The 69,578-nt window shown below is 48.4% G+C and overlaps 4 protein-coding genes and 1 long non-coding RNA gene across 13 annotated transcripts; 4 read left to right on the top strand and 1 right to left on the bottom strand.

Annotated features, from left to right (window-relative positions):
* Positions 1–443: 443 nt before the first annotated feature.
* On the top strand, positions 444–11,215 carry LOC130203161 (TBC1 domain family member 12-like). Of its 8 annotated transcripts, XM_056429079.1 has the most exons (16): positions 444–644; positions 1,870–1,983; positions 2,876–2,927; positions 3,015–3,124; positions 4,274–4,408; positions 4,517–4,634; positions 6,176–6,278; positions 6,349–6,408; positions 8,223–8,284; positions 8,350–8,421; positions 9,506–9,587; positions 10,203–10,331; positions 10,403–10,512; positions 10,579–10,736; positions 10,809–10,912; positions 11,028–11,215. In XM_056429079.1, the coding sequence occupies exons 4-16, from the start codon at positions 3,049–3,051 to the stop codon at positions 11,064–11,066; spliced, it is 1,248 nt and encodes a 415-aa protein (XP_056285054.1). In that variant the 5' UTR covers positions 444–644; positions 1,870–1,983; positions 2,876–2,927; positions 3,015–3,048; the 3' UTR covers positions 11,067–11,215. The 8 variants fall into 8 exon arrangements, with proteins under 8 accessions (XP_056285054.1, XP_056285059.1, XP_056285057.1 ...); XM_056429084.1 differs by lacking the exon at positions 1,870–1,983 and having other exon boundaries at positions 3,021–3,124; positions 4,274–4,356; XM_056429082.1 differs by lacking the exon at positions 1,870–1,983 and having other exon boundaries at positions 4,274–4,356.
* A 201-nt stretch (positions 11,216–11,416) lies between these two features.
* On the top strand, positions 11,417–14,301 carry noc3l (NOC3-like DNA replication regulator). Its single transcript, XM_056430490.1, has 9 exons — positions 11,417–11,628; positions 12,248–12,452; positions 12,552–12,678; positions 12,969–13,126; positions 13,188–13,253; positions 13,339–13,463; positions 13,546–13,707; positions 13,959–14,052; positions 14,123–14,301. The coding sequence occupies exons 1-9, from the start codon at positions 11,620–11,622 to the stop codon at positions 14,299–14,301; spliced, it is 1,125 nt and encodes a 374-aa protein (XP_056286465.1). The 5' UTR covers positions 11,417–11,619.
* Positions 14,302–26,436: 12,135 nt separating this feature from the next.
* Positions 26,437–44,607, bottom strand: nudt13 (nudix (nucleoside diphosphate linked moiety X)-type motif 13). 2 transcript variants are annotated; one of them, XM_056429085.1, is made up of 9 exons: positions 44,533–44,607; positions 38,022–38,127; positions 37,092–37,234; positions 35,067–35,174; positions 34,858–34,964; positions 30,350–30,475; positions 28,428–28,539; positions 27,235–27,389; positions 26,437–27,147 (listed from the first exon to the last, which is right to left on the bottom strand). In XM_056429085.1, the coding sequence occupies exons 2-9, from the start codon at positions 38,087–38,089 to the stop codon at positions 26,947–26,949; spliced, it is 1,020 nt and encodes a 339-aa protein (XP_056285060.1). In that variant the 5' UTR covers positions 38,090–38,127; positions 44,533–44,607; the 3' UTR covers positions 26,437–26,946. The 2 variants fall into 2 exon arrangements, with proteins under 2 accessions (XP_056285060.1, XP_056285061.1); XM_056429086.1 differs by lacking the exons at positions 26,437–27,147; positions 44,533–44,607 and having other exon boundaries at positions 27,274–27,541; positions 38,022–38,921.
* Positions 44,608–44,644: 37 nt separating this feature from the next.
* Positions 44,645–52,336, top strand: rpp30 (ribonuclease P/MRP 30 subunit). Its single transcript, XM_056429088.1, has 11 exons — positions 44,645–44,874; positions 45,070–45,128; positions 45,306–45,362; positions 45,421–45,486; positions 45,564–45,635; positions 48,432–48,521; positions 48,626–48,742; positions 48,842–48,871; positions 50,043–50,082; positions 51,360–51,521; positions 51,594–52,336. Exons 1-11 carry the CDS (start codon positions 44,700–44,702, stop codon positions 51,638–51,640), a joined length of 915 nt encoding a protein of 304 aa, XP_056285063.1. The 5' UTR covers positions 44,645–44,699; the 3' UTR covers positions 51,641–52,336.
* A 511-nt stretch (positions 52,337–52,847) lies between these two features.
* LOC130203166 (uncharacterized) lies at positions 52,848–53,836 on the top strand. Its single transcript, XR_008833449.1, has 2 exons — positions 52,848–52,940; positions 52,974–53,836. It is a non-coding gene; the product is annotated as an uncharacterized LOC130203166 (long non-coding RNA).
* The last annotated feature ends 15,742 nt before the right edge of the window (positions 53,837–69,578 follow it).

Here is a 69,578-nt window from a genome sequence, read left to right as displayed (position 1 = left end):
TTAAATATAGAGACAACTAAAAGAAGTTAAATTCAGTGCTTTTCTTTCTTGAACGAAAATAATATAGTTACTAGATCTAATGTATGTATATATATAATATATAATATTCAACGTCATCGGTTTTGTCACTTTGTGCAAACAGAAGATCTGAAAGCTTCTCTCTTGTCCAACAAAAAGTTTATTGTAGTAATAATAATATAACTCGTAATAAAGTGCAAAACTGCTCACAACCACAACAACAACAGCAGCAGCATCAAAGCAAATGTATACAACATGTAAGTCGTATCTTTCAGCCTGTATTAGCCATGTTCATAGATGTATAGATATTATATAATACATGAAGAATCATTTAAAATATATATATATCGGAAAGTTTACACTGAATTCAATGTTGATCCTCGTCATTACGTCTGACGTCACGCTGACGTAATGACGTACCTACGTCAATATAGCGCCTCCGCCCCGAGACCTGTCACCGCCAGGGATGAGAGCCGCCCACACCGGCCCGCCGACCGCCCCTCTGCCGGCCCGAGGGCTTCGTGTCCCGGCGTGACGCTGCGGAGGACTCCGCTGTCTCTTCGCCGAGGACGAGGCGTCGCAGCCGCGTTTGTTTCTGCCGAGCAGCGCTGACAAGCTCCAGAGAGGTGAGTGGGACCGGAAACTAGCCTGGCCTTCAAAATAAAATATGACTGGAAACCAGCGGGGCTGGCCTTCAAAATAAGGGAGGGGGGGGGGGGTGCAAGCGACTTTTTTTCGTCCCGATGTGCGCGCACACGCCGGCATCCGAGCTCTGCGGCGCGAGACGGAGATCGGAGTCGTGTTAACGCGACACTAGAGACAGAATGACATGCTGCTGGAGAGACGACCAACAACAGACGGATTGGAAGCTCATTCTGCGCATGCGTTAAATGCGTTAAAAAACAACAACTAGTTAAACCTGTAATTGAATTAACGCGTTATTTTTCACAGCACTAGTAATATGACATGACTGGAAACCTTCGGTATATCAGCTGAACGACACGTTATTAATAAAATGATGGAAAACCAGCCTGACTGTTCAAAATGAAAAGTAGCCAACATGATGAATGAATCCTCAAAGATCTCCTGGAACATTGTGCAGTCACACACAAAGAGGAGTTCAGGGCTTGCCTTTCAAAATGAAATATCAACTGATGATGCACGGTGGTGTAGTGGCTAGCACTGTCGCCTCAGAGCAAGAGGGCGTGGGTTCTATTCCCGGTGTGGGCGGTCCTTCTGTGTGGAGCATGTTCTCCCCGTGGCAGCGTGGGTTCCCTCCGGGTTCTCCGGCTTCCTCCCACAGTCCAAAGACATGCAGCAGGTTAACTGATCTCTAAATGTCCCGTAGGTGTGAATGTGAGAGTGACTGGTTGTCAGTCTCTATGTGGGCCCTGGATGGACTGGTGGCCTGTCCAGGGTGTCCCCTGCCTTCGCCCTGTCAGCTGGGATCGGCTCCAGCGACCCGAATGAGGACGAAGCGGTGTTGATAATGGATGGATGGATGCTTAATGAGCTTTTCCCTTCAAAGACAATAAGTGTTGCTGTTGGAGTGAAATGGAAAGAAGCGAAGAGGCGTCCTCTTCGTCGATAACCACTGCAGACGAGTCCTCGCCGTGTGAACCCGCCTCCTCCGCCCATGTCGTTGCTCGACCAATCAGAAGCTGCCTCCCAAACAAGAGTGGAAGTCAAGTGTTGGTCGGCGGGCTCAAACGGGGGGTCAAAGGTTAACCGCTGTGGGGCTACAGACAAGTCCTCCTGCTCTGCACCCCCGTCTCCAGACCCCCAGGAGGGGGAGGAGACCTCTGACGAGGACCCCTTCAGTGCTGAGCCCCGCCCCCCCCCTCGCCACAGGAACACTTACGAGAGCGGCCACAGGTAGAGCGCCCCAGGTCAGCTGGTCCAGGACCACGCAGAGTCACGGTCTAAGCTGCATTCCAGGAGGCCGGGCCTCGCCCAGTATAACAGGTGAACCAATACCAGACCAATACCAGACCAATATCAATACCAGACCAATACCAGATCAATACCAGACCAATACCAGACTGTGATGTCTTTAGAGGACGGGATCGTGAGGCGTGGGTGCACAAATCAAGACGCCAGGCGAAGGTTTCGTTAAATCCAAGTCTTTGTAATTTGGTTCTTCGAAATCAAACAAAAGGCAAAACTTAACTCCAACACCCGTCGGTGGAAACAACACACATAATGTCCCGGACTCTCTCTAGTTCCCCGCCGGCTCATCAGCTTCATCCTTTTCAGCTGGGCGGCTGCCTTCTTCCGCCTGCACTGCTGAGTGGGAATTGTAGTCTTTCACCCCGGCTGGTTGTAGTCCCTGCTGCAACCACCGGGAGGGAATGTACCTCCCATTAAGCACTCTTCCTCTGATGACATCACAAGACCAATACCAGATCAATACCAGATCAATACCAGATCAATACCAGACCAATACCAAATCAATACCAGACCAATACCAGACCAATACCAGACCAATACCAGACCAATTATAGATGACTTTATACCAGATCAATACTAGTGTGTGTGTGTTTCTCTGTGTGTGTGTGTGTGTTTCTCTGTGTGTGTGTGTGTCTTTGTGTGTGTGTTTCTCTGTGTGTGTGTGTGTGTGTGTGTGTGTGTTTCTCTCTCTGTGTGTGTGTGTGTGTGTTTCTCTGTGTGTGTGTGTTTCTCTGTGTGTGTGTGTGTGTGTGTGTGTTTCTCTGTGTGTGTGTGTGTGTCTTTGTGTGTGTGTTTCTCTGTGTGTGTGTGTGTGTGTTTCTCTCTCTGTGTGTGTGTGTGTGTGTTTCTCTGTGTGTGTGTGTGTGTTTCTCTGTGTGTGTGTGTGTGTGTGTGTGTGTGTACACAGGCAGCCCCCCCCCTCCTGGAGTCCCACCAAACAGCCTCAGGTCATCCAGCAGGTATTGCTTGTCAAAATAAAAGTGTATTTAAGGAGCACCTTTTCAAAGTAAAGGTCTATCTGAGGAGGTCTGGTGACGTCGTTGCAGGAGCAGATGGCGGCCTGCAGCTCTCCTACCCATCATGCCGCGGGGCGGCCGAGCAGGGCGGCGTTCGGGCCGCCGTCGACCACGGCGCTCATCTTGGAGGACCGTCCGCCGTACGACCGCTTCCTGTGGCATGTCTTCCTGTCGCATCACTTCCTGTGGCATGTCTTCCTGTGGCATGTCTTCCTGTGGCATCACTTCCTGTGGCATGTCTTCCTGTCGCATCTCTTCCTGTCACATCACTTCCTGTCGCATCTCTTCCTGTCTCAACACTTCCTGTCGCATGTCTTCCTGTCGCATGTCTTCCTGTCGCATCACTTCCTGTCGCATCACTTCCTGTCGCATCACTTCCTGTCGCATCACTTCCTGTCGCATCACTTCCTGTGGCATGTCTTCCTGTGGCATGTCTTCCTGTCGCATCACTTCCTGTCGCATCTCTTCCTGTCGCATCTCTTCCTGTCGCATCTCATCCTGTCACATCTCTTCCTGTCGCATCACTTCCTGTCGCATCTCTTCCTGTGGCATGTCTTCCTGTCGCATCACTTCCTGTGGCATGTCTTCCTGTGGCATGTCTTCCTGTCGCATCACTTCCTGTGGCATGTCTTCCTGTCGCATCACTTCCTGTGGCATGTCTTCCTGTGGCATCACTTCCTGTGGCATGTCTTCCTGTCACATCTCTTCCTGTCGCATCACTTCCTGTCGCATCTCTTCCTGTTGCATCACTTCCTGTATCAACACTTCCTGTCACATGTCTTCCTGTCGCATCTCTTCCTGCCGCATCACTTCCTGTCGCATCACTTCCTGTCGCATCACTTCCTGTCCATCACTTCCTGTCCATCACTTCCTGTCCATCACTTCCTGTCCACCACTTCCTGTCCATCACTTCCTGTCCTTCACTTCCTGTCGCATCTCTTCCTGTCGCATCTCTTCCTGTCGCATCACTTCCTGTCGCATCACTTCCTGCCGCATCACTTCCTGTCGCATCACTTCCTGTCGCATCACTTCCTGCCGCATCTCTTCCTGTCGCATCACTTCCTGTCGCATCACTTCCTGTCGCATCACTTCCTGTCGCATCACTTCCTGTCGCATCACTTCCTGTCGCATCTCTTCCTGTCGCATCACTTCCTGTCGCATCTCTTCCTGTCGCATCACTTCCTGTCGCATCACTTCCTGCCGCATCAGTCGCATCTCTTCCTGTCGCATCACTTCCTGTCGCATCTCTTCCTGTCGCATCACTTCCTGTCGCATCTCTTCCTGTGCAGGAGCCTCCCAGCCAAGTCCTCGCAGGAGGCGCAGAGACACCGGCAGCAGCACGAGCAGATGGTGTCCGCGGCCAAGAGGAGAGGTGCGTTTGATTGGAGCCGCTGCGCCTCCCAACAGGGCGGAGCTTAACGGAGGTCATGTGACTTCAATGAAACACAATAAATCATTTAAAACAGTTAATGTTGAACATATTGAACTAAAATACCCATAATGCTCAGCTCCTGTCTGTTTGTCTCTGTCAGAGCTGAAGGAGGCGCAGAGGAGGCGGCAGCAGAAGGAGCAGCGGCTCCGACAGGAGGAGGTGCTGTCCAACACCTCGCTGGTCTGGAGCCTGCACATCCTGCCCCACTGGGCCCTCATGTAGGTGGTGATGTCACTGTGATGATGTCACGGTGTCTGTGATGATGTCACGGTGTCTGTGATGATGTCACGGTGATGATGTCACTGTGTCTGTGATGATGTCACGGTGATGATGTCACGGTGTCTGTGATGATGTCACTGTGATGATGTCACTGTCTGTGATGATGTCACGGTGTCTGTGATGATGTCACTGTGATGATGTCACTGTCTGTGATGATGTCACGGTGTCTGTGATGATGTCACTGTGATGATGTCACTGTCTGTGATGATGTCACTGTGATGATGTCACTGTCTGTGATGATGTCACTGTCTGTGATGATGTCACTGTGATGATGTCACTGTGATGATGTCACTGTGATGATGTCACTGTGTCTGTGATGATGTCACTGTGATGATGTCACGGTGTCTGTGATGATGTCACGGTGTCTGTGATGATGTCACTGTGATGATGTCACGGTGTCTGTGATGATGTCACTGTGATGATGTCACTGTGATGATGTCACGGTGTCTGTGATGATGTCACTGTGTCTGTGATGATGTCACTGTCTGTGATGATGTCACGGTGTCTGTGATGATGTCACTGTCTGTGATGATGTCACGGTGTCTGTGATGATGTCACTGTGATGATGTCACTGTGATGATGTCACTGTGTCTGTGATGATGTCACGGTGTCTTTGATGATGTCACTGTGATGATGTCACGGTGTCTGTGATGATGTCACTGTGTCTGTGATGATGTCACTGTGATGATGTCACTGTGATGATGTCACGGTGTCTGTGATGATGTCACTGTGTCTGTGATGATGTCACTGTCTGTGATGATGTCACGGTGTCTGTGATGATGTCACTGTGATGATGTCACGGTGTCTGTGATGATGTCACTGTGATGATGTCACTGTGTCTGTGTCTGTGATGATGTCACGGTGTCTGTGATGATGTCACTGTGATGATGTCACGGTGTCTGTGATGATGTCACTGTGATGATGTCACGGTGTCTGTGATGATGTCACTGTGTCTGTGATGATGTCACTGTGATGATGTCACTGTGTCTGTGATGATGTCACTGTGTCTGTGATGATGTCACTGTGATGATGTCACGGTGTCTGTGATGATGTCACTGTGATGATGTCACGGTGTCTGTGATGATGTCACTGTGATGATGTCACTGTGTCTGTGATGATGTCACGGTGTCTGTGATGATGTCACTGTGATGATGTCACTGTGTCTGTGATGATGTCACTGTGATGATGTCACTGTGTCTGTGATGATGTCATGGTGTCTGTGATGATGTCACTGTGATGATGTCACTGTGATGATGTCACTGGGTCTGTGATGATGTCACTGTGTCTGTGATGATGTCACGGTGTCTGTGATGATGTCACGGTGTCTGTGATGATGTCACTGTGATGATGTCACGGTGTCTGTGATGATGTCACTGTCTGTGATGATGTCACTGTGTCTGTGATGATGTCACGGTCTCTGTGATGATGTCACGGTCTCTGTGATGATGTCACGGTGTCTGTGATGATGTCATGGTGTTAGGAGGTCTAGTCCCCGGGCTCAGGACTTGTGGTGGGGCGGTTTACCTCCGAGAGTCCGAGGACGGGTCTGGAGCCTCGCTTTGGGAAACGAGCTCAACATCACTGCAGGTGACTCTGCTCCTCCTCTTCCTGCTGACGCTCTTCCTCTTTATTGAGTCTCCTTCTCCTCCTCAGAGCTGTATGAGATCTTCCTGTCCAGAGCGAAGGAGAAGTGGAGCCTCAGTGAAACCGACGGTAAATAAAACCAGAGCCGATGGAGGTTCTACCTGGTGGTGTTACCTGGTGGTGTTACCTGGTGGTGTTACCTGGTGGTGTCACCTGGTGGTGTTACCTGGTGGTGTCTACCTGGTGGTGTCACCTGGTGGTGTTACCTGGTGGTGTCACCTGGTGGTGTTACCTGGTGGTGTCTACCTGGTGGTGTCACCTGGTGGTGTTACCTGGTGGTGTCACCTGGTGGTGTTACCTGGTGGTGTCTACCTGGTGGTGTTACCTGGTGGTGTTACCTGGTGGTGTCTACCTGGTGGTGTTACCTGGTGGTGTCTACCTGGTGGTGTTACCTGGTGGTGTCACCTGGTGGTGTCTACCTGGTGGTGTCTACCTGGTGGTGTCACCTGGTGGTGTTACCTGGTGGTGTCTACCTGGTGGTGTCTACCTGGTGGTGTCACCTGGTGGTGTCTACCTGGTGGTGTCTACCTGGTGGTGTTACCTGGTGGTGTTACCTGGTGGTGTTACCTGGTGGTGTCTACCTGGTGGTGTCACCTGGTGGTGTCACCTGGTGGTGTCTACCTGGTGGTGTCACCTGGTGGTGTCACCTGGTGGTGTCTACCTGGTGGTGTTACCTGGTGGTGTCTACCTGGTGGTGTCTACCTGGTGGTGTCTACCTGGTGGTGTCTACCTGGTGGTGTTACCTGGTGGTGTCACCTGGTGGTGTTACATGGTGGTGTCTACCTGGTGGTGTCTACCTGGTGGTGTCTACCTGGTGGTGTCTACCTGGTGGTGTTACCTGGTGGTGTCTACCTGGTGGTGTTACCTGGTGGTGTCACCTGGTGGTGTTACATGGTGGTGTTACCTGGTGGTGTTACCTGGTGGTGTCACCTGGTGGTGTTACCTGGTGGTGTCACCTGGTGGTGTCTACCTGGTGGTGTCTACCTGGTGGTGTCTACCTGGTGGTGTCACCTGGTGGTGTCACCTGGTGGTGTCTACCTGGTGGTGTCTACCTGGTGGTGTCTACCTGGTGGTGTTACCTGGTGGTGTCTACCTGGTGGTGTTACCTGGTGGTGTCACCTGGTGGTGTTACATGGTGGTGTCACCTGGTGGTGTCACCTGGTGGTGTTACATGGTGGTGTCACCTGGTGGTGTCACCTGGTGGTGTCACCTGGTGGTGTCTACCTGGTGGTGTCTACCTGGTGGTGTCACCTGGTGGTGTTACCTGGTGGTGTTACATGGTGGTGTCTACCTGGTGGTGTCTACCTGGTGGTGTCACCTGGTGGTGTCACCTGGTGGTGTTACATGGTGGTGTCTACCTGGTGGTGTCACCTGGTGGTGTCACCTGGTGGTGTCTACCTGGTGGTGTCTACCTGGTGGTGTCACCTGGTGGTGTTACCTGGTGGTGTTACATGGTGGTGTCTACCTGGTGGTGTCACCTGGTGGTGTCACCTGGTGGTGTCTACCTGGTGGTGTCTACCTGGTGGTGTCACCTGGTGGTGTCACCTGGTGGTGTTACATGGTGGTGTCACCTGGTGGTGTCTACCTGGTGGTGTCTACCTGGTGGTGTCACCTGGTGGTGTTACCTGGTGGTGTTACATGGTGGTGTCTACCTGGTGGTGTCACCTGGTGGTGTCTACCTGGTGGTGTTACATGGTGGTGTCACCTGGTGGTGTTACATGGTGGTGTCTACCTGGTGGTGTCTACCTGGTGGTGTCACCTGGTGGTGTCACCTGGTGGTGTCACCTGGTGGTGTTACCTGGTGGTGTTACCTGGTGGTGTCACCTGGTGGTGTCTACCTGGTGGTGTCACCTGGTGGTGTCACCTGGTGGTGTCCCCTGCAGGCCGGCAGCTCGTCTCCAGGGACGTGTCCAGGACGCTGCCCTCGCTGCTCGTCTTCCACCAGGTGAGACAGACACGTCTCCACCAGGTGAGACAGACAGGAAGTCAACTCAGACTTTTATTTTGTAGGGCGGCCCTTATCACGACCTGCTGCAAAGCATTCTGGGAGCTTACACCTGCTACAGACCTGATGTGGGATATGTGAGTCACACACACACACATCCCTACATACACATAAGCACACACACAATCTCTTTGTCTCCTTGTCTCCTTGTCTCTTTGTCTCTTCGTGTCTTTGTCTCTTTGTCTCCTTGTATCTTCATCTCCTTGTATCTTCATCTCCTTGTCTCTTATGGTGCGTTCACACCGGACGCGTAGAAAAAATTCTCTACGCGTCTGACGCAGCAGTCTTGACAGTCTGGCCGAAAAAGTGTGTTCACACCAGGCTGGCGTCCGGGTCATAAATGGGTCGAGGAACCACAGGACCGCAGCGTACTTCCACTTTAGTGGACCGAGCTGCTCTCCCACTGCGCTGCTCTCTCTCTCTCTCTTTGATACGTGTCTCTGAGGCTTTTCCACCTCCGGCGGCAGATCTCCTGCCATGAAACACATATGCCGGCGGTTGGTTGATAGTAAAGTACAACAAATAGCGAGAATAAAAGCAAATACATACATTCAAAACGTACCAGGTAGTCCCACGGCTTCTCCGACCTTGTTCCACGCTTTATCTTTATAGCTCCGGTTTCGGTAAGCATACAGAGTTGTATCGTAAAGTTCGGGGTGCCCACAGACGGCGACAATAATCTGTTCCTCCATTTTTTCAACCGGCAGAACGATGACGAGCGGAGCTGCTCAACGCTGATTGGCTGACGCAACTATGACTCACGTCTTTGCTGCCGGAGTTGGGAAATTTCAACTCGCGCGTCGAGGAGCTGCGTCTGTTCGCTCTGTTCGCCCCGCGGCAAACTCTCTGTTCTGCTGCTTCAGACGCGTCTGACGCGCTCGCTGGGAAACACGCAGCGACGCAGCTGTGCGTTGACTTTACATGTCATCTCGACGCGCGGCGACATTTTGACGCGTCCGGTGTGAACACACCATAAGTCTCTTCATCTCCTTGTCTCCTTGTCTCTTAGTCTCTTCATCTCCTTTTCTCTTCGTCTCTTTGTCTCCTTGTATCTTCATCTCTTTGTATCTTCATCTCCTTGTCTCTTCGTATCTTCATCTCCTTGTAACTTCATCTCCTTGTCTCCTTGTCTCTTCATCTCCTTGTCTCTTCGTCTCACAGGCTGTGTCTACCGGACCCTTTCTGGAGGCCGCTGCTCTCCACTGACATCTTAGTGCCTCCGTCTGATGAGTCTGTCTCACATGTAATTCTCACGTTCACCACTTGGCGGAGTGACGGACGCAAATCTGTTCACGATACCCGTGAAACTTAAAGTGACCAAATGAAGCACTTCCTGCCCTCTTGTTGTCCCTTGTTTACCTTTCTCCACCCCATGTGGAAACTGACGGTCTGTAGCTCCGTGGTCGACCGCTTGTGCTACCGGAGCATCTCGTCCGCCATTGTTTGATAAATGAAATGAGAAGCTGTAGAAAGGGCTCCTCCTCCTCCGCTACGTAAGATGGCGCCCGTTGAGGGCGAGTCGTGTCCATCGTTTCCTCTGCATGTTGTGCCCGTTGGCAGGGCGCCATGCGGGGCCTCGGGGCTCTGGTGCTGCTGGGGTCAGGGTGGAGCCCGGAGCCTGAAGGACATCCAGGGCTCCGGCTCCGGGAGGAGACTCAGCCCTAGTCTCTTCATCTCCTTGTCTCTTCATCTCCTTGTCTCCTTGTGTCTTTGTGTCTTTGTCTCCTTGTATCTTCGTCTCCTTGTCTCCTTCTCTCTTCAACTCTGTGTCTCCTCATCTCCTTGTCTCTTTGTCTCTTCGTCTCCTCATCTCTTCGTCTCCTCATCTCCTCGTCTCTTCGCCTCCTTGTCTCTCCAGGTCCAGGGGATGTCCTCCATGGCGGCCATGTTGATCCTGAACCAGGAGGAGGTGGAGGTCTTCATCAGCTTCTCCAACCTGGTCAACAGACCCTGTCAGCTGGCCTTCTACAGGGGGGACCGCCAGCTGGTACGCCTGAACCGGTCCTGAACCCGGTCCAACAGTCTCTGTAGTAGTGTTGACTCAGACCCCCCCTCTAGGTGCTCAGGTACTTCGGGGCCTTCCAGGTCTTCTTCCAGGAGACTCTTCCCCGTCTCTTCCTTCACTTCCAGTATTCAGGTGTGACCCCAGACCTCTACCTCCTGGACTGGTGAGTCAGACCTCAGGTAGTCCTCTTCCAGCGTGGACCAGCAGAGTCTAACTGCCCCCCCCCCAGGATCCGGTCCCTCTACCTGAAGCCCCTCCCCCTGGACGTGGCCTGCAGGATTTGGGACCTGTTCTTTCGGGACGGGGAGGAGTTCCTGTTAAGAGCGGCTCTGGGGATCCTGAGGCTCTACCAGGACCTCCTGCTGCAGCTGGACCTGGTCTGCATCGGTGAGCCCACCTCACCTGAGCTCCTCCTCCTCCTCTCGACATTAAACCTGAACCCGTCCTCCTCCTCCTCAGCTCACTTCCTGTCCCGCCTTCCCGACGAGGAGCTGCTCTCTGATAGGCTGTTCGCCTGCATCTCGGCCACGCCCATGCTGAGCGGGACCAGGAAGTGGACTCAGGTAAATGATGAAGTACACACGTATATATATATTATATATATATAAGTACACACTTAATAAATGTAAATGTACATTATAAATATGTTTATATATATATTTTGGCTTTGTGTCTCAGGTGTTGTCGTCGTGCAGAGACTCGGAGCGGAGCAGCTGATTATTATTATAATAATATTTATTTAAAACTCTAAATCAGATTGTGATAAATAAATAAAGTAGAAGTGAAAGTCTGAACTATCAAACCAATAGATGCATGCATTTATTAAATGTGCCTGCACATTAAAGTCTGTAGTTATTGCATCATCATGTTTAGACAGTACCTTATTTAATCATAGAAATGTGCTTTTTAATCAAAAACATGTTTTTATTATTATTATCTACATGCTTTATTATATTTATGACATTATGTACTAATACATAATACTGTCTGTATCTACATGCTTTATTATATTTATGACTTCTGGCTATACAAAACAAAAGAAATGCATATTGTGTCCTGTGGTGTGGCCTCCGGCCGCTGGGGGCGCTGCGCGTCATTAATCCCATCGAGTCCTTCCGGGTCGTCGTGCTGAACCCGGACTTCCGGTCGACACGCGTGTGGTAACAAACTTTGCCACCAAAACACACCGACACGTTTCGTCTCGCTCACCCGGGAAAGGAGATCGAAGTTCGGCCGAAGCTTCGGACGGTAACTGAGAGTAGCTGCCGCCATGGCTCCGGTAAGTCCACCGGAAAACCGGGACTTTCTCCCGGTAACGGAGCACGCGACTCCAGAGAGCCGCGAGGTTCAGGCGCGCTCCCGGAGGACGAAACCTCTCGACGAGTATTATGAATGTATTAGTTTAAGTGTTGTTGTTGTTGTTGTTAACCTCTGGTATTGACGGAAAGTCCCGAGTCTGGTTTCTCGGCCCGAGGAGAACCGTCAATGTAATATTATTATAATTAAAGAGCTCCGTTATGATTTTAACTGAATTCTGTTTCTACTGTTCAACAAACTTTATTTAAAGTTTCCGAGTTCACAGAAATACAAATCTGGGTTTAAGGGATCCTGTCCCTGCCCCCCAATACATAAATATGTTTCTGAGTAAATATGAATATTGTGTCCTTTTGTTTACATCTCCATGGCAACCCTGTGTCACAATGAATTGTGGGTAATTCTGTATGAGCAAAGTCTGCAACTAATGCTGACTAACTACGTTCATAAAGGACTCAGACTAAACCCTCAAGGACTGAGTCTGGGACTAGGACTAGGATGTTTCTCATTAACTTCAGAAGAAGCTGTTGCATTGTGGGTCTTCGTGCCTGAGGGGTGGGGCTTAACGCTGTGTTCGTCCCCAGCCGCGCTCTAAGAAGCGGCGCCCGTCGTTCCGCCGTCTGCTGAAGACGAGCGGCGTGAAGCTGGAGAACAAGTCGAGGAACCGGCAGCTGAAGCAGACGCACGGCGCCCGGCAGCAGAGGAAGGAGACGAGGAAGCTGCGGCAGGCGGTGAAGGAGACGGTCATTAGGACCGCACGGCCGCTGGAGACCTACCGCAAGAGCCCCGGTGAGTCCCTCCCACAATGCACTGCTCAGTGTCCTCCCACAATGCACTGCTCAGTGTCCTCCCACAATGCACTGCTCAGTGTCCTGTCCCCGCCCACAGAGGAGGAGCAGCAGGAGGAGGAGTTCCTGGACTCTCTGCCCACTGACATGCTGGAGGAGGACGACCTGCAGAGGATGAGGGAGCTGGCAGGCCACGCCTCCTTCATCACCAGGGACCTGTCGTCAGGGTAACCACACACACACAGACACAGACACACACACACACAGACACACACACACACACAGAGACACACACATGTAAAACACGCTGAAGGAGAAGGTGTGGAAAACGAGCGCTCGTGCCGGTGATGTCATCACGGCGCTCCTCGTGCCGGTGATGTCATCACGGCGCTCCTCGTGCCGGTGATGTCATCACGGCGCTCCTCGTGCCGGTGATGTCATCACGGCGCTCCTCGTGCCGGTGATGTCATCACGGCGCTCCTCCTGACGGTGATGTCATCACTTGTCTCCCGCCCAGCGCTCCGGTGCTCGGGGGGAAGAAGAGGAGCAACGCGGAGGTGATGAGGGGCCACGAGAAGGTTCCCCGCAAGCTGGCGAGGATGGAGGAGAAGGAGGTGATCCACCTCCTGCCCATCAAGGACCGGCGGGGGGTGGTGCCCCGCAGCGTGGAGAGAGGTAACCCCCCCCCCCCCCCCCCCCAGTATAAGGGCGTAATAATGACTGTGTGAGCTTGTAGTCGTCCCAGAGCAGGAGGACCAGGAGGAGGAGGAGGAGGAGCCTGAAGAGGAGGCGCTAGACAACGGTACGCGTGACCTTTGACCCGTGGTCCTGCTGAAGGGTCATCAGAGTCCTTGTGGTCTCTGATGACCTCCTGGTCTCATCCCCAGACCAAGAGGACTGTGAGGAGCTGACGGCAGAGCAGCAGGAGGAGCTCCGGGGCCACAAGATCAGCGAGAGGAAGACCTGCATCGCCCGCCTGGGGGCCGCCGTGGTGTCAGACCCCCACAGCAACGTGAGCCTGGGGGGGGGGGTCAGACCCCCACAGCAACGTGAGCCTGGGGGGGGGGCAGAGGGTCTGATGTGTGTGTGTGCAGGTCAAGAGGATCAAGGAGCTGCGGGGCATGCTCATGGAGGCCGACCCCTCGGTGGCCGTGACGGTCAGGAAGCTGGTGCTGGTCTCACTGATGGAGATCTTTAAAGATGTGGCCCCCACCTTCAGGATCCGGCCCCTGACCCCAGAGGAGAAGGCCACCAAGGTGTGTGTGTGTGTGTGTGTGTGTGTGTGTGTGTGTGTGTGTGTGTGTGTGTGTGTGTGTGTGTGTGTGTGTGTGTGTGTGTGTGTGTGTGTGTGTGTGTGTGTGTGTGTGTGTGTGTGTGTGTGTGTGTGTGTGTGTGTGTGTGTGTGTGTGTGTGTGTGTGTGTGTGTGTGTGTGTGTGTGTGTGTGTGTGTGTGTGTGTGTGTGTCTCTCTCTCTCTCTCTCTCTCTGATGGTCTTGTGGTCCTGCAGGTGAAGAAGGAGACTCAGCAGCTCAGAGACTTTGAGGAGGGTTTGGTGAGTCAGTACAAGTTCTACCTGGAGGACCTGGAGCAGACCATCAGAGGTACTCACACTCACACTCTCACTCACTCACTCACTCACTCTCTCACTCACACCTCTCTCTCTCTCTGCAGACTGGAAGCAGACGAAGAAGAAGCGCAGCCAGGCCGTGGGCTTTGGGTCCTACCTGGGCCTCGCGCAGGTGGCCGTGCGCTGCCTGTGTGAGCTGCTGCTCGCTCTTCCTCACTTCAACTTCCACAACAACATCATCGTCATCCTCGTCCCCCTCATGAACGACTCCGTTGCTGGGTGAGTTCTCTGGGGGGGTCCTTTCGGTTCACTGTTCCTTCGGGGGGTTTTTTCACTGTTCCTTTCTGTCTTTCATGTCCTGTTCCTTTTTCTTCCCTTTTTCCATGCCCCTTTGTCCTTCTTTCCCTCGGTTCCCCTGTTCCTTCTGTCTTTCATGTCCTTGGGGTCCTTCTGTCTTTCGGTTCCGGGGGTTCCTTCTGTCTTTCGGTTCCTGTTCCTTTCAGGTTCTGTTCTTGGGGGGCTTATGCCTTCTGCCCCGGGCTTATCCTTCATGTCTTTCTGTCCTTCTGTTCCTTCCTCTTCCCCCCTCTCTCCTATCTCTCGGGGTCTCCTACTTAAACGCCCCTGGGTCCAAATCACCCCCCTTCCATGCCCCCCCCCCCCCCCCCTGCCCCCCCTGGCTCCTCCCTGTTCCTAGGTCGGGGTCCCGGGGCCTGGGCCCCCCCAAAACTTCTGCCCCGGGCCGCCCTGTCCAAAAAAAGGGGTTTTCTGTTTTGTTCCTGTTTTGTTTTGTTTTCTCTGTTTTGTCCTCTTGGGGGTTTTGTCCTTTTGTTTTTTGTTTGTGTTTGTTTTGTTTCTTTGTCTTTGTTTTGTCTTTTTTTTTTTCCTTGTTTCTTGTTTTCTGTTTTGTGTTTTTTTCCTTTGTTCCTTGTTTTTTTTCCCCTTTTTTTTTGACCTTTTGTTTTGTTTTACTGTTTTGTTTTTTTTCCTGTTTTGTTTTTGTTTTTGTCCTTTTTCCTGTTTTTTTTTCCTGTTTTTGTTTTTGTTGTTCTTTTGTTTTTGTTTCCTGTTTTGTTTTGTTTTTGTTTTGTTTCCTTTTTTGTTCCTTGTTTTGTCCTTTGTTTTTGTTTGTATTTGTTTTTTTTCCCTTGTTTTTGTTTTGTTTTTGTTTTGTTCCTGTTTGTTTTTGTTTTTTTTCCTTGTTTTTGTTTCCCTGTTTGTTGTTCCTTGTTTTTGTTTTTTCCTTTGTTTTGTTTAACCTTTTGTTTAACTTTGTTTTTTCCCTTGTTTTGTTTTTTTCCTTTGTTTTTGTTTAATTTCTCTTTGTTTTTAAAACCTTGTTTTTTTTTCCCTGTTCTCTGTTTTGTTTTGTTTTTGTTTTTGTTTTGTTTTGTTTTGTTCCTTGTTTTGTTTGTTTTGTTTTTGTTCCTTGTTTTGTTTTTTTTTTTTCCTTTGTTTTTGTTCCTTTTTTTTTCCTTTGTTTTGTTTTGTTTTTGTCCTTGTTCCTTTGTTTTTGTTCCTTTGTTTTGTTTTTGTTTTGTTTTTTGTTCCTTGTTTTGTTTTGTTCCTTTTTTGTTTTCCTGTTTTGTTTTCCTTTTGTTTTTGTTCCTTGTCTCTTTGTTTTGTTCCTTTGTTTTTGTTCCTTTCTTGTTTTTGTTCCTTTTGTTTTTTGTTTTTGTTCCTTTGTTTTGTTCCTTGTTTTTGTTTTGTTTTTTGTTTTTGTTTTGTTTTTGGGGTTTTTTGGGGGGGGGGTTTCCTGGGGGGGGTTTTTCCCCAAAAAAAAACCCGGGGGGCTGCCTCTGGTCCTTTTGGGGCCTTTCCCGCTTCTCCCCCCCTTTTCCCCGGCTCTGCTTTTTTTTTCCGTCGGGGCCGTCTCCTCCTCCTCTCCCGCCCCCGCCCCCCCCTCCCCGCCCGGCCCCCCCCCCCCTGGGGCGCCCCCTCCACCCCCCCCCCCCCCCCCGGGCCCCCCGCCCCCCCGGCCCCCCCCCGCCCCCCCCCCCCCCCCCCCGCCCCCCCTCCCGCCCCCCCTTTGCCCCGCCCCTTTTGCCCCTTTTTCCCCTGCCCCCCCCCCTGCCCCGCCCCCCCCAACCCCCCTTTTCCCCCCCTCCGGCCCCTTCGCCTCCCCCCCTCTTTCCCCTTGCCCCCTTTTCCACTCTACCCCTTTTTCCCCCGCCCCCTGTCCCCCCCTTTTCCCTCCCCCCCCCCGCCCCCCTTTTTCCCTCCCTCCCCCGCCCCCTGCCCCCCCCCCCCCCTGCCCCCCCCCCCCCCCCCCCCCCTCCTGCCCCCCTTTCCCCCCTTGCCCCCCCCCGCCCCCGCCCCCCCCCGCCCCCCCGCCCCCTCCCTCCTTTTCTTTTCCTCCTGTCCCTTTGTCCCTTTTCTTTTTCCCTCTCCCTCTCACCCCTGCCCCCTCTGTTTCCCCCTTCGCTTCCCCCTCGCCCTCCCTCGCCCCTTCCTCTCCTCGTCTCCTCTCCCCTCTTCCCTCCTGTCCCTCTGTCCCCTCTCCTCCTTCCCTCTCTTCCCCTCTTCCCCCTCTGTCTCCTCTTCTCCTCTTCTCCTCTCTTCTCCTCTGTCTCCCTCTCTTCTCCTCTTTCCCCCTCTCTTCCCCCTCTTCTCCCCTTTTCCCCTTTTCTCCTCTGTCTCCCTCTTCTCCCTCTCTGTCCCCCTCTTTCCCCTCTTCTCCTCTCTTCCCCTCTCTGTCTCCTCTGTCTCCCTCTCTTCCCCTCTTCCCCCTCTGTTCCCTCTCTGTCCCCCCTTTTCTCCTCTGTCTCCCTCTTCTCCTCTCCCTTTTCTCCTCTTCTCCTCTTCTCCTCTTTCTCCCTCTGTCTCCTTTTTTCTCCTCTGTCTCCTCTTTCTCCTCTCTGTCTCCTCTTTCTCCCCTGTCCCCCTCTGTCTCCTGTCTCCTTTTTCTCCTCTCTGTCTCCTCTTCCCCTCTCTTCTCCTCTTCCCCTCCCCCCTTTTCTCCTCTCTTCTCCTCTTCCCCCCTCTCTTCCCTCTGTCTCCTCTCTTCTCCTCTCTGTCTCCTCTTTCTCCTCTCTGTCCCCCTTTTCCCCTTCTCCCTCTTCTCCCTCTGTTTTCCCCCCGTCTCCTCTCTTCTCCTCGTCTCCCCCTTTCCCCCTCTTCCCCCTTTTCCCCTCTGTCCCCCTTTTCTCCTCTTCCCTCTCCTCCTCTGTCTCCCTCCCCTCTGTCTTTTTGTCTCCTCTCTGTCTCCTTTTGTCTCCCTCTTTCTCTCCCTGTCCCCTTCTCTGTCCCCTTTTTCTCCCCTTTTTCCCCTCTCTGTCTCCTCTTTTCCCTCTCTGTCTCCCTCTGTCTCCTCTGTCTCCCCCTGTCTCCTCTCTGTCTCCTCTGTCTCCCTCTTCTCCTCTCTTCCCCCTCTGTCTCCTTCCCCTCTCTGTCTCCCCTCTCTTCTCCTCTTCCCCTCCCCTCGTCTCCTTTTGTCTCCTCTTTCTCCCTTTCTCCTCTCTTCTCCTCTTTCTCCCTCTGTCCCCTTTCTGTCTTCTCTCCCCCCCCTTTCCCCTTTGTCTCTCCCCCCTTCTCCCCCTCTTCTCCCCTTCTCCTCTTCCCCTTTTCTCCCTTCTCCTCTCTTCTCCTTTTTCCCCTCTCTGTCTCCTTTTGTCTCCTCCTGTCTCCCTCTGTCTCCTTTTCTCCTCTCTCTCCTCTGCCCCTCCCCCTTGTCTCCTCTGTCTCCCCTTTTCTCCTCTCTGTCTCTCTGTCTCCTCTGTCTCCTCTTTTCTTCTCCCCTTTTGTCTCCCTGTCCCTCTCTGTCTCCTTTTGTCTTTTTGTCTCCTCTTTTCCCCCCCTCTGTCTCCTCTGTCTCCTCTTCTCCCCTTTCCCCTTCTCCCGTCTCCCTTTTCCCTCTGTCTCCTCTGTCTCCCCCTCCCCTTTGTCTCCTCTCTGTCTCCTCTTCTCCTCTCTGTCTCCTCTGTCTCCCCCTGTCTCCTCTCTGTCCCCCTTCTGTCCCCCTTTTTCCCTTTGTCTCCCCCCCTCTCTTCTCCTCTTCTCCTCTCTTCTCCCCTTTTTTCCCTCTTTTCTCTCTGTCTCCTCTCTGTCTCCTCCTTCTCCTCTGTCTCCTCTCTGTCCCCTCCCCCCCTTTTTTGTCCCCTCTCTGTCTCCCCTTTTTGTCTCCTCTGTCTCCTTTTTGTCCCCTTGTCTCCTTTTGTCCCCTCTTTCTCTCTGTCCCTCTTTCCCCCCTGTCTCCCTCTGTCTCCTCTGTCTCCTCTCTGTCCCCCCTTTTTTTCCCTCTCTGTCTCCTCTATGTCTCCTCTGTTTTCCCCTTTTGTCTCCTCTGTCTCCTCTTCCCCTCTCTGTCTCCTTTTTCTCTCTTCCCCTTTTCTCCCTCTCTGTCCTTTTGTCTCCTCTCTGTCCCCTCTGTCCCCCTCTTTCTCTCTGTCCCTCTTTTGTCTCCTCTGTCTCCCTTTCCTCCCCTCCTCTGTCCCCTTTTGTCTCCTCTGTCTCCTTTTGTCTCCTCTCTGTCCCCCTCTGTCCCCCTCTCTGTCTCCTCCCCCCTTTATCTCCTTTTGTCTCCTCTGTCTCCCTCTCTGTCCCCCCTTCTCCCTCTGTCTCCTCTCTTCTCCTCTCTGTCTCCCCCTTCTCCCCTCTTCTCCTCTGTCTCCTCTCTGTCTCCCCTGTCTCCCTGTCTCCTTTTTCTCCCCTTTTCCCCCTTTGTCCCCTCTCTGTCTCCTCTTCTCCTCTCTGTCTCCTCTTCTCCCTCTTCTCCTTTTCTCCCTCCCCCCTTTGTCTCCTCTGTCTCCCTCTCTTCCTCCTTCCCCCTCCCCCTTCTTCTCCCCCTCTCTCTCCTCTTCTCCCCCTCTCTGTCTCCCTTTTCCCCCTTTTCCCCTTCCCCCTCCCCTCTCTCCTCTTTTCCCCTTTTCTTTTTGCCCCCTCTCTTGTCTCCTTTCTCCCTCTGTCTCCTCTTTCTCCCCTGTCCCCTTTTCCCTCCCCCCCCTGTCTCCTCTCTTCTCCTCTGTCTCCCCTTTTCTTTTTTTGTCTCCTCTGTCTCCCCTCTCTGTCTCCCTCTGTCTCCTCTCTTCTCCTCTTCTCCCTCTCCTCTTCCTTCCTCTCTGTTCCTTTTTCCCCCTTTTTCCCCCTCTGTCTCCCCTCTTCCCCCTCTTCCCCTCTTCTCCCTCTCTTCTCCTTTTCTCCCCTTCTCTTTTTGTCCCCTCTTTTCCCTCTGTCTCCTTTTCCTTTGTCTCCCCTCCTCTGTCCCCCTTTTTCCCTCTTCTCCCCTCTCTTCTCCCCCTTCCCCCCTCTCTTCTCCTCTGTCTCCCCTTTTCTCCTCTTCCCCCTCTCTTCTCCTCTGTCTCCCTCTTCTCCCTTCTCCTCCTTTTCTCTCCCCTTTCCCCTTCCCCCTGTTCCCCTCTGTCTCCTCTGTCTCCCTCTCCCCCCTTTCTCCTTGTCTCCCCTTTCTCCCTCTCCCCTTCTCCCCCCTTTTCCCTTCTCCCTCTGTCCCCCTCTCTTCTCCTTTTCTCTTTTTCCCTCTGTCTCCCCCCTTTCTCCTCCCCCCTTTTCCCTCTTTCTCCTCTTGTCTCCCTCTCTCTCCTCTTCTCCCCTTTTCTCCCTCTCCTCTCTTCTCCCTTTTCCCCCCTTCTCCCTCCTTCTCCCTCTCCCCCCCCCTTCTCCCTCTCTGTCCCCTTTCCTCTCCCCCCCTCTGTCTCCCCTCTCTTCCCCCCCTTCTCCCTCTCTTCCCCCCCTTTTCTCCTCTTCCCCCTCTTCTCCCTCTCTTCTCGTCTCCCCTTTTCTCCTCTGTCTCCCCTCTCTATCTCCTCTATCTCCTCTCTATCTCCTCTCCCCCTTTTTCCTCTTCTCCCTCCCCTTTCTCCCCCCTCTCTTCCCTCTGTCTCCTCTTCTCCCCTCTTCTCCCCCCCCTTTGTCCCCTCCTTCTCCTCTCTTCTCCTCTGTCTCCCCTCCCCTTTTCCCTCTGTCTCCCCTCTTCTCCTTTTCCCCCCTCTCTTCTCCCTTCTCCCCCTCTGTCTCCCTCTTCTCTTCTCCTCTCTTCTCCTCTGTCTCCCTTTCCCTCTTCTCCCCTTTTCTCCTCTGTCTCCCTCTTCTCCTCTGTCCCCCTCTCTATCTCCTCTCTTCTCCTCTGTCTCCCCTCTCCTCTTCTCCTCTGTCTCCTCTCTCCCTTTTCCCCCTCTCTGTCTCCTCTTCTCCTCTTTTCCCCTCTTCTCCCTCTCTGTCTCCTCTTTCCCCTTTTCTCCTCTTTCTCCTCTCCCCTCTTTCTCCTCTGTCTCCTTTTCTTTCTCCTCTTTCTCCCTCTGTCTCCTTTTCTTTGTCTCCTCTTTTTTGTCTCCTCTCTCCCTCTCTTCTCCTCTTTCCCCCCTCTCTCCTCTGTCTCCCTCTTCTCCTCTTCTCCCCTCTCTATCTCCTTTTTGTCCCCCTTTTCCCCCCTCTCCTCCTCTTCTCCTCTTCTCCTCTTCTCCCTCTTTTTTTATCTCCCTTTCCCCCCTCTGTCTCCTTTTCCCCCTTTTTCCTCTCTTCTCCTCTTTCCCTCTGTCTCCCTCTCCCCCCTCCCCCCCCTTTTTCCCCCCCTTCTCCCTCTTCTCCTCTTTCTCCCCCCTCATCTCCCCCCTTTTCTCCCCTCTTCTCCTCTGTCTCCCCTCTCTTCTCCTCTGTCTCCTCTCATCTCCTCTTCCCCCCTCTTTTTTGTCTCCTCCTTCTCCCTCCCCTTCTCCTCTTCTCCCCCTCTCTTCTCCTCTCTTCTCCTCTGTCTCCCCTTTTCTTCTCCCTCTTCTCCTCCCTCCTCTCTTCTCCTCTATCTCCCTCTCATCTTCTCTTCTCCCCTCTTCTCCTCTGTCCCCCTGTCCCCCCCCATCTCCCCCTCTCCCCGTCTGGTCCCCCTGCCCGTGGACCCGCTACCTTTTTTCCAGCTCTACAGGATGTTTCCTTCCGCTGAGATTCTCCCTTCTCCTGTTCCTCCTCCGCCCCGCCCTCTGTCTCCCCCCGATGACATCATCATCTGCCCCGCCTGGGGGCCCGACCCCGCGGAAACATTCCCCATGGCGTTCTCGTCTGGGTGCTCGTCTCGTGCTGCCCGCCAGCGTCTACTGCCCCAGGGGACCATGCCGTGGTGGGGGGCCGGGGGCCCGTACCCGGTACCGTACTGAGCACCCTTCCCGGGTTCCCCCGGTGTGACTTCCTGCTGGGCAACGAGGTTCAGGGGAGCGGCTTTTCCCGCCGGGCCCGGGCCCAAAACGCAACGAGAACAGGCATTTGGGGCCACACCCGCGGACACACCAAAACCCGAGACACACGAGAAAACAAGGGGACTAGACACACAAGACACCAGAAACCGAGCACCAACACGAGACACCGGACACACGGGGCAACAGAACACACACGAGACACACCCCGAGACACAAACACCAAAACCTAGACACACACAGACAAAGAACAACCCCAGACACACCCCAACCAAAACACGGGCAACGCGAGACACCGAGACACACGGACACCGAACACACACGAGACACACCAAACCAGGAACACACACAAGGAAAAACACAACGAGACAACACCGAGACACCGAGACACACGCACCCCGAGACACACGGACACACCGGACACAACAACCCAAACACCGGACACACCGCAGACACACCGGAACCAGCCAGACACCAGAACCGAGACACCCGAGAACACCGAGAAAACACAGAACCCGAGACACACGGACACACCCGAGACACAAAACCAGACACACCAAAACAAGGAAAACACAGACACACCCCGAGACACACCTTTTGACACCCGAGACACACCAGACCGAGAACCCGGACACACAGCCAAAACACCCGGAAAAAGGGAGACACCCGAACCAGCGGCCTGGAAACACCGGCCCCGGCCGGGGGAAACCGCACGGACACCCCGACAACACGGGCCCCCGCCCAAGGAGACCCCCCGGGGGGCCACACCTACCCCTGCAGGTACTGTACACACTGACCTGCTGCGGTTGGGCCCCCCTTGGGGCACACTGACCTCTGCTGCGGTCTGTAAAACTGACCCCCTTCTCGCCCGCCCCTGCTGTAGTACACTGACCCCCGCTGCGGTCTGTACACACTGACCCTCCCCGGGGGTGCGGGTACTGTAAAACTGACCCTCGCTGCGGGGCTGTAAAACTGACCCCCGCTGCGGGCTAGACCACTGACCCCCCCTGGGTACTGGGAAAACTACCTCGCTGCGGGTACTGGGCACTGATGCTGCAGGTCTGTCACACTGACCCTCGCTGCGGTCTAGTAAAACACCCCTCGCTGCGGTACTGTACACACGCCCCCTCGCTGCGGTACTGTAAAACTGACCCTCGCTGCGGTACTGTCACACTGACCCCCCCGCTGCGGGGACTGTACCCTGTGCGGTACTGTACACTGACCCCCGCTGCAGGTACTGTAAAATGACCCCCCCGCTGCGGTACTGTAACACTGACCTCGCTGCGGTACTGTACATCGCTGCGGGGTACACACTGACCCCCCCCTGCGGTACTGAAAACTGACCCTCTGTGCGGGACGCAACCCTCGCTGCGGTACTGTACACACTGACCCTGTGCAGGTAGTACACACTGACCCCCCGCGGGTACTGGTACACACTCCCCGCTGCCCGGGGGACTAGTACACACTGACCCCGCTGCGGGGCTGGGACACACTGACCCCCCGCTGCGGTCTAGTACACACTGACCCTCGCTGCGGTACTGTAAAATGACCCTCTGCTGCGGTACTGTACACACTGACCCTCGCTGCGGTACTGTACACTGACCCTCGCTGCGGTACTGACACTGACCCCTGCTGCGGTCTGGGAAAACTCCCCCTTTCGGTTGCACACCCCCGGTCGGTACAGGCACACTGACCCTCGCTGCGGTACTGTAAAACTGACCCTGCTGCGGGTCTTCCCCTGACCCCCTGCGGTAATTTTTACACTGACCCCCCCGCTGCGGTACTGTAAAACTGACCTCCCCGCTGCAGGGGACTGGGAAAACTGACCCCCTCTCGCCCCCGTGCAGGTACTTTCACCTGACCCCTCGCTGCGGTCTAGTCACACTGACCCCTGCTGCGGGGCTGTAAAACTGACCCCCGCTGCGGTTAAAACTGACCCCCGCTGCGGTACTGGCCAAATGACCCCCCTCGCTGCGGTCTAGTACCTGACCCCCCCGGGTACTAGAAATGCCCCCCGGCTGCGGTACCCGGACGACCCTCGCTGCGGTACTGACCCTGGCGGGGAAAAACCCCTCGCTGCAGGTCTGTAAAATGACCCGCTGCGGTACTGGGACACCCACTGACCCCCCTTTGGGGACTGGTACACCTGCCCTCGCGCAGGTCGTACACACTGCCCCCGCTGCGGTACTGGCACACTGACCCTCTCGCTGCGGTACTGTAAAACTGACCCCCCGCTGCGGTCGCACACTGACCCTCGCTGCGGTACTGGAAAATGACCCCCCGCTGCGGTACTAGTAAAACTGACCCCCTTTGCTGCGGTACTAGTAACTACCTGCCGGTCTGGGAAAACCCCCTGCTGCGGGGGCTGGGACACTGACCCTGCTGCGGTCTGTACACACCCGACCCCTCGCTGCGGGGCTGTACCACTGCCCTCGCTGCGGCTGCACTGACCCTCGCTGGGGCTGGGACACTGACCCCCTGTGCGGTACTAGACACTCCCTCTGGGGCTGTAAAACTGACCCCTGCGGGGTACTGGTCACACTGACCCCCGCTGCGGTCTAGTACACACTGACCCTCCTGGGGACTGGGAAAATGCCCCCGCTGCGGTCTACACACTGACCCTCTGCGGGTACTGTACACATGCCCCTGCGGGTCTGGGACCCCTGACCCCCCGGGTGCGGTACTGTAAAATGCCCCCCGCTGCGGTCTTTATAGTCAAATGACCCCTCCGCGGTACTTTAAATACCCCCTGCTGCAGGTACTGTAAATGACCCCTGCTGCGGGGACTGTACCCTGCCCCCGCTGCGGTCTATAACACTGACCCCTGCGGGTCTTTCCCATTTGCTGCGGTACTGCACATACCCCTCGTGGGTACTGTCCCTACCCCCCTTGGTCTAGTACCACGACCCCCTCGCTGCGGTCTGGGACATGACCCCCTTCGCTGCGGTACTGGTCACACACCCCTCGCTGCGGTCTGTACCAAATGACCCTCCTGCGGGGCTGGGCACTGACCCCTCGCTGCGGGGACTAGTACAACCCCGATTCGCTGCGGGGACTGGGACACACTACCCCTCGGGTGCGGGGACTGTCCCCTGCCCCTCGCTGCGGGGCTGGGACCCTTTCCCTTTTTTTCGCTGCGGGCTGGGACACCCGACCCCCCGCTGCGGTCTGGTAAAACCCGACCCCCTCGCTGCGGTACTGGGAAAATGCCCCTCGCTGCGGGTACTGTCCCCTGCCCCTGCTGCGGGGACTGTACCACTGACCTCCGCTGCGGGTACTGTAAAATGACCCTCTCGCTGCAGGTACTGGGAAAATGACCCCCCGCTGCGGGGACTGTAAAACTGACCCCTCGCTGCGGGGCTAGTACCGCCCCCCTGCGGGGCTGTACACTGACCCCCCGCTGCAGGTACTTACCACTGACCCTGCTGCATCTGTACACTGCCCCCTGCTGCGGGTACTGTCCTGACCCTTGCTGCTGCTGTCACACTACCCCCTGGGGGGGAGGGGGACTGACCCGGCCCTCGCTGCGGTATTTTGGCCACTGACCCCCTGCGGGGGTCCCTTTAAACTGCCCCTTTCGCTGAGGGACTGGGCAGGGCCCCCCCGCGGTCTGGGCAACTGACCCCCGTCAGGTCTCATAACCCCTTTTCCCCCGAACATACCCCCCTGGGGAGGGGCCACCCCAGCGGGGGGTCCATCGGGCCCGGGGCCCCCCGGGTTGCGGCCGGATTTTTTAAAAGGCTCACTGACCTGCTCAAACTTGGCCTTTTACCCCCGGTCGGCCTGAGGCGGGGCCCCCGGGGAAGGGGAAGAGGCTGGCCCCTTTTTCCCCCCAACTTGCCCTGCCCCCCGGGGCTGTACACTACCCCCCTGGGTTTTAACCCCCCTGGCCCCCGGGCACAAAAGGGGACAAAACAACCCCCGGGTCCCCAATTTTTTTCCTTTTGGGGGGGGAATATAATTTTATATCTCAAGATTTTTTCTCGGGGGACCCTTTTTTTTAAGGGTGAAAGGGGCCTTAGAAAAAGGGGGTTGGGTTTAAAAAACCCCCATTTAAAAAGGCCCCGCCCCGTACCCCCCTGGGTGGGCCACGGCCCCCCGTGCCACCCCCCTTTTTCCCTGTACCCACCCAATTTGACATTGGGTTTAATAATTTTTTTCAGGTACTAGTACACACTGACCCCCTCGCTGCAGGTACTAGTACACACTGACCCTCTCGCTGCAGGTACTAGTACACACTGACCCCCTCGCTGCAGGTACTAGTACACACTGACCCCCTCGCTGCAGGTACTAGTACACACTGACCCCCTCGCTGCAGGTACTAGTACACACTAACCTGCTGTCCCCCCAGAGGCACTACCACCCCGTGGTGCGGCGCATGGCGGCTCACCTGAGCCGGGGCTCCAGTATGGGACCCGGCGCTCGGGCCGGATTTGAGCCGCAGGTATGTTCTTAAAGGGGCGGTGCACTGATCTCATGTCTCAAATGCGTACTGGTCCTTTAAATCGGTGCTGGTCCTTTGAACGAGAACTGGTCCTTTAAACGAGTACTGGTCCTTGAAATGAGAACTGGTCCTTTAAATCGGTGCTGGTCCTTTAAATGCGTGTTGACTTCCTGTCCAGGTCTCCAGTGGAACTGTATAACATCTACAGCGTCAGAGACATGACCTTTAACCCCCCTGTAGCGCCACCCGGCAGCAAGAAGAAGGTACACAAATCAAACGCCATACATGATCACTCAACGTATTGATCCTGCAGAACAGGATCAATATGGATATGAGTGATCATCAACGTATTGATCCTGTTCTGCAGGATCGATTCGGAGCGACGCTGCTGGACCCCGAGCTGCAGAGACGAGCTGAGAGCGTCCTGAGAGAGGAAGAGGAGGAGCTGGACTTCACCACACACACACACTGTGACACACACTGTGACACACACTGTGACACACACTGTGACACACACTGTGACACACACTGTGACACACACACACACACTGTGACACACACTGTGACACACACACACACATTGTGACACACACTCTGGGTCATAATCAGATCTCTAATGTTTTATTGGAACAATAAATATCTCAGACGTTTCTACATGTGACTCCAGAGTATTATTACCTCTAATTATTATCATATATATATTATAACTAATATATATATATTAGTTATAATATATATTATTATATATATATATAACATCTATATAGTAACATATATATATTATAATAACTCGTATATATACAAGTTATTATATATATATATTAGTGGTGTGAAAAATACTGCGTTAACGCGTTATGATTAAATTACAGGATTAGTTAATTTTTTAAAACTTATTTAACCCCCCCCTGTCCCCCGTCCCCTGTCAACAACCCTTCTCGGCTCGGCAGAGCTCCGACGCCGGCGCGCGCGTAGCTCAGCCGCGATGCGCGCGCACTGATTAATTTTAACATTTGTAATCCTTTCACAGCCCTAATATATATATGTTACTATATAGATGTTATATATATATATATAATAACTCGTATCTCCAGGTCTGTTTGATGTATTTTAACCTTCAGTGGATTGGTCTGCGTCTCGGTCACGTGACCAGGTCATGAGTTCTACATGAAGTCCTTCAGCCTGGACCCTAGACCTGGATCTGGTCTTATGGGTCCCATGAAGTAGTCCTTCAGCCTGGACCCTAGACCTGGATCTGGTCTTATGGGTCCCATGAAGTAGTCCTTCAGCCTGGACCCTAGACCTGGATCTGGTCTTATGGGTCCCATGAAGTAGTCCTTCAGCCTGGACCCTAGACCTGGATCTGGTCTCGTGGACGTTGCTGGCGATCCGTCCACTCGGTGATGAGGCGGTTGGCGATGGTGTGTTTAGGAGGAAGCCAGAGGACGGGGGGGTCCCCGGTCCTAGGGGGGGTCTTCACCTGCAGGGCGCAGGTGATTTCCTCCAGACTGAACCAGCGAGCGTCCTCCAGCTCCGTGTGGTCAACGGACAGCTGTGAACAGACAGCCGGTCACATGACATAACCGTGGATATACACACGAGATGGACTGAGGGTGGGCGGGGCTAACGGTCAGCTCACCTGAGGGTGGGCGGGGCTAACCGAGGCGTGGAAGCCCATCATGAAGGAGCTGTGAGGAAACGGCCAGTGCTGCGAGGAGCTGTAGGAGACCCCGCAGACCTCCAGACCCACCTCCTCCGCCACCTCCCGGCTCAGAGTCTCCTCCACGGTCTCACCTGCAGTGCCCCCAGAGAGACAGACAGGTACACAGACAGGTCTGTCATGGCGGACTTTAGCTGTGAGGCCCCTTTTAGAAGTTCACAATGGTGACGTATGCAGATGACACCACACTCGCTCCTCGCTGCCTCCTGCCCCTCGCTGCCTCCGGCTATGACAACAGACAAACACAAGGGGAGTCTGAATCTGTGAATATCTTTCCACCTTTACTGAACTTTGTTTAGTCGTGTCCCTGAAGTCTACACCAACTGCGGACCCCTAGTGGTCACCCTTTATACTGCAACTGCTGACCCCTGGTGCACCGTAGACGGGTAGGACCGTAGACAGTGGTGCAAGACTGCCATAGAACAGGTAGGACCGTAGACGGGTAGGACCGTAGACGGGTAAGACCGTAGACGGGTAGGACAGTAGACGGGTAAGACAGTAGACGGGTAAGACCGTAGACGGGTAGGACCGTAGACGGGTAAGACAGTAGACGGGTAGGACCGTAGAAGACGGTGGGACCGTAGACGGTAAGACGTAGACGGGTAGGACAGTAGACGGGTAAGACAGTAGACGGGTAGGACCGTAGACGGGTAAGACCGTAGACTTGTAGGACCGTAGACGGGTAGGACCGTAGACGGGTAAGACCGTAGACTGGTAGGACCGTAGACGGTAAGACCGCAGTAGACGGTAAGACCAGACTGGTAGGACCCGTGAGAGACGGGTAAGACCGTAGACTTGTAGGACCGTAGACGGGTAGGACCGTAGACGGGTAAGACCGTAGACGGGTAGGACCGTAGACGGGTAAGACCGTAGACTTGTAGGACCGTAGACGGGTAGGACCGTAGACGGGTAAGACCGTAGACTGGTAGGACCGTAGACTGGTAGGACCGTAGACGGGTAAGACCGTAGACTTGTAGGACCGTAGACGGGTAAGACCGTAGACGGGTAAGACCGTAGACGGGTAGGACCGTAGACGGGTAAGACCGTAGACTTGTAGGACCGTAGACGGGTAGGACCGTAGACTGGTAGGACCGTAGACTTGTAGGACTCACCCAGGTCACAGAAGCCGGCCAGGGCGCTGTACATGCCCTGAGGAAAGGACGACTGGCGGCCTAACAGACACCGTTTCCCATCAGACACCAGGATGATGACTACCGGAGACATCTGAGGAAGACCAGGAGGAACCGGTCAAAGACCACTTCGCTCCAGACTGGTAACAAGCTGGTTTGAACCTGTTTTACAGCTATTTGGATCTAGTTTAAATCTGGTTCAGGTCTTTCATTACAAATTAGAGGAGGGGTCAAATACTCAGGGGTAAGATTTGGATTTTGAGGGGATTGCAAATACAGATGCAGGGTGGTGTATACACACTTACAAGTAAAAGATAATTAAGGCGGTGCCGGGGTTGTTTTGTTGTTGTTTTTTTATTTATTGTTGTTTGTGTTTTGTTCTGGAGGAGGGGAGGGTATGTGTGTGTGTATGTATGCGTATGTATGTCTGTGTGGGTGTGTATGGGTATGTATATGGGTGTATATATATGTTTGTCTGACATTTTTGCAATTGTTTTATGTTTATATCACAAACAAATAAAAAATGTTGATGAAAAAGAATCTGGTTCAGGTCTAGTTTAAACTTGGTTCTGGTCTCGCTATTTCAGGTCTCCAGGTGGTTCAGGTCTAGCTAGTCCAGGTCTCCAGGTGGTTCAGGTCTAGCTAGTCCAGGTCTCCAGGTGGTTCAGGTCTAGCTAGTCCAGGTCTCCAGGTGGTTCAGGTCTAGCTAGTTCAGGTCTCCAGGTGGTTCAGGTCTAGCTAGTCCAGGTCTCCAGGTGGTTCAGGTCTAGCTAGTTCAGGTCTCCAGGTGGTTCAGGTCTAGCTAGTCCAGGTCTCCAGGTGGTTCAGGTCTAGCTAGTCCAGGTCTCCAAGTGGTCCAGGTCTCCAGGTGGTTCGGGTCTAGCTAGTTCAGGTCTCCAGGTTGTTCAGGTCTAGCTAGTTCAGGTCTCCAGGTGGTTCAGGTCCAGCTAGTTCAGGTCTCCAGGTGGTTCAGGTCTAGCTAGTTCAGGTCTCCAGGTGGTTCAGGTCTAGCTAGTTCAGGTCTCCAGGTGGTTCAGGTCTAGCTAGTTCAGGTCTCCAGGTGGTTCAGGTCTAGCTAGTCCAGGTCTCCAAGTGGTTCAGGTCTCCAGGTGGTTCAGGTCTAGCTAGTTCAGGTCTCCAGGTGGTTCAGGCCTAGCTAGTCCAGGTCTCCAGGTGGTTCAGGTCTAGCTAGTCCAGGTGGTTCAGGTCTAGCTAGTCCAGGTCTCCAGGTGGTTCAGGTCTAGCTAGTTCAGGTCTCCAGGTGGTTCAGGTCTAGCTAGTTCAGGTCTCCAGGTGGTTCAGGTCTAGCTAGTTCAGGTCTCCAGGTGGTTCAGGTCTAGCTAGTTCAGGTCTCCAGGTGGTTCAGGTCTAGCTAGTCCAGGTGGTTCAGGTCTAGCTAGTTCAGGTCTCCAGGTGGTTCAGGTCTAGCTAGTCCAGGTGGTTCAGGTCTCCAGGTGGTTCAGGTCTCCAGGTGGTTCAGGTCTAGCTAGTCCAGGTCTCCAGGTGGTCCAGGTCTCCAGGTGGTCCAGGTCTCCAGGTGGTTCAGGTCTAGCTAGTTCAGGTCTCCAGGTGGTTCAGGTCTAGCTAGTTCAGGTCTCCAGGTGGTTCAGGTCTAGCTAGTCCAGGTGGTTCAGGTCTCCAGGTGGTTCAGGTCTCCAGGTGGTTCAGGTCTAGCTAGTCCAGGTCTCCAGGTGGTTCAGGTCTCCAGGTGGTTCAGGTCTCCAGGTGGTTCAGGTCTAGCTAGTTCAGGTCTCCAGGTGGTTCAGGTCTAGCTAGTCCAGGTCTCCAGGTGGTCCAGGTCTCCAGGTGGTCCAGGTCTCCAGGTGGTCCAGGTCTCCAGGTGGTTCAGGTCTAGCTAGTCCAGGTCTCCAGGTGGTCCAGGTCTCCAGGTGGTCCAGGTCTACCTTGGGGTAGTAGGTGATGCCGGAGCTGCTGCAGACTCTCTGACTTCCTGCCTGGTTGCGGCGGGTCGGCTCGCCGGTGGCGCTGCAGAAGCCGCTGGTTTGATGCCAGCGCAGCAGAGCCTGACCCTGAAGGACAGGACCAGATCAGGACCAGGATCAGGACCAGATCAGGTACCAGATCAGGTACCAGATCAGGACCAGATAAGGTACAAGATCAGGACCAGATCAGGACCAGATCAGGTACCAGATCAGGACCAGATCAGGTACCAGATCAGGACCAGATCAGGTACAAGATCAGGACCAGATCAGGTACAAGATCAGGACCAGATCAGGTACAAGATCAGGACCAGATCAGGTACAAGATCAGTACAAGATCAGGACCAGATCAGGTACAAGATCAGGACCAGAGCAGGACCAGATCAGGTACAAGATCAGGACCAGATCAGGTACAAGATCAGTACAAGATCAGGACCAGATCAGGTACAAGATCAGGACCAGATCAGGTACAAGATCAGGTACAAGATCAGGACCAGATCAGGTACCAGATCAGGACCAGATCAGGTACAAGATCAGGACCAGATCAGGACCAGATCAGGTACCAGATCAGGACCAGATCAGGTACAAGATCAGGACCAGGATCAGGACCAGATCAGGTACCAGATCAGGACCAGATCAGGTACAAGATCAGGACCAGATCAGGTACAAGATCAGGTACAAGATCAGGACCAGATCAGGACCAGATCAGGTACAAGATCAGGACCAGATCAGGACCAGATCAGGACCCTGTAGTTTCATTCTACATCAACAGAGCTGTGTGTACTACATGTCGTACACACATGATATTCCTTTATTTGTCCCACAGTGGAGGAATCTCATCTGTAGTACACACAGTACACACAGTACACACAGTACACACAGTGCACACAGTGCACACAGTGCACACAGTACACACAGTACACACAGTACACACAGTACACACAGTGCACACAGTGCACACAGTACACACAGTACACACAGTACACACAGTACACACAGTGCACACAGTACACACAGTGCACACAGTACACACAGTACACACAGTACACAGTACACACAGTACACACAGTACACACAGTGCACACAGTACACACAGTACACACAGTACACAGTACACACAGTACACACAGTACACAGTACACACAGTGCACACAGTGCACACAGTGCACACAGTACACACAGTACACAGTGCTAGTTGTAGTACACACAGTACACACAGTGCTAGTTGTACTACACATAGTACACACAGTGCTAGTTGTAGTACACACAGTGCTAGTTGTAGTACACACAGTGCTAGTTGTAGTACACACAGTGCTAGTTGTAGTACACACAGTACACACAGTGCTAGTTGTAGTACACACAGTACACACAGTGCTAGTTGTAGGACACACAGTACACACAGTGCTAGTTGTAGTACACACAGTACACACAGTGCTAGTTGTACTACACACAGTACACACAGTGCTAGTTGTACTACACACAGTACACACAGTGCTAGTTGTACTACACACAGTACACACAGTGCTAGTTGTAGTACACACAGTGCTAGTTGTACTACACACAGTACACACAGTGCTAGTTGTAGTACACACAGTACACACAGTGCTAGTTGTAGTACACACAGTACACACAGTGCTAGTTGTAGTACACACAGTACACAGTGCTAGTTGTAGTACACACAGTACACACAGTGCTAGTTGTAGTACACACAGTACACACAGTGCTAGTTGTAGTACACACAGTGCACACAGTGCTAGTTGTAGTACACACAGTACACACAGTGCTAGTTGTAGTACACACAGTACACACAGTACTAGTTGTACTACACACAGTACACACAGTACTAGTTGTAGTACACACAGTACACACAGTGCTAGTTGTAGTACACACAGTGCTAGTTGTAGTACACAGTGCTAGTTGTAGTACACACAGTACACACAGTGCTAGTTGTACTACACACAGTACACACAGTACTAGTTGTACTACACACAGTACACACAGTGCTAGTTGTAGTACACACAGTACACACAGTGCTAGTTGTACACACAGTACACACAGTGCTAGTTGTAGTACACACAGTACACACAGTGCTAGTTGTAGTACACACAGTACACACAGTGCTAGTTGTAGTACACACAGTACACACAGTGCTAGTTGTAGTACACACAGTACACACAGTGCTAGTTGTAGTACACACAGTACTAGTTGTAGTACACACAGTACACACAGTGCTAGTTGTAGTACACACAGTACACACAGTGCTAGTTGTAGTACACACAGTACTAGTTGTAGTACACACAGTACACACAGTGCTAGTTGTAGTACACACAGTACACACAGTGCTAGTTGTAGTACACACAGTACACACAGTGCTAGTTGTAGTACACACAGTGCTAGTTGTAGTACACACAGTACACACAGTGCTAGTTGTAGTACACACAGTACACACAGTGCTAGTTGTAGTACACACAGTACACACAGTGCTAGTTGTAGTACACACAGTACACACAGTACTAGTTGTAGTACACACAGTACACACAGTGCTAGTTGTAGTACACACAGTACACACAGTACTAGTTGTACTACACACAGTACACACAGTACTAGTTGTACTACACACAGTACACACAGTGCTAGTTGTAGTACACACAGTACACACAGTGCTAGTTGTAGTACACACAGTACACACAGTGCTAGTTGTAGTACACACAGTGCTAGTTGTAGTACACACAGTGCTAGTTGTAGTACACACAGTACACAGTGCTAGTTGTAGTACACACAGTACTAGTTGTAGTACACACAGTACACACAGTGCTAGTTGTAGTACACACAGTACACACAGTGCTAGTTGTAGTACACACAGTGCTAGTTGTAGTACACACAGTACACACAGTGCTAGTTGTAGTACACACAGTACTAGTTGTAGTACACACAGTACACACAGTGCTAGTTGTAGTACACACAGTACACACAGTGCTAGTTGTAGTACACACAGTGCTAGTTGTAGTACACACAGTGCTAGTTGTAGTACACACAGTACACACAGTGCTAGTTGTAGTACACACAGTACACACAGTGCTAGTTGTACTACACACAGTACACACAGTACTAGTTGTAGTACACACAGTGCTAGTTGTAGTACACACAGTACACACAGTGCTAGTTGTAGTACACACAGTACACACAGTGCTAGTTGTACTACACACAGTACACACAGTGCTAGTTGTACTACACACAGTACACACAGTGCTAGTTGTAGTACACACAGTACACACAGTGCTAGTTGTACACACAGTACACACAGTGCTAGTTGTAGTACACACAGTACACACAGTGCTAGTTGTAGTACACACAGTACACACAGTGCTAGTTGTAGTACACACAGTACTAGTTGTAGTACACACAGTACACACAGTGCTAGTTGTAGTACACACAGTGCTAGTTGTAGTACACACAGTACTAGTTGTAGTACACACAGTGCTAGTTGTAGTACACACAGTGCTAGTTGTACTACACACAGTACACACAGTGCTAGTTGTAGTACACACAGTGCTAGTTGTAGTACACACAGTACTAGTTGTAGTACACACAGTGCTAGTTGTAGTACACACAGTACTAGTTGTAGTACACACAGTACACACAGTGCTAGTTGTACTACACACAGTACACACAGTGCTAGTTGTAGTACACACAGTGCTAGTTGTAGTACACACAGTACTAGTTGTAGTACACACAGTGCTAGTTGTACTACACACAGTACACACAGTGCTAGTTGTAGTACACACAGTACACACAGTGCTAGTTGTAGTACACACAGTGCTAGTTGTAGTACACACAGTACTAGTTGTAGTACACACAGTGCTAGTTGTAGTACACACAGTGCTAGTTGTACTACACACAGTGCTAGTTGTAGCACACACAGTACACAGTGCTAGTTGTACTACACACAGTACACACAGTACACACAGTGCTAGTTGTAGTACACAGTACACACAGTGCTAGTTGTAGTACACACAGTACACACAGTGCTAGTTGTAGTACACACAGTGCTAGTTGTAGTACACACAGTGCTAGTTGTAGTACACACAGTACACACAGTGCTAGTTGTAGTACACACAGTACACACAGTGCTAGTTGTACTACACACAGTACACACAGTGCTAGTTGTAGTACACAGTAGTTGTAGTACACACAGTACACACAGTGCTAGTTGTAGTACACAGTAGTTGTAGTACACACAGTACACACAGTGCTAGTTGTAGTACACAGTAGTTGTAGTACACACAGTACACACAGTGCTAGTTGTAGTACACAGTAGTTGTAGTACACACAGTACACACAGTGCTAGTTGTAGTACACAGTAGTTGTAGTACACAGTACACACAGTGCTAGTTGTAGTACACACAGTGCTAGTTGTAGTACACACAGTACACACAGTGCTAGTTGTAGTACACTGTAGTTGTAGTACCCACCTTGGCCACTAGAGGAGCTGCTGGTTCAGGCAGAAGAAAGAACGCCTTCCTCAGATTCATGAAACGTCCTCCACACTCTTGTTCTACCGCAGCTTGATCCAGTTCTCCTAGAACCCAGACCAGAACACTTAGAACCCAGAACACATGGTGCATTCAGGGACCCACAGTCAGTGTAGACCGGTGCATTCAGGAACCCACAGTGTTCTTACCGAGGTCCAGACAGAACTGGAGCTGGTTCTGTTCAGAGGAGCCAATCAGAACCGACTCTTGCAGCAGGGTTCTGTTGGAACCGAGTCTCTCCAGGATCAACTGCACGTCTGGAACACACAGAAAGCTCCTCGGGTTACGGTCAGTGGCGGCGCAGTTTAAATATCACTCAACAATGAGAAGAAAAGAGGTTTTGAGTAGAATATTGTAGAAAACAAAGCTTGATTTCAAGAACACAGCGTGCTCAACACGGTCCAATAACAACTATCAACACACTGTAACTTTAGCATGAGAGGTTCAGAGCAGCTTTAAGGAACATGGGGTTGGGTTTCAGAGGTTTACAGAATAAAAGAGTTTCACCCTCACATGAAAGAGGTTCAGAGCAGAATAGAGCCAGAGAGACCACATGTTACATTGGGGACAGAGCAGAGCCACTACTGTAAAGACAAGTAGCTCCTCTCTTTAAAGTGGGCAAACGTCTCAACTCTAATAAGACAGGGTTAGCTTCAGGCTGTTAGCGAGTTAGCGTCATGCTCTTAGCTAGATAACTGCGGCAAGATTCGTGCTTTCCACTTGTCTGCAGCTCTTTAGACTCCTCCCCCCGTTGTAGTCCAGAGAGTTTCAGTCCCTTTGGAACAACAGACAGAGGAAACTAAACAGCATTACTCACTGAGCCTCCAGCTGACAGCTCCGTTAGCTACCTGCTCGCGTAGCTCTGCTGAGGGAACGCCGGTCTCTGATCTGCTGAATAGTCCAGTCACGTGAAATAATAAAACGATGTCATTGGCCAATGAGCGCACATTTTTGCGACCCGAGATTCACGTTTCATCCGCCAATGAGAAGCCGTCCTTACCGAAACGACCGTGAAATGTTTACTCGATGCCGCACACACACGTTAGATCGCCTCGAAAAAGGGGAGGGGCTTCTCTCCGTGATAATGGCGATATATTATATTTTTTCACATTAACTTAAGTGGTTGTTGACAGGCTGACGGTCTCCCACACACATTTAGCGCGTCAACACGGTATATTTACTATTCAAATGATTTGGCATATAATGTTTTTTGACAGGATGTATATATTTTTTTTTCTTCTTTTTTTTTTTTCATCTAAAAATTGTAAGAGGGGCGGCGCCCTAGCGCCCTCTATGGACGAACCGCCACTGGTTACGGTTCTCTCTGAGGTTCTCCATGTGAGGTTCTCTTTCAGAGTTCTGGCTCTGTACCTGTGATTGATTGATTGATTGATTGATATATTTATTTGTCGTTTGCCAGAGTACAGGTACAAAAGCATCGAAATTACAAGAAAGGGTGGATGAAAGATTACAGCATAACATGAGGGAAGAAGGCGAGAAAAAACACCAACCCCCCGACTATGCCCGAGAGGTACAGTGTGGGAGCAGGAAAAAAACACCTGAGCACATAAGCACATACATTTTAGACATGACTTGCAACGAGTAGGAAGGGGGGAGGGGGGGTAATCCAACAACTGGGTGATCTAAGCCCATCCATTGGGGGCAGAAGGTAACCAGCACCGACAAGCAGCCAGCCGGTCCGGCGCCAACACAGCAGCGCCAGCACAGCCCCGTCCGGTCACACTGGAGGTGTGTACTGGTTCTGAGGCTCTCTACCTGAGGCTCTGTACCTGTGGTTCTGAGGCTCTGTACCTGTGGTTCTGAGGCCCTGTACCTGAGGCTCTGTACCTGTGGTTCTGAGGCTCTGTACCTGAGGCTCTGTACCTGTGGTTCTGAGGCTCTGTACCTGTGGTTCTGAGGCTCTGTACCTGAGGTCCTGTACCTGTGGTTCTGAGGCTCTGTACCTGAGGTCTTGTACCTGTGGTTCTGAGGCTCTGTACCTATGGTTCTGAGGCTCTGTACCTGTGGTTCTGAGGCTCTGTACCTGTGGTTCTGAGGCTCTGTACCTGAGGTCCTGTACCTGTGGTTCTGAGGCTCTGTACCTGAGGTCCTGTCCCTGTGGTTCTGAGGCTCTGTACCTGTGGTTCTGAGGCTCTGTACCTGAGGTCCTGTACCTGTGGTTCTGAGGGTCACTGGGCTGAAGGTTCCCTGCTGGCAGCGCTGCAGCAGAGGATCCAGACGGTGGAACAGGAACATGTGAGCGTTCTGCAGCGCTGCAGCACACGCCGAGTCATCCTCCTTCAGCCGGCTCACATACCTGACCATCAGTCAATCAATCAATCGGTCAGTTAGTCAGTCAATCAATCAGTAAATGAGTCAGTAATTCAGTAAATGAGTCAGTAATTCAGTAAGTCAGTAATTCAGTAAATGAGTCAGTAATTCAGTAAGTCAGTAATTCAGTAAATGAGTCAGTAATTCAGTCAGTAATTCAGTAAGTCAGTAATTCAGTAAATGAGTCAGTAATTCAGTAAATGAGTCAGTAATTCAGTAAGTCAGTAATTCAGTAAATGAGTCAGTAAGTCAGTAAATGAGTCAGTAATTCAGTAAGTCAGTAATTCAGTAAATGAGTCAGTAATTCAGTAAGTCAGTAATTCAGTAAATGAGTCAGTAATTCAGTAAATGAGTCAGTAATTCAGTAAGTCAGTAATTCAGTAAATGAGTCAGTAATTCAGTAAGTCAGTAATTCAGTAAATGAGTCAGTAATTCAGTAAGTCAGTAATTCAGTAAATGAGACAGTAAGTCAGTAATTCAGTAAATGAGTCAGTAATTCAGTAAGTCAGTAATTCAGTAAATGAGTCAATAATTCAGTAAATGAGTCAGTAATTCAGTAAGTCAGTAAATGAGTCAGTAATTCAGTAAGTCAGTAATTCAGTAAATGAGTCAGTAATTCAGTAAATGAGTCAGTAAGTCAGTAATTCAGCAAATGAGTCAGTAAGTCAGTAATTCAGTAAATGAGTCAGTAAGTCAGTAATTCAGTAAATGAGTCAGTAATTCAGTAAATGAGTCAGTAATTGAGTCAGTAATTCAGTAAATGAGTACTGCACCTCATCCTGGAGACGAAGTTGGAGCAGCAGCGAGTTGATAGACGGGAGATTTTCAGACGTCTCAACATGTCTGTCAATGAACCCGTAGCCTAGCTTAGCATAAAGACTGGAAACATGGGTAATTGTTAGCCTAGCTTAGCATAAAGACTGGATACATGGGTAACTGTTAGCCTAGCTTAGCATAAAGACTGGAAATATGGGTAACTGTTAGCCTAGCTTAGCACAAAGACTGGATACATGGGTAACTGTTAGCCTAGCTTAGCATAGCATAAAGACTGGAAATATGGGTAACTGTTAGCCTAGCTTAGCACAAAGACTGGATACATGGGTAACTGTTAGCTTAGCATAAAGACTGGAAATATGGGTAACTGTTAGCCTAGCTTAGCACAAAGACTGGATACATGGGTAACTGTTAGCCTAGCTTAGCATAAAGACTGGAAACATGGGTAATTGTTAGCCTAGCTTAGCATAAAGACTGGATACATGGGTAACTGTTAGCCTAGCTTAGCATAAAGACTGGAAATATGGGTAACTGTTAGCCTAGCTTAGCACAAATACTGGATACATGGGTAACTGTTATCCTAGCTTAGCATAGCATAACGACTGGAAATATGGGTAACTGTTAGCCTAGCTTAGCACAAAGACTGGATACATGGGTAACTGTTATCCTAGCTTAGCATAGCATAACGACTGGAAATATGGGTAACTGTTAGCCTAGCTTAGCATCAAGACTGGAAATATGGGTAACTGTTAGCCTAGCTTAGCACAAAGACTGGATACATGGGTAACTGTTAGCCTAGCTTAGCACAAAGACTGGCAGCAAGGGTAAACTGTTAGCCTAGCTTAACTAGACAACTGTGTACTGTACATAATAACACTGTGCGTCGACTGTATACATAACTGTTATATATATATTGTTAACTGTACTGTATAAATATATACATAACTGATATATATATTGTTAACTGTGTACTGTATAAATATATACATAACTGTTATATATATAAATACATAACTGTTATATATATATTGTTAACTGTGTACTGTATAAATATATACATAACTGTTATATATATAAATACATAACTGTTATATATATATTGTTAACTGTGTACTGTATAAATATATACATAACTGTTATATATATAAATACATAACTGTTATATATATATTGTTAACTGTGTACTGTATAAATATATACATAACTGATATATATATTGTTAACTGTGTACTGTATAAATATATACATAACTGTTATATATATAAATACATAACTGTTATATATATATTGTTAACTGTGTACTGTATAAATATATACATAACTGTTATATATATATAAATACATAACTGTTATATATATATATTGAAACTCTACTGTATATACAAATACATAAATGTGTTGTATATATAAATACATAACTGTTGTATATATATATTGTAACTCTACTGTCGATATAAATACATAACTGTGTTGTATATATAAATACACAACTCTGTGTTGTATATATATATATTGTAACTCTACTGTATGTATAAATACATAACTGTGTTGTATATATAAATTAGTGCTGTGAAAAATAACGCGTTATGATTAAATTACAGGATTAATTAGTAATTTTTTTTTACCGCATTTAACGCATGCGCAGAATGAGCTTTCAATCCGTCTGTTGTCTCTACAGCAGCGTGTCATTCTGTCTCTAGTGTCGCGTTAACGGTCCGTGTACGTTTTGTTAGTTAGTTTTTTCGTTTCATTCCAAATACGGAATACGGAAATCACGTGGTTTTTTCATTTTCCGTCTGAAACCAAAAACGGAAAAACGGAATACCACCTCCGTATTTCGTTTCTGCTGTCTGAAACCAAAAACGACAGAACGGAAGTGCTTAAAATGAAAGTCAAAATAAAAGCCAGTGATACATATTAACGTTAGAAGAATATTAGTCAATATAAAGAATAAATCATTAAACGGGGATATTTTAACGATGCAAACACATAGCAGGGTAACGTTAGAAGAATATTAATTAGTCAATATAAAGAATAAATAATTAAACCTGGATATGTTAGCGACAGTGGTGACGACGGGAAGTTTAATATTCATGTACACAGCAAGAATCACCTTCTCACTTAATCGTTGCATTGTTTGATGCAGCACAGTTCCTAATATAGATGAATCAAAGTAATGTTTCTGTGCAGAGTTGTTGTTATTATATTTATATTTCCACCTCATTCTGCTGTTTCTTGGACGAGCACCGCAGAGTAACACATTTATACCACTAGATGGCAGTATACCTGTTATTGATACATATGTATTTAATGCCGTTTATTTCCTCTGATATTTAATGTTCATGGTTAATTTCCAACATACTTGTATACATCATGTATTTACTTGTTTTATTTGGGACATTTTGGAACTAAACATTCCCACATGGAAGAGTGAGGATATGATGACCACGAGGCAATACATATTGACAATTGAAAAATAAAGACAGTTGATTTTTTCTTATTAAGCAGCCTTCAGTTAGCACCCAGTCACAGCACCACCTGTGCTTCACCTGTAACCTTCATTACTACATCATCATCACATCAACGGTTAATGGGGACAAGTTTTTTGTTTTATGTTTATATGTATGTGTATGTCTATGTATAGTGTGTGTGTTTATGTGTATGTATGTGTGTGTATTTTTGTATGTGTGTATATATGTATGTATATGTATATGTATGTGTGTGTGTATATATATATGATTCTTTGAAATAAGTATTTTCATGAAATCATAGGTTAGGGCACTTATAAACTCATTAGCTTCAGCCTCGACCCTTTCGGTCAGCCACTTTCTTCTTTTGTTGAATTATATGAATTATTTTGCTGATTGAAATAAAATAAATCAACATGTAACCTGTTCTGTTGTGACTCTGCAGTCTTAGCCCTCTGACTACATCACATCATCATCATGTAGTCCTCTGGTCTCCAGAAGGATGGAGCTCTGTGTTGTGTGTGAACATGTTCTGAGGAGTTGACTCCATGAGTTATTGTATCAGACTGAAACATGGAGAGCACAGCTCCTCACATCTCTAACATGTCTCACATAGTTTATAGTAGTGATTGTTAGGCGGTGTTGCCTGTGTTTAGCCGTATGGCTATATCTCTACATGTACATTTAGATAAGCCATATTCAGCTCAGAGCCTTCTTTAGCTCCAGGGTCGCTACAAAATGAAGTTATGAATCTTAACCCTCAGTCAAATTGACGTAATGTTATCTTTTAATAAATAATAAACTATTTGTGCTCGTTAGATCCTCCAAAACCTAATTATATCTCATGTTTAGCCGCTACGGAGACGTCAGAGCCAGCGGAGCATTTCAAAAAGTCCTGCCGAGATCAGGCTGCTCTATATATACATATCATATACAGGACTGTCTCAGAAAATTAGAATATTGTGATAAAGTTCTTTATTTTCTGTAATGCAATTTAAAAAACAAAAATGTCATGCATTCTGGATTCATTACAAATCAACTGAAATATTGCAAGCCTTTTATTCTTTTAATATTGCTGATTATGGCTTACAGCTTAAGAAAACTCTAAAATCCTATCTCATAAAATTTTAATATTTCCTCAGACCAAGTAAAAAAAAAGATTTATAACAGCTGAGTGTTTGTCAAGGCTCAGGAAACCCTTGCAGGTGTTTCGAGTCAATTAGACAATTCAAGTGATTTGTTTAATACCCTACTAGTATACTTTTTCATGATATTCTAATATTTAGAGATAGGATATTTGAGTTTTCTTAAGCTGTAAGCCATAATCAGCAATATTAAAAGAATAAAAGGCTTGCAATATTTCAGTTGATTTGTAATGAATCCAGAATGCATGACATTTTTGTTTTTTGAATTGCATTACAGAAAAGAAAGAACTTCATCACAATATTCTAATTTTCTGAGACAGTCCTGTATATATACATATATATAATATAGATCAGGCTTCTCTCGGCGGCCGCACAGCACGCTGAGCGCCCGGAGCTCAGAGGTCCCGCGAGCAGGACCTCAAATCTCCGTTGCATAACCTTATTAGGCTGAATCTCGATAAACCGACCACAGATTTGATGCTTAAACGACTAACTTCTCGGCTGAAAACATCCCTAAATTACATTCCGTGACTCAACTACAGTAGTATTTAGAATGTACAGACAAGAATGCATTATAAACACTGTTCGTCTACAGATCCAAGTGCTAGGGATCGATTGCTTCTGTCTTGCTCTCCGACTTGACCAATCCTGTTCAACAATGAGGTTCGGACCGCCCAGCTCATTTGAATATACGGACACGTAAATGTCACACATAAATAAATGAAGAAATACGTGTGGACACATAAATAGAGATATGAAGAAATTAAGAAATACAGAAATACATTTATTTAATGATGTCCTGTTGAGTTATAACTTATATTTATTAATTTCTGTATTTATTTCTGTATTTATACATTTATTCTTGTATTTATTTATACATTTATTTAAGCATTTATTGATTTATTCTTGTATTTATTCATGCATTTATTTATTTATACTTAAGTCATTTTAAGTCCTCCATACTGTGCACCCCTGTGTATGAATGTATATATCCGTCTTTTGTCAAAAATCTTTATGTTCTCACAAAAATATACCGAGAATATCGGTAATATGTGATTAATCATGATTAATCCACAGAAACCTATGATTAATTTGATTAAAATATTTAATCGTTTCACAGCCCTAATATATATATATATATATATTGTAACTCTACTGTATGTATAAATACATAACTGTGTTATATATATAAATACACAACTCTGTGTTGTATATACACTACCGTTCAAAAGTTTGGGATCACTTAGAAATGTCCTTATTTTTCAAAGAAAAGCATTGTTTTTTTCAATGAAGATAACATTAAATGAATCAGAAATACACTCTCTACATTGTTAATGTGGTAAATGACTATTCTAGGTGAAACGTCTGGTTTCTAATGAAATATCTCCATAGGTGTATAGAGGCCCATTTCATCATCACTCCAGTGTTCTAATGGTACATTGTGTTATCGCCTTAGAAGACTAATGGATGATTAGAAAACCCTTGAAAACCCTTGTGCAATTATGTTAGCACAGCTGAAAACTGTTTTGCTGATGAGAGAAGCTATAAAACTGGCCTTCCTTTGAGCTAGTTGATTATCTGGAGCATCACATTTGTGGGTTCGATAAGACTCTCAAAATGGCCAGAAAAAAAGAAGTTTCCTGTGAAACTCGCCAGTCTATTCTTGTTCTTAGAAATGAAGGCTATTCCATGCGAGACATTGCAAAGAAACTGAAAATGTCCTCCAGCGGTGTGTACTACTCCCTTCAGAGAACAGCACCAACGGGCTCTAACCAGAGCAGAAAGAGAAGTGGGAGGCCCCGGTGCACAACTCAGCAAGAAGACAAGTACATTAGAGTCTCTAGTTTGAGAAACAGACGCCTCACAGGTCCTCAACTGGCAGCTTCTTTAAATGGTACCCAAAACGCCAGTGGCAACGTCGACAGTGAAGAGGCGACTCCGGGATGCTGGCCTTCTAGGCAGAGTGGCAAAGAAGAAGCCATATCTGAGACTGGCCAATCAAAAGAAAAGATTGGTATGGGCAAAAGAACACAGGCATTGGACAGAGGAAGATTGGAAAAAGGTGTTCTGGACAGATGAATCCAAGTTTGAGGTGTTTGGATCACACAGAAGAACATTTGTGAGACGCAGAACAGGTGAAAAGATGCTGGAAGAGTGCCTGACACCATCTGTCAAGCATGGTGGAGGTCATGTGATGGTCTGGGGCTGCTTTGGTGCTGCTAAAGTGGGAGGTACCAGGTCAAAGGGATTTTAAATAAGGAAGGCTATCACTCCATTTGGCAACGCCATGCCATACCCTGTGGGCAGCGCTTGATTGGAGCCAATGTCCTCCTCCAACAGGACAATGACCCAAAGCACACCTCCACATTGTGAAGAACTCTTGAGGGAAGAAGCAGGCAGCTTGCTGTCTGTAATGGAGTGGCCAGTCACCAGATCTCAACCATTGAGCTGTTGTGGGAGCAGCTTGACCGTATGGTCCTCAAGAAGTGCCCATCAAGCCAATCCAACTGGTGGAGGTGCTTCAGGAAGCGTGGGGTGACATGTCAACAGATTACCTCAACAAATTAACAGCTAGAATGACAAAGGTCTGCAATGCTGTCATTGCTGCAAAAGGAGCATTCTTTGACGAAAGCAAAGTTTGAAGAAAAAAATGAATACTTCAAATACAAATCATTATTTCTAACCTTGTCAATGTCTTGACTATATTTTCTATACATTTTGCAACTCATTTGATAAATAAAAGTGAGTTTTCATGGAAAACACGAAATTGTCTGGGTGATCCCAAACTTTTGAACGGTAGTGTATATATATACATATTGTAACTCTACTGTATGTATAAATACATAACTGTGTTGTATATTTATATATTCGTAACTGTGTAGAGTTCAGAGTAGTACCTGCTTCTCTTCCGGACCTTCTCTTCTTCGGTGGTGTTTCTACCCGCTGCAGGAAACACGAAGAAGAACACAAACTACACAAAAGAGAACACGTGATCAATTTCAGGTTGTTATGAGCTCTTGGTTCAGATATATCGTCTGAAACATATCTACGAATATAAGATGGAATGATATATCTCTTATATAGAAACGCCTCTTCACAGGACTCCATCTCCCAGCAGGCCGTGCGGCTCCACGTGACGCAGCCCTCCAGCAGCAGCATGGCCGCGTTCATGGACCTCAACGTGAGCTTCTCGGCCGAGAAGAGCCGCATGAAGAGTCTCATCGAAGCAGCCGCTCACCGTGAGTCTGTCCGGGGAGCCGCTGCACCGAGCCGGGGCCTCCGGGACCGGAGCGAACCGAGCGAGCACAGCGAGCGCTAGTGTGTGTGTGTGGTGTCGGGGGGGGGAGAGGAAGGGGGGGGGGTGTGTGTGCGGAGATGAGGAAGGTTTTTGTGTGTGTGTGAGGAAGATGAAGGTGTGTGTTCTCTTCCTGCAGTCGGGTTCTCTACGGTCGCCATCAACTACGTGTTTGAACCCACCGCCAAAAAGAAACTGGTGAGTAAGAGCTGCCGTGCTGCGTTCAGGGACCAGGACTGCAGCCGTGCTGCGTTCAGGGACCAAGACTGCAGCCGTGCTGCGTTCAGGGACCAAGACTGCAGCCGTGCTGCGTTCAGGGACAGATGCTGTCAGGACTGACTTTTATTTTGTAAGTGTTGTACTTCCCGTTTGCAGGAGATTCCAAAACCAACGCCGGTCCAAGAGCTGATGGGTCCGCTGCCCGTCGTGCAGGTAGAGTGTGTGTGTGTGTTGTGTGTTGTGTTGTGTGTGACTGTCTCTGTCTCCACAGGGTCGGTCTCGTCCAATCAGAGTGCTGAACAGACTGACAGTAGTGATGTCAGACGCCTCCCACTTTGTGAGTTTTTATTCCTCCGGTCAATAAACTATGAAACTATGATATATATATATATGTATAAACGTGTGTGTGTGTAGAGGCCTAACGCTACAGAGTATCGTGGTTTCGACCTCCTCGCCGTCCAGCCTACAACAGAGAAACTCTTCCATGTGAGTAAGATCCACACAAAGTACTACACACCTAGGACTACATGCTTTACTTGTATATATATTTGTGTGTCGTCAGGCCGCCTGTATTCTCTATGATGTTGATGATATATATATGTGTGTGTGTATATATATATATTAGGGCTGTCAATCGATTAAAAAAAATTAACTAATTAATCGCACATTTTGAAATTGCGATTAATTAATCGCGATTAAAAGTTTTTCCTTCTTTTTAAAGACCAAACTTCCCACAGAGCTGTGTTTTCAAAGAGGCTCCTACCTATAAAGTGCCAGCGAGGTATTTAATATTGTGGATGATAAATTGTTTCTTCAGTGAAACATCAGATTAGTAAAAAAAAAAGAAGTATATTGAGACCCCATTGGTCCTGTCATCTTTACCACTGAGCAGCAGAACCAGTGGCCTTGGTAACTGACTGACATTCACATATGTCACGTGACCCTCTGGAGGCTGGGGGCATTTTATACATTTTACAACAACAACAAAATTCACCGTTTAAAGTATTTTTCATGTGACACACCCCCACGTGTTATACATCAAACATTCCAGAACAATCTCAGCTCTATTCAATGAGGCTCATTGTCCTCGCGCCGTGTCCTCTGGTTCTCTGACTGACAGGCTGCTAATGAGCCTCACCTGTGAGGTGGGAGGTCCTTTGTGATTTACTGAGTGTTCATTGGTTGGTTTTTTCCCAAAATGTTGACAGACAAACGGATTGACCAATCACGGTGAAGGTTTCGTGTGACGAGTTCTTTCCGCGCCGCGTCCCCCGACACGTCCCCTCCGTTCCTCTGTGGATCAGAGGGGGAGACGGGAGGAAGGAGGAGCAGGAGGAAACCCGATTGATTCATCCACGAGTTAAACTCATTTATGATCCTTATTTTCGCGGAGAAATAATTGTTTTAAAAACGGAAACGGTGTCAAACCGTACTGCCGCGGTTTAAAAAACAAAAACAAAAAAAATTGCGTTAAAATATTTTAGTGCGTTAACACGGCCAAATTAATCGCATAGATTAACGCGTTAACGCTGACAGCCCTAATATATATATATATATACACACACACACATATATATGTATATATTTATGTGTCTTCAGGCCGCCTGTCTTCTCTATGATGTTGGTGTGTGTGTGTGTATATGTATATATTAGGGCTGTGAAACGATTAAAAATTTTAATCAGGTTAATCACAGGTTTCTGTGGATTAATCATGATTAATCACATATATACATTTACAGGGCTCTCAAGACAGGCAAGAGCTCCGAGAAGAGTTGTTGATGCGTGCAGACACTTGAGAGCGTGGGGGGGGGGTCTTCTCTATGATGTTCATGTATGTGTGTGTATATATATATTAGTGCTGTGAAAAATAACGCGTTAACTCAGTTAATCCAATTACAGGTTTAACTAGTTTTTTTTTTTTTTACGCATTTAACGCATGCGCAGAATGAGCTTCCAATCCGTCTGTTGTTGGTCGTTGGGACGAAAAAAAAGTCACTTGCAAAATGAGCTTCCAATACACCACTTCAACCTGAACTCTGTCCGCTCTCATGCAGACGGTCTGTTCATCGGTAATGATCCTTCCGCAGGTTCACCTCCGGAAACCTTGTTACGACTTTTACTTCCTGTCGATCAGGGTCTCAACACGTCGATCGCGACCTGCCAGTCGATCGCGGCGTAGTGTCGGTAGATCGCATGACATTAAAGAGATTGGCCGCCCCTGACATGTTCTCTATAGCACGTCTTTGTTCTTTTATTAAACTAAACGTCTGTTGTTGATCGTATCTCCACAGCAGCATGTCATTTCTGTCTCTACGCGTTGCGTTAACACTTATCGATCTCCGTCTCGCGCCACAGAGCTCCGTGCGCGCATCGACCGAGCAAAGAAAAGTCACTTGTCAATCTGTCCACCTTTAGATTGTGTCATGGTGGAGTTAATGGTTGACAAACAAGAGAAAATGCTCTGTTTAACCCTCCTGTTACCTTTACATTTACTAACATATTTTACCCTCGGGGTCAATTTGACCCCAGCAATTAAAACCTCCAGAAAATTATTAGAATTAATATTGTTTCCCAAGTTTAAGTGTGAGGTACTTTATGTTTGTTTGTTGACTACCTAAATAGCCCTTTAAATAAATAAAAAGTTGATATTTCTGATATGTTTGACACAGTGAAAAACAGCCTGGGGTCAAATTGACCCCAAAGAACACCGACATTAAACATTGAATGGGGTCAAATTGACCCGAAAGGTAACAGGAGGGTTAAACATTCTGTTTAGGATGAAGATGTATTAATGTTCCATATGGAAGAAAACTGCTAAATAACTGCTGAGTTGCAGCACCATTGTATAGAAGAATGTATAAATGTATATATCCGTCTTTTGTCATAAATCTCTATGTTCTCACAAAATATACCGAGAATATCGGTAATATGTGATTAATCATGATTAATCCACAAAAACCTGTGATTAACCCGATTAAAAATTTTAATCGTTTCACAGCCCTAATATATATATAAATACATATATTTGTGTGTCTTCAGGCCGCCTTTCTTCTCTATGATGTGTATGTGTGTATATATAAATATATTTGTGTGTCTTCAGGCCGCCTTTCTTCTCTATGATGTGTATGTGTGTATATATAACTATATTTGTGTGTCTTCAGGCCGCCTTTCTTCTCTATGATGTGTATATATATATATATAACTATATTTGTGTGTCTTCAGGCCGCCTGTCTTCTCTATGTATGTGTGTATGTATATATAAATATATTTGTGTGTCTTCAGGCCGCCTGTCTTCTCTATGATGTCGACATCATTTGTATCTCAGTAACTGAGAAACTTCCGTTCTTCTTCAAGAGAGCGCCGGTCAACGGGGTGATTATGATTATTGTTATTAACATTATGAATGACATATTAATCAGATTGTTATCGTTTTTGTCATTATTAATGTTATTAACGTAATGTCACGTATTGCGTAGGCCATCGACAGAGGGGTGGTGTTCGAGGTCTCCTACTCTGCAGCCATCAGAGACTCCACCAGGAGGCGCTACACCATCGCCAACGCCGTCTCTCTGATGGAGAGCTGTAAGGGGAAGGTACGACTTCCTGTTTGTCCCAGACAACTTCCTGTCTCTGTTTTGACACATTCAGAGATGTCAGAGGAGGTGGAGCCTGAAACTGTCTTTGTCTTTCAGAATGTGATCCTGTCCAGTGCAGCTGAGAAGGTCGGTGATCAATCAGTTACGATCAATAATCACGTGATGTCAATAGTGTGATCAATAATCACGTCATATCAATAGTGTATGATCAGTAATCATGTGTTATCAGTAATAATTATCAGTAATCATGTGTTATCAGTAATAATTATCAGTAATCATGTGTTATCAGTAATCATGTGTTATCAGTAATCATGTGTTATCAGTAATAATTATCAGTAATCATGTGTTATCAGTAATCATTATCAGTAATCATGTGTTATCAGGAATCATGTGTTATCAGTAATAATTATCAGTAATCATGTGTTATCAGTAATAATTATCAGTAATCATGTGTTATCAGGAATCATTATCAGTAATCATGTGTTATCAGGAATCATTATCAGTAATCATGTGTTATCAGTAATAATTATCAGTAATCATGTGTTATCAGGAATCATTATCAGTAATCATGTGTTATCAGGAATCATTATCAGTAATCATGTGTTATCAGGAATCATTATCAGTAATCATGTGTTATCAGTAATCATGTGTTATCAGTAATCATGTGTTATCAGTAATCATGTGTTATCAGGAATCATTATCAGTAATCATGTGTTATCAGTAATCATGTGTTATCAGTAATCATTATCAGTAATCATGTGTTATCAGGAATCATGTGTTATCAGTAATAATTATCAGTAATCATGTGTTATCAGTAATAATTATCAGTAATCATGTGTTATCAGGAATCATTATCAGTAATCATGTGTTATCAGTAATAATTATCAGTAATCATGTGTTATCAGGAATCATTATCAGTAATCATGTGTTATCAGTAATAATTATCAGTAATCATGTGTTATCAGGAATCATTATCAGTAATCACGTGTTATCAGGAATCATGTGTTATCAGTAATAATTATCAGTAATCATGTTATCAGTAATCATGTGTTATCAGTAATCATTATCAGGAATCATTATCAGTAATCATGTGTTATCAGTAATCATTATCAGTAATCATGTGTTATCAGTAATAATGATCAGTAATCATTATCAGTAATCATGTGTTATCAGTAATAATGATCAGTAATCATTATCAGTAATCATGTGTTGTCAGTAATCATGTGTTATCAGTAATCATGTGTTATCAGTAATAATGATCAGTAATCATTATCAGTAATCATGTGTGTGTCCTCAGCCTCTGGAGCTCAGGGGGCCTTATGACATCACCAACTTGTATCCTTCCTATTGGTTCACAAAACACCACTTCCTGTGTGTGTGTGTAGTACTACAGTACTGTGTGTGTGTAGTACTACAGTATTGTGTTGTGTGTGTGTAGTACTACAGTATTGTGTGTGTGTGTGTGTAGTACTACAGTACTGTGTGTACCACCGCTGCTGCTACTGCCACCACTGCTGCTGCCACCTGCTACTGCTACCACTGCTGCTACTGCTACTACTGCTGCTACTGCTACTACTGCTACTGCCACTGCCACCACCACTGCTGCTGCCACCACTGCTACCACCACTGCTGCTGCCACTACCACTGCTGCCACCACCGCCGCTGCCACCACCACTGCTGCTGCCACTGCTACCACCGCTGCTGCCACCACCACCGCTGCCACTACTGCTGCTGACCACCACTGCCACTTGCTGCCACTGCCACCGCTGCCACTGCCACCACCACTGCTGCCACCACTGCTGCACTGCTGCTGCCACCACTGCTGCCGCTACTGCTGCCACTGCCACCGCTGCCACCACTGCCACTGCTGCCACCACTGCAACACTGCTACCGCTGCTGCTGCCACCACCTGCTGCTGCCAACTGCCGCCACTGCTGCCACCACGGTTGCTGCCACCACTGCCACCACCACTGCTGCCACCACCGCTGCCACAACCACCGCCACTGCTGCCACCACTGCTGCACTGCTACCACTACTGCTGCCACTGCCAGCACCACGGTTGCCACCACTGCCACCGCTGCTGCCGGCACCAACACCGCCACCACTGCCACTGCCACCTGCCACTGCCAGCCACCACTGCCCAACCACTGCTGCTACCACTGCCACCACTGCCACTGCTGCTGCCACCACCAACACACCGCTGCCACTGCTGCCACCGCCACCACTGCTGCTGCACACTGCTGCCACTGGCTGCTGCTGTACCACTGCCACTGCTGCTAGCACCACCACCGCTACTGCTGCTATACCACCACTGCCACTGCCACCGCTGCCACTGCCACCACCACTGCCACCACCACTGCCGCTGCTACCACCACTGCTGCTGCACGCTGCTGCTGCCAGTACCACCACCGCTGCACCACTGCTGCTGCTGCTGCCAGCACTGCTGCCACTGCTGCTACACCACTGCTGCTGCTGCTACTGCTACTGCTGCTGCTGCTGCTACTGCTACTGCTACTACCACTGCTGCTACTGCTGCTAGTACTACCACTACTGCTACTACTGCTGCTGCTGCTACTGCTACTGCTACTGCTGCTACTACTACTGCTGCTGCTACTACTACTGCTGCTACTACTCTCTGGACGAATAGTACTAGCATTGAGGCTCATGACGACATGTTGTCCACTGTCAGAAAGCAGGAAGTCAGCCAGCGGCATCATCTACACTATGAAGACCTGCAGTGAGTCCTCCAGCCAGCAGGGGGCTCCAGCTGCTGACTGTAGGTCATGATCATCCATCTAAAGACTAATCAGTGATCATCGTTGACTGAATCCTCTCTTTTCCCGAGCAGGTGAAGCTCCTGCAGCCAAGAGAGTCAAGCCTCACCTGCCTCAGTGATAGGCAACTGAGGAGGGCGGGGCTTCTGGATGGAGACAAGACTGATTTTTGTTTTTTATTTTTATAAACTGTTGATGAATCGATAACAATTTCTCATTGAAACTCCAGAAACATCGATTGTATTTTTATTTCATAAATAGTAACTTCTTTTTTATTAATGTGTCACCTGAGATAAGTTTTAAATTTATTGTATGTTGGAAACACAGTATAATAAGATCAATAACATCTCATCTGTGTGAAGGCGAAGGCTCTGAATATTAAATACAGCATCTTTAAGTCAGACGCTGAAACTCGTAGTTTTATTCATTAAAGAAAACGGACAACTGTTTAATTAGAATGTTTTCTTTTTAAATCAGCCTGCAGTCTGCTTGGTCAACCCCAAAGCAGGAAATGATGTCATTAAAAATAGAGCTCGACAGGAAGCTGCCTTTACATTCAGTCACATTCATGAAAACCTGCTTCACAATTCAAAAATGTCTCTAAAAATATAAATGTACAATCAGGAAGATTTCAGACTTTTGGAAGAATACATTAATATAATTTATTTCCCTTTAATGAATGCCAACTCCCTTTGAAGAGAAACATTTCAAAACCCTTAGACCAGAACTCTAAAGAGACTTCTGGTCTCCGATATCACAAACAATATTCATAAATCCATCACTGATCCCAAAACTACATCAAGAATACAAGAAACTACGCAAACAAGAAACTAAAAAACTACGCAAACAGGAAACTAAAAAACTACACAAACAAGAAACTACGCAATAAGATACTAAAACAAGAAACTACGCAAATAAGAAACTAAGCAAACAAGAAACTATGCAAACAAAACTACTCATAAGAAACAAACAAACTTACACAAGAAACTTCTTTAAAAAACATTCTTCATGGAGCCCTGAGATTATTTAGTTTCTGTAGTTGTGACCCAGAACAACAGTCAACGTTTCTTCTGCTGAGGACATCAGCATGTCAGGGTTAGTCCACCAAGTGGTCTCGTGGTTCAGGTGGTTCAGGGTAGGTTCAGAGTAGGGTTCAGGTGGTTCAGGGTAGGGTTCAGAGTAGGGTTCAGGTGGTTCAGGGTTGGGTTCAGGTGGTTCAGGGTTGGGTTCAGGTGGTTCAGAGTAGGGTTCAGGTGGTTCAGAGTAGGGTTCAGGTGGTTCAGGGTAGGGTTCAGAGTAGGGTTCAGGTGGTTCAGGGTAGGGTTCAGGTGGTTCAGAGTAGGGTTCAGGTGGTTCAGAGTAGGGTTCAGGTGGTTCAGGTGGTTCAGAGTAGGGTTCAGGTGGTTCAGAGTAGGGTTCAGGTGGTTCAGAGTAGGGTTCAGAGTAGGGTTCAGGTGGTTCAGGTTTTCATTTATTTATTTATTTGTACAGGGACCGGACACATTAATCAACCCATGGGTAAATGTGTTAACGTTAGCTAAGGCTAAATTTCAGCTTTGGTCCCTGTGGCCAGATGTTACAGCCTTCACTAAAGGAGTAAGAGGTTAACGCGGTAACATAATAGAAAAGCAGTAAACATACAGGTTACGATAAAATACTGGCCTCTTCATAAAATCATTAAAACAGAAAATAATTTATTTTTATTTTTTAAAAGACATAAAAACAATAATTATTAACACAATCACTGAGGAGGGAGTCACAGTTCATGCTCACACATCTGACTGGTAAAAAGCCAGTTCTTCAGGCTGTGTTTAAAAGAGTAAAAAGTTCTGCTGGTGCGTATATTCAGAGGCAGGCTTTCCAGAGCTGTCCTGCTTTCACTGAAAAGGCAGACTGACTAAAAGAACTCCTCCTAAATGGGATGACGCAGTCGCCTCTCTCCACAGATCTAGTTTGTCTGCTACTCTGTGTTTTTTGTTTAATAAATTCACCAAGTGGGGGAGGAGCCATATCATTAAAAACTTTAAAAACGAGACACATATTGGCGAGTTTAATGAGGTTATCCCAGTTCAGGAGACTGTATTGAGTTAAAATGGCACAGTGGTGATAACTCCTGGGCTTCTGATCCAGTATTTTTAGAGCTTGCTTATGCAGGATTTGAATTGGTTTCAGAGTGGTGCTGCTGGCTTGAGCCCAGCTGGTTAAGCAGTAGGTCAGATATGGAATGATGATTGCGTTAAAGTACAGTTTTGCAGTATCTATGTTTAAGTTATTTCCTATGTATTTGAAATTGATTAAATGAAATCTGACAACCTTTGCCACGTTTTTTACCTGCTACTTAAAAGAAAGGTTTGAGTCGAGGTAGATACCTAGGTATTTATATTCAGGCACTATCTGGAGCCGCTCACCAGAGACATAGACATCTGGCTCAGGTGAGTTACATGCCGTCTTAGTGAAAATCATGCAGACTGTCTTTTTGACATTTAGTTGTAGACAGGAATCTGAGAGCCATTCAGAGACATGGACCATGGTATCAGTTAGTTGAAGTGCAGCCTGAACTTTGCTTTTTGCATGGACATAGATCACTGTGTCATCAGCGTACATTTGGATACTACATCCCTTACAGACACTGGGGAGGTCATTTATATACAGGCTGAATAATAATGGTCCCAAAATCGAACCCTGAGGGACACCCACTTCATATCCCAGCATAGGCGATACAGCCTCACCTACTCTAACACACTGGGTTCTTCCCTCCAGGTAGGACTTCATTAATGCTAGAGATTCAGCTGAGGTTGAAATCTGACATTTTCCTTATAGGGATATTGTGATTAACTGTGTCAAAAGCCTTCCTGAGGTCAAGAAACACTGCTCCAACTACTCCCCCCTTTATCCATTTTAAGCTTTATATTTTCAAGGAGAAAGCAGTTGGCTGTGTCAGTGGAGTGCTTGGCTCGGAAACCAAACTGCATGGGATGTAGCTTGTTAGGCGAGTTGTTAAGGTGTTCAATTAGTTGCTCTGCTAGGGATTTCTCAGCTATTTTAGAGATAGCTGGGAGGATGCTAAAGGGCTGATAGTTGGTAATATCAGTTTTATCACCTGATTTAAAGATAGGTGTTATTATGGCTGATTTCCATCCTTTAGGGAACACACATTGCCTCATGGTGTTATTGATTATACTGGTGATCGGGAGCGCGAGTGGGTCTTTATGTTTCTTAAGGAACATGTTGTCTAAACCATACACATCTTTTGCCCTGGAGTTCCTGAGAGCCCATGAGGCGATTGACTGTAACATTAGAGACCTCTAGGAAGGAGAAGCTAGGTTCACCCCCAGCTACAGGCGGCAGGTCAACTGAGCCGATGATGGACCTAGGGGCCAGGGCCTCCACCGAGTCAAGGTTCAGAGTAGGGTTCAGGTGGTTCAGGGTAGGGTTCAGGTGGTTCAGAGTAGGGTTCAGGTGGTTCAGGGTAGGGTTCAGGTGGTTCAGAGTAGGGTTCACGTGGTTCAGGGTAGGGTTCAGGTGGTTCAGAGTAGGGTTCAGGTGGTTCAGGGTAGGGTTCAGGTGGTTCAGAGTAGGGTTCAGGTGGTTCAGGGTAGGGTTCAGGTGGTTCAGAGTAGGGTTCAGGTGGTTCAGGGTAGGGTTCAGGTGGTTCAGAGTTGGGTTCAGGGTAGGGTTCAGGTGGTTCAGGGTAGGGTTCAGGTGGTTCAGAGTAGGGTTCAGGTGGTTCAGGTGGTTCAGGGTAGGGTTCAGGTGGTTCAGAGTAGGGTTCAGGTGGTTCAGGGTAGGGTTCAGGTGGTTCAGAGTAGGGTTCAGGTGGTTCAGAGTAGGGTTCAGGTGGTTCAGAGTAGGGTTCAGGTGGTTCAGAGTAGGGTTCAGGTGGTTCAGGGTAGGGTTCAGGTGGTTCAGAGTAGGGTTCAGGTGGTTCAGGGTAGGGTTCAGGTGGTTCAGGGTAGGGTTCAGGTGGTTCAGGGTAGGGTTCAGGTGGTTCAGAGTAGGGTTCAGGTGGTTCAGAGTAGGGTTCAGGTGGTTCAGGGTAGGGTTCAGGTGGTTCAGAGTAGGGTTCAGGTGGTTCAGAGTAGGGTTCAGGTGGTTCAGGGTAGGGTTCAGGTGGTTCAGAGTAGGGTTCAGGTGGTTCAGGATAGGGTTCAGGTGGTTCAGGTGGTTCAGAGTAGGGTTCAGGTGGTTCAGGGTAGGGTTCAGGTGGTTCAGAGTAGGGTTCAGGTGGTTCAGGGTAGGGTTCAGGTGGTTCAGAGTATGGTTCAGGTGGTTCAGAGTATGGTTCAGGTGGTTCAGGGTAGGGTTCAGAGTATGGTTCAGGTGGTTCAGGGTAGGGTTCAGGTGGTTCAGGGTAGGGTTCAGGTGGTTCAGAGTAGGGTTCAGGTGGTTCAGAGTAGGGTTCAGGTGGTTCAGGGTAGGGTTCAGGTGGTTCAGGGTAGGGTTCAGGTGGTTCAGAGTAGGGTTCAGGGTAGGGTTCAGAGTATGGTTCAGGTGGTTCAGGGTAGGGTTCAGGTGGTTCAGAGTAGGGTTCAGGGTAGGGTTCAGGTGGTTCAGGGTAGGGTTCAGAGTATGGTTCAGGTGGTTCAGGGTAGAGTTTAGGTGGTTCAGAGTAGGGTTCAGGTGGTTCAGAGTAGGGTTCAGGTGGTTCAGGGTAGGGTTCAGGTGGTTCAGGGTAGGGTTCAGGTGGTTCAGAGTAGGGTTCAGGTGGTTCAGGGTAGGGTTCAGGTGGTTCAGAGTAGGGTTCAGGTGGTTCAGAGTAGGGTTCAGGTGGTTCAGAGTAGGGTTCAGGTGGTTCAGGGTAGGGTTCAGGTGGTTCAGGGTAGGGTTCACGTGGTTCAGGGTAGGGTTCAGGGTTCAGGCGGTTCAGGGTTCAGTAGGTTTATCTCTGGGTGTGTTCTCACAGAGAGATAAGAGCGCTACTAAAACAACCAGACAACGCTGAGAGAGAAAACGTGAATAGCCCTTTAGTGGTCCGATTGAAAAGAAGTCCGATTGGGGCCAGGGCTTGTACTGCTGGTACAATGAGCTGTGTTGTATTTCTGCTTCTTGTCTCTCTCTCTATGTGATGGTGCGTTCAAGGACATGTGGATACCTGAGAACTGAGAAAGTTGCTGGAAAGGAATTTGGTTGCTTCTCTAAACATTTTCATTTAATCTGATGAACGTGAAGACAATAAAAGACTCGGATGTCGGATTGTCCTTGAACACACCATCTAATAAAGTTTAAATCGACTGAATGAGGAAGTACGTGACTGTCAACAGAATGTGCTGTCAGTGGGCGGGGCCCAATGAAGAGGCCCTCCCCCTCAGTGCTGTCAGTGGGCAGGGCCCAATGCAGAGGCCCCTCCCCCTCAGGGGCCCATGATGTGGTTGATGTGTCCCTGAAACAAAAGAATGAATGAATATGAAAAACATTGAACCCATCAGGAGGAAGGGGGGCCGGAGGAGTCCACCTGCTCAGGGGGGGGCCGGAGGAGTCCGAGACCCCCTCACTACAGACCTGTCTCACTACAGACCAGTGGCGGTGCGTCCATAGAGGGCGCTAGGGTGCCGCCCCTCTTAAAATGTTGATGAGAAAAAAAAAGAAGAAAAAAAAATATATCCTGTCAAAAAACATGATATGCCAAATCATTTAAATAGTAAATATACCGTGTTGATGCGCTAAATGTGTGTGGGAGACCGTCAGCCTGTCAACAACCACTTAAGTTAATGAGACATAAATAATATATCGCCACTCATCCTCACGGAGAGAAGCCCCGCCCCCTTTACGGGCGCCGGCCCAACGTGTGTGTGCGGCAGCCAGCAAACATTTCACGGTCGTTTCGGCAAGGACGGCTTCTCATTGGCGGATGAAACGTGAATCTTGGGGCACAAACATGTGCGCCCTGGCCAATGACATTGTTTCTTATTTCACGTGACTGGACTATTCGGCCAATCAGAGACCGGTATCGTTCCCTCAGCCAGAGAGCTCCACGAAGCTACGGGAGCAGGTAGCTAACGGAGCTGTTAGCTGGAGGCTCAGTGAGTAATGCTGTTTAGTTTCCCCTGTCTGTTGTTCCAAAGGGACTGAAACTCTCTGGACTACAACGGGGGGAGGGGTCTAAAGAGCTGCAGACAAGGGTAAAGCACGAATGTTAACGCAGCATCTAGCTAACAGCATGAAGCTAACTCTAACAGCATGAAGCTAACTAGCTAGCAGCATGAAGCTAACTCTCTAACAGCATGAAGCTAACTCGCTAACAGCATGAAGCTAACTCTCTAGCAGCATGAAGCTAACTCTCTAACAGCATGAAGCTAACTCGCTAACAGCATGAAGCTAACTAGCTAACAGCATGAAGCTAACGAGCTAACAGCATGAAGCTAAGTCGCTAGTAGCATGAAGCTAACGAGCTAACAGCATGAAGCTAAGTCGCTAGTAGCATGAAGCTAACGAGCTAACAGCATGAAGCTAACTCGCTAACAGCATGAAGCTAACTCGCTAACAGCATGACGCTAAGTCGCTAACAGCATGAAGCTAACGAGCTAACAGCATGAAGCTAAGTCGCTAGTAGCATGAAGCTAACGAGCTAACAGCATGATGACTTTAACCAGAGAGTTATGGAGACTTTAGAAAGAGACTCTACAGGAGAGGCTCTGTCCCCATGGAACATGTGATCTGACTCTACTCTGTCCCCATGGAACATGTGATCTGACTCTACTCTGTCCCCATGGAACATGTGATCTGACTCTACTCTGTCCCCATGGAACATGTGATCTGACTCTACTCTGTCCCCATGGAACATGTGATCTGACTCTACTCTGTCCCCATGGAACATGTGATCTGACTCTACTCTGTCCCCATGGAACATGTGATCTGACTCTACTCTGTCCCCATGGAACATGTGATCTGACTCTACTCTGTCCCCATGGAACATGTGATCTGACTCTACTCTGTCCCCATGGAACATGTGATCTGACTCTACTCTGTCCCCATGGAACATGTGATCTGACTCTACTCTGTCCCCATGGAACATGTGATCTGACTCTACTCTGTCCCCATGGAACATGTGATCTGACTCTACTCTGTCCCCATGGAACATGTGATCTGACTCTACTCTGTCCCCATGGAACATGTGATCTGACTCTACTCTGTCCCCATGGAACATGTGATCTGACTCTACTCTGTCCCCATGGAACATGTGATCTGACTCTACTCTGTCCCCATGGAACATGTGATCTGACTCTACTCTGTCCCCATGGAACATGTGATCTGACTCTACTCTGTCCCCATGGAACATGTGATCTGACTCTACTCTGTCCCCATGGAACATGTGATCTGACTCTACTCTGTCCCCATGGAACATGTGATCTGACTCTACTCTGTCCCCATGGAACATGTGATCTGACTCTACTCTGTCCCCATGGAACATGTGATCTGACTCTACTCTGTCCCCATGGAACATGTGATCTGACTCTACTCTGTCCCCATGGAACATGTGATCTGACTCTACTCTGTCCCCATGGAACATGTGATCTGACTCTCTGTCCCCATGGAACATGTGATCTGACTCTACTCTGTCCCCATGGAACATGTGATCTGACTCTCTGTCCCCATGGAACATGTGATCTGACTCTACTCTGTCCCCATGGAACATGTGATCTGACTCTACTCTGTCCCCATGGAACATGTGATCTCTGACTCTACTCTGTCCCCATGGAACATGTGATCTGACTCTACTCTGTCCCCATGGAACATGTGATCTGACTCTACTCTGTCCCCATGGAACATGTGATCTCTGACTCTACTCTGTCCCCATGGAACATGTGATCTCTGACTCTACTCTGTCCCCATGGAACATGTGATCTGACTCTACTCTGTCCCCATGGAACATGTGATCTGACTCTACTCTGTCCCCATGGAACATGTGATCTGACTCTACTCTGTCCCCATGGAACATGTGATCTCTGACTCTACTCTGTCCCCATGGAACATGTGATCTGACTCTACTCTGTCCCCATGGAACATGTGATCTCTGACTCTACTCTGTCCCCATGGAACATGTGATCTCTGACTCTACTCTGTCCCCATGGAACATGTGATCTCTGACTCTACTCTGTCCCCATGGAACATGTGATCTCTGACTCTACTCTGTCCCCATGTAACATGTGATCTCTGACTCTACTCTGTCCCCATGGAACATGTGATCTGACTCTACTCTGTCCCCATGTAACATGTGATCTCTGACTCTACTCTGTCCCCATGTAACATGTGATCTCTGACTCTACTCTGTCCCCATGTAACATGTGATCTCTGACTCTACTCTGTCCCCATGTAACATGTGATCTCTGACTCTACTCTGTCCCCATGTAACATGTGATCTCTGACTCTACTCTGTCCCCATGTAACATGTGATCTCTGACTCTACTCTGTCCCCATGTAACATGTGATCTCTGACTCTACTCTGTCCCCATGTAACATGTGATCTCTCTGACTCTACTCTGTCCCCATGTAACATGTGATCTCTGACTCTACTCTGTCCCCATGTAACATGTGATCTCTGACTCTACTCTGTCCCCATGTAACATGTGATCTCTGACTCTACTCTGTCCCCATGTAACATGTGATCTCTGACTCTACTCTGTCCCCATGTAACATGTGATCTCTGACTCTACTCTGTCCCCATGTAACATGTGATCTCTCTGACTCTACTCTGTCCCCATGTAACATGTGATCTCTGACTCTACTCTGTCCCCATGTAACATGTGATCTCTGACTCTACTCTGTCCCCATGTAACATGTGATCTCTGACTCTACTCTGTCCCCATGTAACATGTGATCTCTGACTCTACTCTGTCCCCATGTAACATGTGATCTCTGACTCTACTCTGTCCCCATGTAACATGTGATCTCTCTGACTCTACTCTGTCCCCATGTAACATGTGATCTCTGACTCTACTCTGTCCCCATGTAACATGTGATCTCTCTGACTCTACTCTGTCCCCATGTAACATGTGATCTCTCTGACTCTACTCTGTCCCCATGTAACATGTGATCTCTGACTCTACTCTGTCCCCATGTAACATGTGATCTCTGACTCTACTCTGTCCCCATGTAACATGTGATCTCTGACTCTACTCTGTCCCCATGTAACATGTGATCTCTGACTCTACTCTGTCCCCCATGTAACATGTGATCTCTGACTCTACTCTGTCCCCATGTAACATGTGATCTCTCTGACTCTACTCTGTCCCCATGTAACATGTGATCTCTCTGACTCTACTCTGTCCCCATGTAACATGTGATCTCTGACTCTACTCTGTCCCCATGTAACATGTGATCTCTGACTCTACTCTGTCCCCATGTAACATGTGATCTCTCTGACTCTACTCTGTCCCCATGTAACATGTGATCTCTGACTCTACTCTGTCCCCATGTAACATGTGATCTCTGACTCTACTCTGTCCCCATGTAACATGTGATCTCTGACTCTACTCTGTCCCCATGTAACATGTGATCTCTCTGACTCTACTCTGTCCCCATGTAACATGTGATCTCTGACTCTACTCTGTCCCCATGTAACATGTGATCTCTGACTCTACTCTGTCCCCATGTAACATGTGATCTCTCTGACTCTACTCTGTCCCCATGTAACATGTGATCTCTGACTCTACTCTGTCCCCATGTAACATGTGATCTCTGACTCTACTCTGTCCCCATGTAACATGTGATCTCTGACTCTACTCTGTCCCCATGTAACATGTGATCTCTGACTCTACTCTGTCCCCATGTAACATGTGATCTCTGACTCTACTCTGTCCCCATGTAACATGTGATCTCTGACTCTACTCTGTCCCCATGTAACATGTGATCTCTGACTCTACTCTGTCCCCATGTAACATGTGATCTCTGACTCTACTCTGTCCCCATGTAACATGTGATCTCTCTGACTCTACTCTGTCCCCATGTAACATGTGATCTCTGACTCTACTCTGTCCCCATGTAACATGTGATCTCTGACTCTACTCTGTCCCCATGTAACATGTGATCTCTCTGACTCTACTCTGTCCCCATGTAACATGTGATCTCTGACTCTACTCTGTCCCCATGTAACATGTGATCTCTCTGACTCTACTCTGTCCCCATGTAACATGTGATCTCTGACTCTACTCTGTCCCCATGTAACATGTGATCTCTGACTCTACTCTGTCCCCATGTAACATGTGATCTCTCTGACTCTACTCTGTCCCCATGTAACATGTGATCTCTGACTCTACTCTGTCCCCATGTAACATGTGATCTCTGACTCTACTCTGTCCCCATGTAACATGTGATCTCTGACTCTACTCTGTCCCCATGTAACATGTGATCTCTGACTCTACTCTGTCCCCATGTAACATGTGATCTCTCTGACTCTACTCTGTCCCCATGTAACATGTGATCTCTGACTCTACTCTGTCCCCATGTAACATGTGATCTCCATCTCTACTCTGTCCCCATGTAACATGTGATCTCTGACTCTACTCTGTCCCCATGTAACATGTGATCTCTGACTCTACTCTGTCCCCATGTAACATGTGATCTCTGACTCTACTCTGTCCCCATGTAACATGTGATCTCTGACTCTACTCTGTCCCCATGTAACATGTGATCTCTGACTCTACTCTGTCCCCATGTAACATGTGATCTCTGACTCTACTCTGTCCCCATGTAACATGTGATCTCTGACTCTACTCTGTCCCCATGTAACATGTGATCTCTGACTCTACTCTGTCCCCCCATGTAACATGTGATCTCTGACTCTACTCTGTCCCCATGTAACATGTGATCTCTCTGACTCTACTCTGTCCCCATGTAACATGTGATCTCTGACTCTACTCTGTCCCCATGTAACATGTGATCTCTGACTCTACTCTGTCCCCATGTAACATGTGATCTCTGACTCTACTCTGTCCCCATGTAACATGTGATCTCTGACTCTACTCTGTCCCCATGTAACATGTGATCTCTGACTCTACTCTGTCCCCCATGTAACATGTGATCTCTGACTCTACTCTGTCCCCATGTAACATGTGATCTCTGACTCTACTCTGTCCCCATGTAACATGTGATCTCTGACTCTACTCTGTCCCCATGTAACATGTGATCTCTGACTCTACTCTGTCCCCATGTAACATGTGATCTCTGACTCTACTCTGTCCCCATGTAACATGTGATCTCTCTGACTCTACTCTGTCCCCATGTAACATGTGATCTCTGACTCTACTCTGTCCCCATGTAACATGTGATCTCTGACTCTACTCTGTCCCCATGTAACATGTGATCTCTGACTCTACTCTGTCCCCATGTAACATGTGATCTCTGACTCTACTCTGTCCCCATGTAACATGTGATCTCTCTGTCCCCCATGTAACATGTGATCTCTGACTCCTCTGTCCCCATGTAACATGTGATCTCTCTGACTCTACTCTGTCCCCATGTAACATGTGATCTCTCTGACTCTACTCTGTCCCCATGTAACATGTGATCTCTGACTCTACTCTGTCCCCCATGTAACATGTGATCTCTCTGACTCTACTCTGTCCCCCATGTAACATGTGATCTCTGACTCTACTCTGTCCCCATGTAACATGTGATCTCTCTGACTCTACTCTGTCCCCATGTAACATGTGATCTCTGACTCTACTCTGTCCCCATGTAACATGTGATCTCTCTGACTCTACTCTGTCCCCATGTAACATGTGATCTCTCTGACTCTACTCTGTCCCCATGTAACATGTGATCTCTGACTCTACTCTGTCCCCATGTAACATGTGATCTCTGACTCTACTCTGTCCCCATGTAACATGTGATCTCTGACTCTACTCTGTCCCCATGTAACATGTGATCTCTGACTCTACTCTGTCCCCATGTAACATGTGATCTCTCTGACTCTACTCTGTCCCCATGTAACATGTGATCTCTGACTCTACTCTGTCCCCATGTAACATGTGATCTCTGACTCTACTCTGTCCCCATGTAACATGTGATCTCTCTGACTCTACTCTGTCCCCATGTAACATGTGATCTCTGACTCTACTCTGTCCCCATGTAACATGTGATCTCTGACTCTACTCTGTCCCCATGTAACATGTGATCTCTCTGACTCTACTCTGTCCCCATGTAACATGTGATCTCTGACTCTACTCTGTCCCCATGTAACATGTGATCTCTCTGACTCTACTCTGTCCCCATGTAACATGTGATCTCTGACTCTACTCTGTCCCCATGTAACATGTGATCTCTGACTCTACTCTGTCCCCATGTAACATGTGATCTCTGACTCTACTCTGTCCCCATGTAACATGTGATCTCTGACTCTACTCTGTCCCCATGTAACATGTGATCTCTGACTCTACTCTGTCCCCATGTAACATGTGATCTCTCTGACTCTACTCTGTCCCCATGTAACATGTGATCTCTGACTCTACTCTGTCCCCATGTAACATGTGATCTCTGACTCTACTCTGTCCCCATGTAACATGTGATCTCTGACTCTACTCTGTCCCCATGTAACATGTGATCTCTCTGACTCTACTCTGTCCCCATGTAACATGTGATCTCTGACTCTACTCTGTCCCCATGTAACATGTGATCTCTGACTCTACTCTGTCCCCATGTAACATGTGATCTCTGACTCTACTCTGTCCCCATGTAACATGTGATCTCTGACTCTACTCTGTCCCCATGTAACATGTGATCTCTGACTCTACTCTGTCCCCATGTAACATGTGATCTCTGACTCTACTCTGTCCCCATGTAACATGTGATCTCTGACTCTACTCTGTCCCCATGTAACATGTGATCTCTGACTCTACTCTGTCCCCATGTAACATGTGATCTCTGACTCTACTCTGTCCCCATGTAACATGTGATCTCTGACTCTACTCTGTCCCCATGTAACATGTGATCTCTGACTCTACTCTGTCCCCATGTAACATGTGATCTCTGACTCTACTCTGTCCCCATGTAACATGTGATCTCTGACTCTACTCTGTCCCCATGTAACATGTGATCTCTGACTCTACTCTGTCCCCATGTAACATGTGATCTCTGACTCTACTCTGTCCCCATGTAACATGTGATCTCTGACTCTACTCTGTCCCCATGTAACATGTGATCTCTCTGACTCTACTCTGTCCCCATGTAACATGTGATCTCTGACTCTACTCTGTCCCCATGTAACATGTGATCTCTGACTCTACTCTGTCCCCATGTAACATGTGATCTCTGACTCTACTCTGTCCCCATGTAACATGTGATCTCTCTGACTCTACTCTGTCCCCATGTAACATGTGATCTCTGACTCTACTCTGTCCCCATGTAACATGTGATCTCTGACTCTACTCTGTCCCCATGTAACATGTGATCTCTCTGACTCTACTCTGTCCCCATGTAACATGTGATCTCTGACTCTACTCTGTCCCCATGTAACATGTGATCTCTCTGACTCTACTCTGTCCCCATGTAACATGTGATCTCTGACTCTACTCTGTCCCCCATGTAACATGTGATCTCTGACTCTACTCTGTCCCCATGTAACATGTGATCTCTCTGGCTCTACGCTGTCCCCATATAACATGTGATCTCTGACTCTACTCTGTCCCCATGTAACATGTGATCTCTCTGACTCTACTCTGTCCCCATGTAACATGTGATCTCTCTGACTCTAATCTGTCCCCATGGAACATGTGATCTCTCTGACTCTACTCTGTCCCCATGTAACATGTGATCTCTCTGACTCTACTCTGTCCCCATGTAACATGTGATCTCTGACTCTACTCTGTCCCCATGTAACATGTGATCTCTGACTCTACTCTGTCCCCCATGTAACATGTGATCTCTCTGACTCTACTCTGTGTAACAGAGTTATAAATGCATTCTGTCATTTGTTTTCAATGTGTGAATTTTATTTTAATGAGCTATTTTTATTTAGCGTTATTTTTAAAAATCTGTATCCTGCGGAAATTGCTTCCCATCTCTGTTGCACTTCCTGCTCCTGAGTCCGTCTCTCCCTCACAATGGTTTTATATTGCTGAGGGTGAGTTGAGTGGAAAATTATGTCGCACTGTTTTGGCTCTATTCTTTAATAAAAATGAACCGTTTATGTCACATACAGTAATGGTCGCTAATACGATCACGGCGTCCAGCTGTCGTGTCATTTAGACCGTCAACATATACGTTTGGTGGCGGTCTCATTGAGCCACTTTGGCGCCGTTTGTTTAGCTACATCCGGTCGTCCCGACGTATATTTTCCTTGTGTAAATTGTGTTGTTTTGCGTGTATAGGAAGTGGAAGTGCAGAGACGGATCAGAAGGCAATGTGTGTGTTTCATTGTCTTCTGCAGGTATGTGTTTCCCTTTTGTTCAAAGTTAGAATGTTCGCTGTTTCTGCTGAAATGACTCTAGCTCATGTAGTTATTTATTTTGTCCATTAGGGGTCGCTGTTTCCCCTTGTATGTTACATGTCATGGTTTTTGATAATTGTTATTATTTAGATTTAATGTGGTCCTGTCTTCCATGCACAGTGGTTTTATATTGCTGAGGGAAGTGGAAGTGCAGAGACAGATCAGAAGGCAAATGTGTGTGTTCTGTTGTCTTCTGCAGAATAAATAAATGCTGGGAAAATCCACCATCTGAGCCGACTTCTTCCATGTTCCACATGTTACATCTGCTCTGAACCTCTTCCATGTGAGGTGAACCTCTTCTATTGTGTGACCCTCTGAAGCCCCGCCCCCCATGTTCCTTAAAGCTGCTCTGAACCTCTTCCATGTGAGGTGAACCTCTTCTATTGTGTGACCCTCTGAAGCCCCGCCCCCCATGTGTCTGAAGCCCCGCCCCCCATGTTCCTTAAAGCTGCTCTGAACCTCTTCCATGTGAGGTGAACCTCTTCTATTGTGTGACCCTCTGAAGCCCCGCCCCCCATGTGTCTGAAGCCCCGCCCCCCATGTTCCTTAAAGCTGCTCTGAACCTCTTCCATGTGAGGTGAACCTCTTCTATTGTGTGACCCTCTGAAGCCCCGCCCCCATGTGTCTGAAGCCCCGCCCCCCCTGTTCCCTAAAGCTGCTCTGTTCCTCTTCCCTGTGGTGAACCTCTTCTATTGTGTGACCCTCTGAAGCCCCGCCCCCATGTGTCTGAAGCCCGCCCCCCATGTTCCTTAAAGCTGCTCTGAACCTCTTCCATGTGAGGTGAACCTCTTCTATTGTGTGACCCTCTGAAGCCCCGCCCCCCATGTGTCTGAAGCCCCGCCCCCCATGTTCCTTAAAGCTGCTCTGAGCCTCTAAAGTCACAGTGTGTTTACTTGTTGGACGTGTTGAGCACGCTGTGTTCTTTAAAGCTTTGTGTTCTACTCACAACCTCTTTCTCATTGTTGAGTGATATTTAAACTGCGCCGCCCCCCAAAAAAATCACCAGCCGCCACTGGTACAGACCTGTCTCACCACAGACCTGTCTCACCTCAGACCTGTCTCACCTCAGACCTGTCTCACCACAGACCTGTCTCACCACAGACCTGTCTCACCTCAGACCTGTCTCACCACAGACCTGTCTCACCTCAGACCTGTCTCACCACAGACCTGTCTCACCTCAGACCTGTCTCACCACAGACCTGTCTCACCACAGACCTGTCTCACCTCAGACCTGTCTCACCACAGACCTGTCTCACCACAGACCTGTCTCACCACAGACCTGTCTCACTACAGACCTGTCTCACCTCAGACCTGTCTCACCACAGACCTGTCTCACCACAGACCTGTCTCACTACAGACCTGTCTCACCTCAGACCTGTCTCACCACAGACCTGTCTCACTACAGACCTGTCTCACTACAGACCTGTCTCACCACAGACCTGTCTCACCACAGACCTGTCTCACTACAGATCTGTCTCACCTCAGACCTGTCTCACCACAGACCTGTCTCACCACAGACCTGTCTCACTACAGACCTGTCTCACCACAGACCTGTCTCACCACAGACCTGTCTCACTACAGACCTGTCTCACCTCAGACCTGTCTCACCACAGACCTGTCTCACCACAGACCTGTCTCACTACAGACCTGTCTCACCACAGACCTGTCTCACCACAGACCTGTCTCACTACAGACCTGTCTCACCTCAGACCTGTCTCACCACAGACCTGTCTCACTACAGACCTGTCTCACTACAGACCTGTCTCACCACAGACCTGTCTCACCACAGACCTGTCTCACTACAGATCTGTCTCACCTCAGACCTGTCTCACCACAGACCTGTCTCACCACAGACCTGTCTCACTACAGACCTGTCTCACCACAGACCTGTCTCACCACAGACCTGTCTCACTACAGACCTGTCTCACCTCAGACCTGTCTCACCACAGACCTGTCTCACCACAGACCTGTCTCACTACAGACCTGTCTCACCACAGACCTGTCTCACCACAGACCTGTCTCACCACAGACCTGTCTCACTACAGACCTGTCTCACTACAGACCTGTCTCACCTCAGACCTGTCTCACCACAGACCTGTCTCACCACAGACCTGTCTCACTACAGACCTGTCTCACCACAGACCTGTCTCACTACAGACCTGTCTCACTACAGACCTGTCTCACCACAGACCTGTCTCACTACAGACCTGTCTCACCACAGACCTGTCTCACTACAGACCTGTCTCACTACAGACCTGTCTCACCACAGACCTGTCTCACCACAGACCTGTCTCACCACAGACCTGTCTCACTACAGACCTGTCTCACCACAGACCTGTCTCACCTCAGACCCCCTCACTTCAGACCTGTAATCATCAGATGAACAGAGGACATAATGAACTTACTGGCACACACACACACACACACACACACACACACACACACACACACACACACACACACACACACACACACACACACACACACACACACACACACACACACACACACACACACACACACACACACACACACACACACACACACACACACACACACACACACACACACACACACACACACACACACACACACACACACACACACACTTAGATCCCCGGTGCTCCTCACCGGTTCTGGTCTAACTTGATAAGAACGCACCTGCTGTCCTTGATGCTGATTGGTCGGCGTGACGCTGTGGGACGTTTCCATTGGACACTCAGCCTGGAGCTCCTTGGCCAAACACACTCGCTTCTGTAACCACAACATCCGCCCAGAGTACTTCAGACTAATACTTATAGGGGAGTATTTTCACAGCGTGGTACTAGTACTGCAGTATTCAGATTACCTTCATCATCATCATCTTCATCACTCACCGCTATGCAGATCCATGAATCCACTTCCGGTTCCAAACTTCTCTTCTTCAGAATGTTAACACACTGCATGCTAACAGCTAACGGAGCTAACCGGAATTTCGACGGGGTGATAACCGGGAACATGAGCCGTTAAACCGGAGAGTGACTTCGTTCACGGAGTGACTTTGAGCAAAGAGTGAAACCGCGCCGTTAACTGGCCGCTTGATGTTCACCTTCAAGTGTACAAAAACTACATCAACACTTCCGGTTCGAAGAGCGCTGGGGCCTTCAAAACAAGAGCCCGTAGTTTCCGCTTTTCTTTGTCACTGATTATGTTGGTTTTCTATTTGATAGAGTAATTATTATAAGCGCTCCTGACTAGTAACGAATGTCCCAATAATCGCTCATAGTCGCTCACAGTGTCCTGCAGTCGTGACATATAGTAATGCCTGTGATGGTGGATGAATTAAGTAAGTTAATAACGTCCTCCCGTCTCCGTGTCATAAGTGCCATTACGTCTGAGACGTTACAGTATAATAGTTTTATGAAATATAATGTAATTTTACTGCTCTTTTCTTTCCTGAATATTCGTTGTAGTAGTAATTATAAAGTTATTAGTAAGTGGATTATCAAAAGTTGTCGATTTCCTCATTTAATAAAATCACAGTTTTATCAAAGTAAACTACTTATTCATTATTGTTCCTCTATAATAACCATCAAAATACAATACATGTGTTTTTCTAGTTATTAGGATATAAGTTAAACCAATTTAATTTGTGTAA

Source organism: Pseudoliparis swirei, chromosome 13 (assembly GCF_029220125.1).
Source record: "Pseudoliparis swirei isolate HS2019 ecotype Mariana Trench chromosome 13, NWPU_hadal_v1, whole genome shotgun sequence".
Lineage (NCBI taxonomy): Eukaryota > Metazoa > Chordata > Actinopteri > Perciformes > Liparidae > Pseudoliparis > Pseudoliparis swirei.
Note: the sequence above shows the minus strand (reverse complement) of the source record. Positions and strands in the feature narration are given on the sequence as shown.

Bases quoted from the DNA above. Each gene is read 5' to 3' on its own strand.
- LOC130203161 (XM_056429080.1), top strand. From the start codon at position 3,049: ATGCCGCGGGGCGGCCGAGCAGGGCGGCGTTCGGGCCGCCGTCGACCA. The intron at 3,125-4,273 runs GTACGACCGCTT...CTTCCTGTGCAG, and splicing joins ATCTTGGAGGACCGTCCGCC to GAGCCTCCCAGCCAAGTCCT. The intron at 10,513-10,578 runs GTGAGTCAGACC...CCCCCCCCCCAG, and splicing joins GACCTCTACCTCCTGGACTG to GATCCGGTCCCTCTACCTGA.
- noc3l (XM_056430490.1), top strand. The intron at 13,464-13,545 runs GTGAGCCTGGGG...GTGTGTGTGCAG, and splicing joins TGTCAGACCCCCACAGCAAC to GTCAAGAGGATCAAGGAGCT. The intron at 14,053-14,122 runs GTACTCACACTC...CTCTCTCTGCAG, and splicing joins CCTGGAGCAGACCATCAGAG to ACTGGAAGCAGACGAAGAAG.
- nudt13 (XM_056429085.1), bottom strand. From the start codon at position 38,089: ATGTTGAGACGTCTGAAAATCTCCCGTCTATCAACTCGCTGCTGCTCC. The intron at 34,965-35,066 runs GTAAGAACACTG...TCTGGGTTCTAG, and splicing joins CCAGTTCTGTCTGGACCTCG to GAGAACTGGATCAAGCTGCG. The intron at 30,476-34,857 runs GTGGGTACTACA...CCTGTCCTTCAG, and splicing joins CAGCTCCTCTAGTGGCCAAG to GGTCAGGCTCTGCTGCGCTG.
- rpp30 (XM_056429088.1), top strand. From the start codon at position 44,700: ATGATATATCTCTTATATAGAAACGCCTCTTCACAGGACTCCATCTCC. The intron at 45,129-45,305 runs GTGAGTAAGAGC...TCCCGTTTGCAG, and splicing joins CCACCGCCAAAAAGAAACTG to GAGATTCCAAAACCAACGCC. The intron at 45,363-45,420 runs GTAGAGTGTGTG...CTGTCTCCACAG, and splicing joins GTCCGCTGCCCGTCGTGCAG to GGTCGGTCTCGTCCAATCAG.